Genomic DNA, 68,760 nt, shown 5'->3' on the forward strand with positions numbered 1-68,760 from the left:
AAAAATTTGTCATTAAGTTGAAGGTATATAAAACCACATTATTTTTTTAGTTTTACCTGTAATAGTGTCATAATTAATTTCATATTAGTAGTAAAGCATACAATTAATATTCCTTTCCCTTTTCAAGATAATAAAGATAAAATTGTTAAATTACTCAAAATTAGTATGACACCTTGCAAAACAAGTTTCTAGAAAATTAAAACACCTTATAATTATATATTGGATTGAAGGGAGTATGAATTAAAGAAAATTTTAAAAAAAAAACAGCTATTTGGCACAAGAGATTCTCATGGATACGTAATATATGTACACACACACATATTCTTTCCAGTTTTTAATATAAGATGAAGTATTGTAAAAGAACATGTAACTTTATAGTTTTACACTTCTTTGTTATTAATGAATTCATGAATATAATAATTTATTATTTAGGATTTCAAATGACAATAAATATACATGGGATAAAATTGAAAAAAAGAAACGTTAATTACTATAACTTTTTCTTATGCGGAGGACCCATATTTTTTTTCAAACTTCATCTTATATTAAAGATAGTGTGTGTAATTCATTAGCTATATAATTAGCATTACAGAACAATAGTATAAAGTAATCGGATGCATACAAAGATTGGAACTTGATTGACTTGGAAAAAGTAAACTACTTTATTTTTGTCGATTTTTCTATCTTTAGAATACATATTTTGATGAATTTTTATTTTTTATTGCAAAATATTTTCTATTAATATGTGTGTGTTGTGTAACTTTTACTTTCTGAATTTTTTTTTAATTCAATTCTTTAGCTTTGAATTAAAACTACTCAATGTTTATAACTTTTTAGTTCAAAAAATCTTCATCCTTATAATTTTGTGACTCCATATAATTCAGCTTTCATATTCCTTAAATCCATAAACTATAAGAATTAAATTATATTGAATTAATTAATGAAAGTTCAATGACTAAATTAATAATTGTTTAAAAAAAGTTAGAGAACGAAAGTTATATTATCCCTAATTATATCTTACAATGCTGTTTTGTAACCTTAACAAACTAGCTTTATCACATTCTGATTTCAATCTTATTCTGAGAAGATGAATATAATTCATTTAGTTAATTAAATATCGATATATTATTAAATCACGCGTGAAGTTGTTCGTCACCGGGAATTCATGCATATATTATCGATTTTTTGGTACACTAATCAAGAAGGATAAGATTTTACATACATCTTCTAACGAGTCTACACGTGACTCTGACCTTTCCTTAATTCCCTCACGAAACTACAGTAACATCAGAAAGACCATTTTGCCCCCCTCGGAAACCAGAGGAACAAATACAGAATCAGCAAAAAAAAAGACAGTGACTTGAAAGATTTACTATCATCCAGATAATCAAAAATCACTTGGAGGAACCACAACGGTTTGAAGCTTTGAGGAAAGAAGCACTCTTTGTGATCTCACGTATTGGCTTGTCTGTGTACCTTATGATGTTATACACCCAAGCTCCGGCCACTGCTCCGGCCACCGGAGCTATGATGTACACCCATATTCCTTTATATTGGTGCCACACGATCGCTGGCCCTAAGCTTCTCGCCGGGTTCATCGACGCTCCGGTCACCGGCCTATCATACAAAAAAAGTAGTAAATGCACTAACATGAACATGATGGCCAAATTAATCAAATGAAGGGTCAATCAATCAATTCCTATACATATTTGCAGTAAAAAGAGAGAGAGAAAATTTAGAAGGGTGGGCGGGACCCACAGGCCGTTGGATCCTCCACATAGTCAATACCCACCGTCTCACTCGTCAAATAGCATTGCATCATATTTTCGAAACCTTACGTAAACCATAAAATAAAAAAAACAAAGGAAAAGGTAAGAATGTTTGAAATTGTTTTTATTTTATTATTTTAATAACTAATGTTTTAATAGAATATATTTTAAAAATAATAAAAATAAGTGTTTTTTTTATTCTCTCTTATTTTTGAGAATAATAATCATAAAATATTTAAAAATTATTTTTATTTTTTTATTTTTCAAAATAATATTTTATTTTTTGTTTTTTAAAATAATTTTTAAAAATATGTTACTAAACAAATTTTTTGTTCTCTTGTCTGAAAAACAAAAAATTATTCTAAAAACAAGTTTCTAAATAAACCCATAATCATTTTATTTTTAGTTATGTAATTTGTTTTTAGAGTCTTCTGATTGTTAGCAACCTGAAGAAAAAAACACCATCACCCCACCGGAACTAAAAGCAAAGTGAAAAAAAAAAATGCTGCTAGATTTTTTAGTTTTTTGGATGGGCCATACAGAATGGTTGAGATAAATATAGTAACAGTGTTTAAATTGATGAATTTAAATTTAAAATTAAATTTATGTATTTAAAAAAATTTTAAATGTTAAAACTGTAATAATAAAAATGAGAGATAAGGAAAGATGTGAGAGTTATGTTACCAAAAAAATTCAAAATGAGATATTTGATTCAAATATAATTTTCCATTAATCCAAACACAAACATTAGGAAAATATTTGGGGGAAAAGTTGAAGGCTTTTGAGAGTGGATTGCACATTTGCAATAGCACATCAATAATCATCAATTAGAGATTCTTGAACATCTCGTAAGCTCTGTTGAACATTTTAGAAAATTCTCAAGAACTTCAAATCCTGAATTTTTTTTTTTGAAACATTCTACGCATTTGATCCTTATCACAATTTTCCCACAAATGTTGGCCCACCTCTGAAGCTTATAGTTGGAGGCCAAGAATGAAGAATCTCTAAGTGGTCAAATATTGCAATGAGATCTCAATTCGAAGAAAATCACGAGATTGTGTCTATTATTAGCATTTGGGATAAGGCTAAGCATACCCGGCAAACATAACGTTAAGTAACACGGTTGCTCCTACCGCAAGTCCAGCCAGCTCACCAATCTGTACACAATTAAAAATCATACAAAACATATAAAAATCCAGACATATAGAATATTCTTTAAAAAAAAAAGTTTTTTTATACGCTTCTGATGTAATCTTGGAGGCACACCATCAAGATGATTCAAGCCAGCAACAGTATGTTAAAACAGAACTAGTCAATTTCAGTTGCATTCTTTAATATTTGATCACAGACAAAGTAGATTTCAAACCTCTCAAAACTTGACCAGAAAAGCAAGAAAGAATTCTGAGATTACCGCTCTGTTATCAGTGGCCACACCAGAAATGACGAACATGAGGTAGAAGGTGATGATGAACTCAACCACAAAGCCCTGAAGATACGTCCCAGAAACTAATGTTCCTGCGAAATGGTCTCTGCTTCCTTCAAATATGAGTCTCAGAGTCCCACTCGCAAGCGTCGACGCCAGAACCTGAACTGATACATAAGCTGGCACCTGCAAGAGAAACATCAACATGAATGAATCAATGAATCAGACAACAATCTCGTCTCATAGAGGAAATCGAAAATTAAGGTGATCAATCGAGGTGGTTGACCTGTTTGATGGGGAAACGTTTGGTGGAAGCAAAAGCGAGAGTGACGGCAGGATTGAAATGAGCGCCAGAGATGTGTCCGACGGAGTAGACAAGAACCATAACGACAAGACCCCAAACGATGGAAATCCCAGGAAGCGTTACTTTGTTGCCGTAGCCTTTGTCCACAACCACCGCTGCTTGGCCGGCGAATATCAGAAAGTATGTCCCCGCGAATTCTGCGACCAACTGTAAAATAATAATCGAATCCGACCACATCAGATGGATTAGCGTTTTTGGGGAGATTAAAGTTCGAGACTTTAGAGACAGAAGAGAATGAAGAGGAGCTAGGAACCTTCTGCAAGAAAGGCACGGAGAAGGAGATGCCGGAGTCTTCATTATTTGATTTGTCATTGACGTTCAGAACAACCTCGTGGGTTCCGTTAGTTGCAGAGGTATCAGCCATCACCGACGATCACAGACGACGACGAATCAACGGCTAGAGAGAGAGAGGGAGAAGGGTCTGAGTCTGAGTCTGAGTCTGAGGAAGAGGCGCGAATTTATGGGCAAGGAAGAGTCCGAAAAGGCTCTACAGGGAAGGAGAATTTGAGAGAAAGAGGCTGAGAGATTATCTTGGAATGGACTCCTAGTGATTGGGGAATCAAAAATGATAATTAATTGATTTAATTAAAGTTAACAATGAGATTTTTCCATTGGAGACATCGGTGAAGACTCTGAAAAGTTTCGAGTAGAAATATTGGAGTTTTCTGGGCTTTAAGAAAAGAGATGGCATTCAAGGCAGCCCCAACCACCCACCGGAATTACAGAAAAGCACATCAACATCAATGCCCTGAATAGCTCCCTGTCCACCTCATTTTTCTTTTTGACACGTCACAAATTTTATATTTATAATAATTCATCAAATTTTTATTATTAAATTCCTGAAATTTTTGCATAGATGTATTAAAAAAATTGCTAGGCACTAATCTCTTTGAAGATACATAGGCAAAGAATAAAACGTACTTACTTAGTTTTCCCCGGTATATTGAAAGAATATTGCACTTTTTTACCCACTTATTCTCTCCAATCATATTTATAAAATAAAAAAAATTAATTCTATTTATAAAACATATAATTGATGCTTTTTTATTGCAAGTTTTATCTTTCTTTTATTTTTTGAAAGAAAGTTTTCTCTTATATCCTTTACTGTTATTGAGGGAAGGTAGTATGTTATTGAGCAAATTTAAAAGCTTATTAAATTTTTTAAATAATTAATGAGTTTTGAGTTTTTTTTTTGTGAAACATGTTAGAAATTATTTATAAATAGAATGGGAGGGAGTACTAGTTAATATTTCTACCCAAACTGATAATTTCATAATTATTTTAGATATTCTAGAGGTGAAAACGTATTTTTAGATAAAATTCCTTCAAATGCTCCTTTATTACTTATATATTAATATATATATATATATTAATAATTAATTTTTTTAATAAACGTGAATATCATCATAATTTAAAATTAAAATAGAAAATAAGGAAATCAAGTCTGTTATCACGTGAACATGACTTAGAGGTTAAATTTGGATCAAGAATAATTAATTAATTACTTAGACAAATAAGGAAAATAGTTTTTTAGATAAATATTAAGTTTGTTTCCCACATCAACATGACTCGTGGTAAAATTGGATAAGAAATAGTTACACGCAAGAGATTTTAAATACCATTGATTACCATGCTCAAATGTTTTGTAAAGTTATGGTAATTGTTATAAATGCATGAAACAGAGTACTCCTATGTCACAAAAACAAAAAGTATGAACTTGAAGGATTTAAATTCTCTGAAGTTTGGATTGATGAAATTTTTGTGAGTTTTTTTTTTTTAAGAAAGAGAGAGAATATTTAATACTTTATAAAAAATAATAAAATGAGCGAATACTTAAAACAAAAAAAACTTCACCTAAATTCACCAATTTCATCTTCAAATGATTTAAATCCTAAATATAAAATAGAGTTATAAAAAGAAATAAATGAGTTAATTTTTTCATCTTTCATAAATAACATAATTTTTATAAAATTTATTTTTTAAACGTGGATATAAATATATGAATATATAAATCAAGTTTTCCTATGATATTTTTATATCCATCACCAATAACAGGTATAATATGAAAGTAATAAATGTTAAATTAACATAAGGAAGATCACATCTTGAATGAAATCAAATTATGACTTTAAATTATTTTAATCAACATTTACCATATTGAAATTTAGATTTAGATATATATATATATATATATATATAAATTAAAGTACGCGTTGATCACGAAAAACATATACAAGTTGTAAATTACAACATCATGTATTTAGTAAACAAGTAATGCCATGTATGTTTTTTTAGTGTGTTTGAATAAGCATGTTAATCAATTTTTAGATAGAAAAAAAAAATCAAATTTTGCTTCAATTACCCAAACACTAAGTTTTTTGATTAATTTATTTTTGGGAGAAAAATTGATTTTTTTTCTGGCGGCTGCAAATCCGAGCTTTTGCGGAAAAGCTATCAAAAAACATTGAAGAAAATTATAAAAAAAGGCTCAAGAAAAAATTACAAAGAAAGTAAATAATTTAATAAAAATAAAATCAAACTCTCTTCTCTTCTCTTTTTTTAATAAAATTTAAATTTTATATTCTTAAAAAAATTACTATCATAAATTCCTGTCAACTATCACCCTTCACTATAAAACTAAATCAAATAAAATATTAATTAGTAGAGAAAAATTAATTTAAAATTTAGAGTCATGATAAATATTATTGCAAATATTCAGAGAAAGAGATTTTGCATCATCTATGACATTGCTACATTTTTTATATTGTAAAAATTTTAAGGCAGTGCTTAACATCTTCATCAGATATGGCTCATATTTATAATATTATTAGAGATTAATTTGTATATTATCATCTTCATTAGTTATTATAAAATTAATGTTTGACATTTAAGAATTAAATTTTCTCTTTTATTAAATTTATTTAAACTAAAATATATTGAGTTATTTATTTACATGAATTAAATTGTTAATATTAATATAATTTAAATTTTTATAATTAATCAGATATGTAATTTAAATAATATATGTTACTTCTTAAATAAAATTTAACAAATTTAATAATATTAGATAAAAATATATTAATAATTTAATTTTAAAAAGTAATGTTCTTTATAGTAATTTATATAGCTAAAATTGATTCTGATTAAATTATTCAAATATCTTCAATTTTGTTAAAATTAATTTTAAAAAAATGGTATCCAAATAAATTACGTTATAACATAATCAATTATGATTAAAATTTATCATTTAATTAATTATTTTTATAATTTATTATATCCAACTGAAATTCAAACGGGCACTTAAACTTACAACAAATACAAGGTGATAATTAATAAAAAAATAAATTATTTGATCCAATGGATCAAATCACTGAAATTTATTAAAATAAGTCAAACGAGTAAAATTTTAGAAAAAAAATTGAAGTGAATTAAAATTATACAAATTAACTGATTAATTTTTGAGTTTAATGATAATTTAACCTCTAAATTATAGGTTTATAAGCATCTAAAATCCTAAATTTATTTTTGGTGTTATGTTTTCTTAAATTTGTTCAATTTTTAAATAAAATTAATGAATTTTAAAATTTTTTTTATTCTAATAAAATATATTAAAGTTGACTTGTAGTAATTCTTTAAGATGTTACATAATGCATTGAATGAGTAAAAAAGAGAGAAGTTTTTTGGTATGGAAGAAAGAGAAGCTGATGGTGAAGAAACAAATGGAAAAATTAAATGAGTATTTGAATTCGAGGGCCCAAGAAGAAATAAGGAACACAAATACAATCAACATGGTAGCATTAAATAATGATTTCTTTTTTTCTTTTAATTTTGTATTCACACATACACTCATGTGTACGAGGCCAATTGATTCCATGCTATTAAATATTTGGACTATAAATTCAAAAACTTGGCATTTCAAAAGTAAATTTTATTTTACTTGAATTGCATCATTCCATCTGGCCAATTATTTCTATATCTATATTTTTCAATCAATGTTGGTTCAAGATTCTCATTTTGATTTATTATTTCCTCAACAACATGATATAAAAATATGTCGTCATACAATTATATTTTTCAGTTCTATCTTTTTCCTATAGTGATATAACTTATTGAGATTTCTTCATTATTTTAAAGTATTTGAACCTTTTCTAAAGTCTTCTGATTAGTTATGTCTTCATACTCTTCTAGAATATCAACCTCCTTAACTATACCATTTTTATTTTTTTATCCTTTCTTTTGATTTTTATCTTTTTAATTGTCTTACTGGGACACCAATTTCACTTGGAGTATTTTTAGCTAGAATATAAGATTTGGTAATTCTCTTAAGGTCAGTTAATGAACCTGACAATTGATTTGCAATTTTTTGTAAATGAATTATTTTTTATCTTAATTTAAGTTTCTTGGCTTTATACAAGGATATAGATGAAATAATGATAATACATTTCATGTAATTTCTTTATCCTTCTAATTATTTTCTCTCCCCAATGTTGGAAATATTATTTCATCAAAACAACAATCATCAAAACATGTTGTAAATAAATATCTAGTTAATAGTTCTAGATACTTAATCATAGAGAAAATTTGCTAAACATCTATATCATCACTCTTCAAAAGATCATGAGTGAAAAAAAAATTAAAAAAGATGCTTTTCTCTATTTTCTTTGATGTATCTTCCTTTCAATTAAACTATGCATGCTGTATTATTTTCATATAATATTGTTAAAATTTTTTATTCCAAAAATAAACCACATATCCTTTGAATATGATGGACCATTAACCTTAGCCAAACACATTCTCTACTTTAAATTAGATTTAAGTTGCCTGAAGTTTACTTTTTTATTTTTAATATTTTTAAAATATGTTTGTATCTAATTGAAATAATTTAGGAAAAATCACAAATAAAGACCTCCAAAGAACAAAAATAACCAATCAAGACCACAAAATTATGAAATTGATTTTTAAGACCATGGTCTTTTTTGTAATTTTAAAAATAATAATTTGACTAAAATGTCACTAGTTATCAAGTTTATAAGTCTAGGAACAAAAAAAAATTGAACTCAAATAAAGTAATTTTTGTTCACAATGCATGGGCATCCCAAATAAATGTGTCCTCAAAATGTGCAAATTACTTGACTTCTAAATCAAATGATGAGTTCACAGGGTCATTTACTGCAATTTTCCTAATTACAAGTCTTAAAAATAAAGGGAATAAAGAAATAAAGATGGAGAAATATGTGAGACTTGTATAGTAATAGCATGCATGATATTGATAAGAATAAAAGACAAATTATACGAAATAAAATATAGAAAAATAAAATAAAAAGTGCTAACACATTGTTACTATTATTCTGCCTGAAACTGGCACTCTACTAGTTGTTAAAGAACTCATTGCTCTCTGCTGAATGTGTGACTCGCTAAGAGCATTGTGTCAAATTTGCTAAAGGATAAAAAAAGTTGCGCTAGACAAGCTTAAGGTGACAAAGGTAAATGTTTGAGTTTTACATTGGGCAAGTAAATTTTGGGATCGAATCATTAAAGTGTTCAAAGAAATTATCTAGAGATGTGTCAAGCCACTCACATGTATGGTGGCTTCCTCCTTTTATAGGTATCAAGTGACAGTTTTCTCCATTGTCCATGCTCCTTTTTCTTAGGGCTATTATGCGCAATTCCCTCCATAACCTTTTCAACTTTTAATGCAATTTCCTCCATAACCTTTTCGACTTTTAACCAAGTCTCTTTCTTCAACCCCCTCCATTTTAACCTCCATTTTAGAAGCTTAAAATGGGGCTTGAGCCAAGTATAGAATTGTAGCCTAAATGATTAGGCTTAAACCAAAAATCATATTTTAGTTCAAATATTTTCATAACTCTCTTCAACTAAATTTCAAGCCTAATTAAAATGATTTCAGCATTAAAGAATTTTAAGTTGGCCAATTACAAGTTGAATTCAAATAACATGATTTTATAACCTTCCTTTAACTAAATTTTCAGCCCAACTAAAGTGATTTTAGCATTAGTGAATTAAGTTGGCCAAGTTAAGTATGGCAACCAATTTTGCAAGCTTGGGAATAAAAAATTTTCCAACTCAAATAAAATGATTCTATAATTTCCTTTAACTAAATTTCCAACTTAATTAAAGTGATTGTAGTATTAGTGAATTTTAAGTTGACCAATTACAAATTTATGAGTAAAAATGTTTCTATTGGGTTATCCACCCTTGGTGGATCAGGCTCATATAAAAGCCCATATTGGAGAATGGGGCTCTTGTGACAATTATGAAAAATATTTGGTTCAATATGCAATTTACTCGGGGCCTTAAAACGTAATATTCTTCAATCTTTGAATTTGAACCATGAGTGGTTAGAGAGAAACTGCCGCATGTTCCCATAAGAGGTAGTTATGGGCGCAGTGCAGTTATCCGTCGGTTCATTATTCTCTGCGTGAAGGAAGAAACTGAACGCTCTCAATTTTTAGTCGACTCATTTTCTCCTTACAACTCATTCTTTCAAAGAGTGCATTTGCTATGTATCCAAACAAAGTTCAACCAGTGTAACTTTATTCCTACTTACGTATGTACGAATTAACGACTCAATGTATGTTTTTCCTCCTCAATTTATTTCATTAGTATTAGAGCTTTCATCTTTCTTGGGCTGTGTTTCCTATGTCTGAAGAACCTATAATAATTTACTTAGTTTTTTATTTTCTTACTGTGTTTATGCTTTGATCTTTCTTTGTCTATCTTTAAGATTATTACTACTAAATGTTAATATGCTTCTTGATTAATATGAATGTTCCATATATGGCTATACACATTTTGCATGCAATCAACACTGACGAACATAATAACAAAAAATAAACTAAATAATGGGTGTTTGAAAAATGAGTTTTTTGAAGAAAAGGATTGCATAAATGTGTAGAGCTAAAAAAAACAAAGAAAACCACACTAAGAACGCATAAAACAGAGACCGGACGAAGGAGATATGGCCTTCAAAAGTTTTAGATCCAACAGACTCGATCTGCTGGAGGAACCAGGTCAAGTTGACCCTGGTTGAGGGAAGACGACGACAGTCCTCATCAAAATGACACGTCGTTTTGACATGTCATCAAAAAAAAGGAGAAAAATGGTTTTTGGGCTATAAGCCCAAAAGCCCCAAACAAAAAAAAAAAGGAAAGGTTTTGGACCTGGAAGCCTAACCCAAAAAAAAACAAAAACACAAAAAAAAGGGTTAATGGGTCCACAAGTCGGGTACATAAACCCGACCCAATTTTAAAAAATAAAAAAATTAATATATATATTTATTTTTTATATCTAATTAAAAAAATATATAAAGAAGACACGTGGCGCGTGGGACCTATCGGAGAACTCCATCGGTGAGTGGTTGACCCCACCATGAAGTCAGTAGCACGTGGAGAATGATGGTCTGGCGTGTGTCATCATTGGAGGCAGATAAGGTGGCGCTTGCACAACACGCGCCTCCCCCGAGAGTGGCAATTTTTTTTAAAAGAATTTCTTGATCTAGCACCTTCTTGGGGCACATGCTGACGCGTGTGGGACCAGATTGGGACAAAATTTATCATAAAAAATCCTTAAATTTGAGATCTTCATTTTGATATATAATTTGCATATTTTTTGAGATAAAACAAGAATTTATTTTTTAAGCTATCAAGTGCTTTTTTATGAGTTTAAAAAAAATTCTAAATTTTTTTATTTCTTATTTTTTTAGAAAAATATGAAGCAAGAGGCTTCTAGCAGCACTGATAACTCAAAAAATTATTCTGTTAGCATTGAGTGTTTGGATAAATCAGATTATGAGCCTCTTAGTGAGGATTCTGACTCAAAACCTTTCGAAGAGGAAGAGGAAGAATATGAACCTCAAAGTGGAGATTCTAATTTTGATCCTGAAGAAGATCACAATGTTGATCTTAAAAATGTGCCGGAAGGACTTAAAGAGATACACATGCTGTTGGGACCAAAACATAAATCAGAGGGTGATGAGAATGTTCAAAATAAAAATGAAGATGTCGACAATCTTTCACACCCTCACCGATCATAAATTTAGCAAAAAGAGAAGCTAAAAGAAAAAAATCGGATCAAATTTCTTCGATAATCAAAGCATATTCAAGCTTTATAAGAAAAGAAGAACAACTCGTGGTTGTAGGAGAAATTTTCAAACAACTTAGGAAGGAGTTTGTGCAACATAACATGCGAAACAAGTCGTACTCTAGAAATCCTCTATGGAATAGAGCTATCAAGGAGATGAAAGTACGAGAAAAATATAAAGACATCATTAAGAGTTGTCTTTTTAGGTCTGTGCCTTAAGCATTGTTCTGTTTTTCCAAGAATTTGTTTTTATACTGTATTAAGACCTTGATGATTTATGAAATATATGAAGCATGTTATTTTATGTTTTATTGCTTTATATATACTTTATTTGAGTGAGAGCTCTAAAGTGATAAATCATTTATTAGCTATATGTAACAATTAAAATATTTATAAAATTCTTTATAGACGATAGTAATTTTATTAGAATCAATGTGATGGGAGATACAAATGTAGCCTCTTGATTGTTGACCTAATAGAGTTGTTATCACTCTAATAAAGAATAATATAAATATAAGACATTATATGTTTCTTATAAGTATTTTATTCTTGGTTTAATATAGAAAACTATTAATGTAGGATAATTTCATCTTAGAACTAAGAATGGCAACAAAAAGCATTATCGTTGAATTGAATAAGGCCGACAAATTAAATGGGGATAACTAGGATATCTGGCACTGTAAGGTGTCATATATTTTGAAAGAACAAGATGCTATTGAGCCATTGACTAAAGTCATGGCCGAGCCTGAGGCAAGAAACTCGGCTCAACATAAGAGAGACCAAGAGGCATTTGAGGCATGGAAATAAAAAAATAGCATTGCACAAATAACACTTCTAAGTGCTATGGCAGATGATCTGATGTGCGAATTTGAAAAGCACTCCACTACCCAAGCCATGTGGGCTACCTTAAAAGAAAAATTTAGTAGTACCTCAACCACCAAAATGAGAAGGCTTACAATTAAATTCGACACTTATAAACTAAAGCCAAATACTCCCATGTGGTAGCACCTTAGAGAGATGGCCAACATGATCAGTGAACTTAAAGAAGCTAGGCACAATCTTTCTGATGAACAGCAAGTACAGGCTATAATCAGATCACTCCCACACAGCTGAGAGCATATGAAAGTTAACCTAACCCGCAATAAAAACATTGTTAACTTTAATGATGTGGCTAAACACCTAGAGCTAGAGGCTGAATGTCTGGAGGCTTATAAGTCATCTAGACAGACTTACCTTATCGAGAAAGGCAGTCCTTCAAATTCTAAGCCCAAGAGAGGCAAGAAGTAACATAAAAAGGATAATAAGAGTGGCGCTAGAGTAAAGAAGGACAAACACCCTTTTAAGAAAAAGGGCAAGAAGAACGGCAAAAAGAGAATTAACCTTAAAAAGGTCAAATGTTTTGCCTGTCAAAAGATGGGCCATTTTGTTAAGGATTGTCCTGAGCAAAGTGGATGTGATCAAGTACTTGTTAATTATGTAAATTCACATTTTTTTATGTTCCCCGTAATGTTTTTCTAACAGAAATTATTTCCTCTTCTTGGATTGTAGACTTAGGCTCCACAGACCACGTAAGCAAGGATTGTAGATCCTTCATAGAGTACCGTTGGTTGCCGAATCAAAACAAGTGGCTTTACGTTGGCAACAACGTGAGGATCGAGGTAAAAGGCATAGGAACTTGCAAGTTGATCTTGCGATATGGAAAAACCATAATTCTCCACAATATTTTATATGCACTGGACATCCGACGGAACTTAATTTCAATTGCTTGCCTTTTAAAATTTGGGTTTGTAATTAATTTTCATGACAAGATTGTTGACATTATGTACAATTTAACTTTTTATAGTTATGCTTTTCTTTCAAAAAGGTTCTTTATAATGGATATTGTTGACCAAATTCATTTTCATGATTGCTTTACCACCTCTTCCAATAATATTGATATGAATATTTGGCATGCTAGTTTAGGGTATATTAATCAAAATAGAATGATTAAGCTAGCTAAAGAAGGAATGTTAGGTCCAATTACAAACATGGAAATGTCCTTATGTGAAAATTGTCTAGCTGATAAAGCAACTAGAAAACCTTTTGGTAAAAGTATTAGGGCTAAAAATCCATTACAATTAATCCATTCTGATATATGTGGTCCTATGAGTATAAGGGCAAAACACGGAGCTTGATATTTTATTACCTTTATCGATGATTTTTCACATTTTAGTCATGTCTATTTGATATCACAAAAGTTTGAAGCTCTTGAGTGCTTTAGACGATACATTAATGAGGTTGAAAATCACATGGACAATAAAATTAAAGCATTATGAACTGACCGAGGACGTGAATACTTGTCTGATTAATTTAAAGAACTCTATTAAAAAAGTAATAATTAGACAACTAACTATTCCTGGCACTCCGCAACAGAATGGAGTTGCTGAAAGAAGAAATAAGACTCTTCTAGACATGATTAGGTCAATGATGGCATAAGTAAATCTTCCAATCTCGTATTGGGGGGACGCTTTACTGACTGCAGCCTTCATACTTAATCGCGTGCCCTCAAAATTAGTTACTTCCACACCCTATAAGTTATGGACAAAATGTAAACTGGATTTAAATATCTTAAGACCATAGAGGTCAGCTGTATATGTCCATGATGATTTTCATAAATATGGAAAATTAGGTCAAGAGGAAAGAAATGTATCTTTATAAGATACTCTGAGCAATCAAAGGGTTATATTTTCATTGGTGAAAATGATGATGGAATTGTAACTGAATTTGAATCTAGGAATATCACATTTTTAGAAAATGAGTTTCCTAGCAAGAGAGAAATTGATCGAGCTATATCTCTTTACAAGACATGAGGGTAGCATAATATAAAACATATAAAAAGGCCTAAATCATTGCAAAATGTTAATTTAACTGGGAGCTCTAAAAGGTCTTCCAGAAGACCTAAAAAAAATCAAAATTCATAAGAGACCCCACTTCGAAAAAGAAATAGAGAAAATGTGCCAAAAAGACGCTTCCAAATTGAGGGTGAAGCATTGGTGGTAACTCCTCTAGATGATGATAAGCCACGTTCTGTAAATGAAGCTTTATCAGGACCTGCTAAGGATAAGTGGAAGAAAGCAATGGATGAAGAAATGAATTCTATGAGGACTAACAAAGTATGAAAATTAGTTGATTTACCACGTGGCCGAAAGATTATTGGGAACAAGTGGGTTCTCAAAATCAAAAGAAAAGTGGATGGATCAATTGATAAATACAAGGCTCACTTAGTAGCAAAAGGGTATACACAACAAGAGGGAATAAATTATGAGGATACATTTTCTCCTGTTGTACGCTTCAATTCTATTAGATCGATCTTGGCAATAGTAAATAGCCTAGACTTAGAGTTGCACCAAATGGATGTAAAGACTACTTTTCTAAATGGTGATTTGGATGAAGAAATTTATATGCAACAGCCAGTAGGTTTTATTGAAAAAGGAAAAGAAGATAAAGTATGTAAATTAAATAGATCAATTTATAAACTAAAACAATCATCCAAACAGTGGTATTTGAGGTTTCACAGAGCAATAACCTCATATAACTTCTAAATGATTGAGGAAAACTACTGTGTTTACATCAAGAGGTTCAACAAGAACTTTGTAATATTATCTCTTTATGTGGATGATATTTTACTAGTCGAAAATAGTCTGGATTTGATAATCGCTATTAAAGAATGGCTTTCGTCGAATTTTGAAATGAAAGACATGGGTGAAGCAAAATACATTCTTGGAGTTAAAATTCATAGAAATCACTTTAAGAAGCTTATTTATGCATCACAAGAGAACTATATAAGGAAAATTCTTGAGTGTTTTAATATGAAAGATTGTAAACTCATGGATACCCCAGTAGCTTCAGGTATGAAGCTTAGTCCTGTTATGGGTCTTAAAACTGAGATAGCCAAAAGGAAAATGAAAAGAGTTTTGTATGCCAGTGCAATCAAAAGTTTGATGTATATAATGATATGTACAAGACCAGATATTTGTTATGCCATAAGACTTATGAGTCGCTACCAATCCAACCCCAGAGAAGGACATTGGAAGGCTGTAAAGAGGATCTTAAGATACTTAAAGGGTACTATTGACTATGCACTATGTTATCAAGAAAGTGATCTATGCTTGACAAGATACTCCGCTGCAGATTTAGACAGAGATGAAGATGAACGAAGATCAACTTCAGGCTATACTTTCTTGCTAAACAATGAGGCCATTTGTTGAAGTAGCAAGAAGCAGACATACATTGCCTTACACTGTATGGAAGTTGAGTTTCTAGCATGTACTGTAGCAGTGCAAGAGGCTATATGGCTTAAGAGATTTATAGAACATCTTAGGTTTGGAAATGAAAGTACAAATCTAGTGTTAATTCATTTTGACAACACTGTAGCCATAGCCTATACCAAAGATCCTAAATATCATAGCAAAACCAAGCACATAGACATTGAGTACAATTTTGTAAGGGATTATATAACGCAAAAGGTTATTACTGTTCAATACATTTCCACGAAATGTATGATAGCAGATCCCCTAGCAAAACCTATAATCAAGGAGATATTTGAGAAACATATAAGGGCTCTTGGCATGGCTAGATTGACTTGATGTAATATATTAGTTATATTAATGAGAATCTTCATTACTTCCACATGCGTACAATTGAGAACATATAATGTCTAGTATATCGTACAGGTTGATAAGGTTGACTCTCTCATACGAGCAACTACCTTTGATGTTGAAATCAAAGATGAGACATTAGTGTTTACTAACAAGGCAACAAAAAAAATGTTGATATGGTAGAAAAGAAACACAAATCATATGTCACCTCGATCAAAGAGCAAGTCGAGATGAGATCCGTAAGCATACTTGGATCGAGTCATGGATCCCCATATCCATGATACCTATAGCCAAATAACAAATTCTTCTAAATTGACGTCATGTGAGATCAATAAAAAAGAAGAATTTGGGTTTAGGTACAATAAATATCTAAACTTAAGTTTGTATGGTACTAATAATAAATGAAAATGACGTATGCTCTTACAAGCAAGAGTAACACCATAACATGTGTTTCATACCACATATGCTTAAGAATCGTAATGGGAAGCAAGTGAATAAATCCCTGCTTCATTGCTGTGTGAGTCCCAGAAAGGAAAAATCCTTTCATTGATGTCCTTTGACTTTGACATTATCATGGAGATATGTTACAGTGTCTGCTACTTTAACATACACCCTATGGTCATGATTGATGCAACCTAAAGGTTTTATGTTAGGAAAGTGACTGTTTCCTATCAAAGTGGTATATGGGTGAAAGGAAGATTATCTTAAATATACACATCTATGCTCGTATTCAAGACATGTCCCTTATAAAATAATTTGTGAATTCATAAGTATGGATACTACGCATATAAGAGAGACTATCTGAGTCTTGGACTGACTTAAGAGGGATTAGATTAGTCATAATGAAAAAAAGGATATATTAGTAAATCTAGGACATTAAGGCACGAATTTAATCAAAAATAAATTTAATTTTAAGGTTATTTGTGCTAGTCCTTAATAGGATTTCTTAGTACAAACAACTGAAATGAAGACATCAAGCCTATGCGGTCACGGTAAATCACCTAGTATGAAGAGAGGAAAGAGAAAGAGATAGGACTGACATTATCTTCTCTATCAAGTGTGAGTGGGAGATGTTAGGTTATCCACCATTGGTGGATCAGGCCCATATAAAAGCCCAAATTGGAGAATGGGGCTCTTGTGATAAATATGAAAAAAAATGGGTTCAATATGCAATTTACTCAGGGTTGTAAAACATAATATTCTCCAACCTTTAAATTTGAACCATAAGCTATTGGAGAGAAACTGCTGCATGTTCCCATAAGAGGTGGTTATGGGTGCAATGCAGTTATCCGTCGGTTCATTGTTCTCTGTGTGAAGGAAGAAACTGAATGCTCTCAATTTCTAGTTGACTCATTTTCTTCTCACAACTCATTCTCTCAGAGAGTGCATTTGCTGTGTATTCGAATAAAATTTGATCGATATAACTTTGTTCCTGCATACGTACGTGCGAATTAACGACTCAAGGTATGTTTTTCCTCTTCAATTTCTTTCAATTTCCAACTCAAATAGCGTGATTTCATAAACTCCTTCAATTAAATTTTCAATTCAATTAAAGTGATTTCAGTACTAATAAATTTTAAGTTAGCATTTCAAACAATGACATTTTAGTAAAAGTATCATTGTTAAAACTAAAAAGACCATGGCATTAGTTATTTGAGACATTGAGAGGTGATTAATTATTTGTGATTTTCTCAATAATTTAAATCAAGTTATATATGACAAAAAAGAACACAAATTATGTCATATCTGCACGTGTATAAATATACAAGAGATCCAGATCTCCCATTTCATGATGGCTTAGCTTAATTTACTCATGTGAAAAGAGACAGATTTGATTTTAGAAATTGTCTTGTCGTTTGTGTCTTTTTAACTATGATTCGATTGCCTTTTTACTATGTACGAAAGAAAAAAGGAAAAGAAAAGTGGAGAGACAGAGATTTGCTTTTCCATTAGTGTTGATTTGTTTTTCAAATAATGGAATCCAAACTGCGTCACTCCGTTCACACTGAACAATCTGCTTTAGAACATCCACAGCCTATTAGAGAAAATAAAGAGTAAATATGTAAACGATTAGGGGAAAAAAAGGTTAAATTAAAATAGGCTTGCTGTTCTCCTCCATAATGTGGAGAAATTCTTGAATGGGCTTAGTGCACGTTTCATCTAATAAAATTACTTCAATTTAATTAAACAAAATTGCATCAAAATAAATTATTTTTCATGACAAATTAATTAGAAGGATATCGCCTCAGCTTTTCTGATATCAGAAAAATTTCAGTTAAGGCCCTCAAAAGCAACAAATAAGCAAAAAAGACCCAAAAAAATTTAAAATTCCTCCACAAGCTCAAAAAACCTAATTGTAATTAAATTTTTTTACTGAAATAATGCAAATGCCCATGTCTCCTTTTCTTTTCTTTTCTTTTTTATCTAAAAAAGTGCCACTATTGCTGGCCGCCAGAGCTCCATTTGGCCATCGCTAGTCACCAAAACTTTAGCATCAACAATCAAATTTAGTTCAAAAGACTAAGGTAGGATTTAAACTTTTGATTTTTTGGTTGTGCAAAAGGTAGTTCACTATTGAACTACCAAAGCCATTTGATAGTATAATACAAAATATAATATATACTATATTAAAAAAAGTTGTCAATTTTTAAAATCTATCTTGTCCAATTTTTTTAATAAATTATTCCTTCAATATTGAAAAATTATTAATATTATGTTAAATAAAAAATATAATATAAATTTGTTCCCTCAATATTGACAAATTATTAATATTATGTTTAATTAAAAATATATATGTTATACATTTATTTTTCAAGAATCTTTTCATGGGCTATGTTTAATAAGAGGTTGTTGGTCATATCAAAATAATTACTTGTAAATATTAATTTGATTGCTAGAGCTCCGTTTTTTTAGGAAAAAAAAAAAGATGCAAGAGCATTTACGTCATTTTAGTGAAAATTTTAATTACAATTGGTGCCTTTGGGCCTGCAGAGGAATTTCATATTGTTTTGAGCTTTTTTGCATATTTGTTGCTCATGAGGGCCCTAACTGAAATTCTTCCCTTGAATAATTTTACAAATAAAAAAAACTTAGAAAAGTAATGTAGTGGCAAAAAAAAAAACTTAAGAAAGTAATGTAGTGGCCAAAAAAAAAACTTAAGAAAGTAATGTAGAGGCCAAAAAATGAAGAACCCTAAGAAAGTAATGTGACAATACAGATGCAGTAATACATTATTGTATAAACTAAGTAAAAATGATATTTTTATAATTGAAAAATAATTTCACCTTTGATGGGATTGCGACCGACATGAAAAGGTATAAATTCATTTTATCAGTATAACAGAGGAGCATTCGAGAACTTTATTATTATTATTTTTTTGGGAACAAACAAGAACTTGAAAGTCGAAACAAACAAAATAACAGGCCAGATTAATTTTTTTTTGGTACTAGATTAATTTATTTTAATTAATAAATAATTGCATTGATTATGGTAGAATATTCTATCTTTGTCGTCTTTAATTTGCATTTTTGTGTCCTTGTGGAGCCGAAGGCATATAGGTAATAATTTTGTTAAACATTACAATAAGATCGATGGATAAATTTGTCAAAAACATTATTCGTCCAAATTTAATAATCTAATATATATATATATATATATAAACACATATACACATGTGTGTTTGGATATATATATATATATATATAATTGGCAATATGAAGAAATTAAAAACAAAAGGTGAAATTATCCGGAATAGGAAAGAGTTATTTTATTACCCCCACGCATATACGCAAATATATAGAGACAATAATTATCTTTGAAGTATTTATATGGAGAGAAAGAACGAAGTTTTAAAAATTTATTTTTGAACAAAAAAATACAAAGAAATTATTTAGAATATGAGAGGGAAGTTACAATAAGAAATATACCATTCTTATATATTTCAATTATCTCTTCAAATATTCATGGAGGGAGGGAAAGAAGTTATAAAAAGTTACCCCAAAATAAAAGATACTAAAATGACAAGGAAATAAATTATTGAGAATCAGTGGGAAGTTGCTATTATGCTCATTAACAAGTGCATATGTACATATAAATCATTCTTATCCCTTAAAAAAAGTAGGAAAATAATAATAAAATTTTTTTGAATTATATAAATGACAATCTAATTTTTTAAAATATCATAATTTTATTGAAGTCTCTAGAAAAATTTGTGTCAATAAGTTTTAAATTGAAAAGATCATTTTGCTCTTATTGACAAGTTATGATTTTTTGTTCAATTTTTGTGATTCTTTGAATAAAAATTATTATTTTTTAAACAAAAATTGTATTGAAGCTTGTTATTTTGAGAACTTGTTTTTCAATAAAAAAAATTATACTTTACAAATTGTGATTTTTTATTCAACTCTTGCGATTTATAGAATAAAAGTTATCATTCCTTAAAAAAAGTTGTGATTAAGGTTTGTTTTTCAATAACAGAAATTACACTTAACAAGTTATAATTTTTTATTCAACTCTTGCAATTCACAGAATAAAAGTTGTTATTCTTTAAGAAAAAGTTGTGATTGGGCTTTTTATTTTTAATAAGGATAAAATGATCTTTTCACTTTAAAAATTATTGACACAAAAGTTCCTAAAGATTTCTATGAAATTATAACATTTTGAGAAATCAAATTATCATTTATATAATTTAAAGGAATTTTATTGTTATTTTTTCAAAAAACTACTCCCTCCTAAAATAAAATTTTAGGGACAATACTAATTAAGATGTACATTTGTATGCATAAATCATTTTTAAAATAAAAATTAGTCTAAGAGATGATTTTAGTAACTTTGACCAATATTTGAAATTAGAGTGGTACATTGAACAACATTCCTTCAACCTAACTTGAAATCTGATCTCTTTCATAAAAGAAATTAGATTAAACAACTAGTGATCTGGTTTGATTTTAAAAGAACCCGAGTTTTGGCTGGACCAAACTTGATCTATAGAATTAGGAGACTAGTTTAAGCAATCCAATATCTTAATTTAATTTGTTTCTTTCCTTTTCCTTATAAACAATAACCTACAAAACTTAATTATGACAACAAAAATACTTATAACCATATAAAACTTATCACACAACATTAAAACCTAATAATAATAAATCCATAACAATTTCCAACAAATATTTAACAACAGCAAAAATTATTTAAGTTATAATAATGATAAATCCATTAACAGTCTTCAACAAACTGTAATATGCCTGAATGTTACACTATAGCAAGCTGTACGGAGGGCACAAAAATTATACACAAGAGCCTAGATTTAGCTAAACAATTCCTCTAACTTTTCGTTAGATAAAATAGCTATGCTTTGTAATAATCACAATATACTAGACTAATTAATCAAATTATTATGTCATTAAATTAATTCGAATTCTTCTGGAAAAAAACAAAATCAAAATGGGGCTTCCCCCTCATTCTCTAAGTATGAGTAAGAACTCATGATTTTTACATATGCAAGGCTGACAAAACATGCAAAAGAAAGAACACTAATTAACAAGTTAAAAATTACATTAAAAAACATACAACCTTAAGAACCCTGATATGCAAGACAGCGTTGCAATAAGAGGATGAGTGAGCTTCAATTCCAACCTGAATATAAAGTATGATTTGATTGGGTCATTTTTTCACTAGACCAGTTTTTTTTTTTTTTTTCAAACTGGACGAGACTGGGTATTGTCAGGTTGGACGAGATAATACCAGCTTTTTGTACAGCCTATTTGAAAAATTATTAAAATTTGAGGAATTAAGTTGTATTCGAATCAAAGTTATAATTAAATTAAAATTATAAAAATAGAGTTATAATAAGTTAAATTTTAAAAATTTAATTACAATTGATTTAAATTTATAAAAAAATATTATCAGGTATGATTTATATTTTATTAAATAATTTCTTGATTTAAGTTTTTTTTTTTTTTTGAGGTCGGGGATGGCTAGTATTACCTGTAATGACCGTTGAAATTCCAAAAAAAGTGGGGATAATGTTTAAAAGCGCGTGTCTTGAATTATAGCCTTACAAAGAAAGTACAAAAATATAGCACAGTGATGATGTAGTGAGAAAACCTTCTTAAATGGGATCCCACTTCACAGATTCACTTCACACTTGCTTTTGCATTCTGGTCTTTGACACTATGCATTTCATATTAATGACATCTTTTGACTTTAAAAATTCTTTATCTTTCACAAATCACAGTGGCTTCGTTCTTCTGCCATCCTTCATGCTAGCTGATATCACCTCTTCGTCATGCCATACCGTGTCATTGGTGAATGTTCTTTTGTGTTTTTGTGTTTGTCTCTGATCTCTCTCCAAGTAATTATGCTCTCCAATAATTAAATAAGTGATAATGATTATTGTTTGGGTTTATTCAACTCTGTAATCAATTTTTTCACTTCATTCTCGACTAGCTTGTGTTGAATTTTATGGATCCCTTTAATTCCTTATCCACTACATTAGATTCTTATACACTATATATAATTAAAAATTCAATAGCTAGATGTTGGATCGATTTCAATATCATTATTTTGAGTGTTAGAATTTCCATATTTATTTAAAAAAAATAATTACTATTCGAGTTGAATCTAAACTTTGAATATTTAAAAAATATTTATAATTAACTGAGCACAAGCATTTTTTTCGGATTTCTGAATAGGATTTGAACTATGGTAATTATCCACACAATTAACCTTTCTCTTGTTCTCATGAGTCGTCAATTTCAAACATTTTACGATACTGTAGAATAAATCTGCTCTATTGAATTATCAACAATATCAAGAAATTTGTTATGAAAGATTGAACAATTTCTATCGAACATGTTCAGAGAGATGAATAACTTGCATATTCATTTTGAAATCTGATATAAACTAATTTATTTTTTTTTTTGCACGATTTTTTGTGATCTTGTATTAAAAGAAATAAGATATACACTCTACAGGCCAAAGGGGGAAGAAGAAAAGGAAATGATATAAAATTATATTATATGTACGTAAATAAAAAAAATGAAGAAAATCACATTGTTGACCAAATGTGAATAGGATGACTTATTTTCAGACGTTATGAAATACATGGATTTATTTTATTTTTCAATTTTTTCCCCAAACGGTTTTAAATTATTTATTACAAATGAAGATTGTAGTGTGTTAGATGGTCAAAATATGTGAAAAGGTGAAACTTTTTAAAAGTGCGATAACAGAAATAGTGGAATTCTAACTTCAACCACTCTCCAATGTCCCCATATCCACCCATCGGCAAGAAAGTTGACGAAGACCAAGTCCAAGCGTCCAAGAAAATGCATATACAGGGTTTTAATTCAACGCGCATGCACAAACTAACTCTCTCATCTTTATTTATTTATTTATTTTCCTTTCACTCCTGCATCCCAAGTGCCAGCAGATTTATTTGATCACCAGCTTGCAAACACTTCTTTGAGAGGCATATCTCTAAAGAGAATTTAATTGTTACTATATATCTTGAGCTCAAATTCGATACTTCTGATAGATTAATTAAGCTACACTAATCCCTTAACCAATTGATTCTAGCGCTTGGTGATTCATCTTCTTTAATTTAAAAACCATATCATCAAAACATCATCAACCCTAACAACAATAATCGAACTGATCGGAAATGATTCGATTCTATTTAATCCAAATTGATTGTTTGAATCTTATGGATAGGAAAAAAAAATGTTTAGAGAGAATGACTACTCTTAAATTAAGTTTAAGAATGCTCAAATCTGATTTAATAGACATGTATTTTAATATAATTGTATGGAAAAAAAAGAAAAAGAAAGGAAACAATAAACCCTTTCACTATTGAATTTGAATGTCCCAATCTTCATGTTTTCTTCCACTTTGACTTTTTTTCACACTGCTTTCATTGCATCCTATAGTTGCCCTTACACGTTCTATTCTTTTTTGACTGCATGGGATCATACTACTGTACCTTTAGTTTATTCAATTCAACTCACGTTAATATTTTGGATAAATTGATCAATATAACAACCGGTACTAAAAAGTAAACAACCAATTGAGCTCCATTAATTAATTTGTTTGTTTACTTAATTAGGTTATTAGTTTAAGAGGTTGGTAGTAGTTAGTAATATAAGTTTCCATGAATCACGGACTGAAAACCAGTGCTTTTGTTACAGAGCCAACTTATGTTCATGAAATTCAACCAAATTGACTACAAATTATTCATACATGCAAGTGATTGAGTTACCTTTGAATATCAATACTCCATCTATCCCAGTTTATAAAATATTTTTTTGACAAAATTATATGTACCAATAAAAATTATTTTTTTGCTAAAACCAATAAAGATAATTAAATATAATTTACAATCTTATTTTTTAAAAACACAAGTATATTTTCAAAAATAATCATTATTTAATATAATCTCATTTGTGGAACTTAAATAGAGAGAGAAAATATAACAACAAAGGAAGGGTAATATTGAAACAAGTGTAATTTTTTTTTTTGCCAAAGAATAATAAGTGAAACCTTATTTTTATCAAAATGTCTTATATTTTAAAATAATAACTCATTTGTAAGTGTCTTATAAATTAAAATAGAAAAATTACTTATTATTACTTTAATTAGTTTGGGTAAAGGATTATTCTAAGAAATGGTAAGTTAACGAGAAATAACTAGAGAGGAGTGAATTCTATTTTTATTTTGTACTATCTCTATTTTAAATTATAAAATACTTTTAAAAAAAATTTGATCATTGTCCCAAAATAAAACAATTTGATAAAAAAATTTTATTAATAATATTTTTTTAATATTATCTTTCATATTAAGATTTTTTTTTGGTTAAATAAACGATTAAGATTTTACCCAATATTTTTTTAGAACTATGAATGAGTTATAGTGTTCTATACTGTGATTTTAGAGAAGAATGGGTTAAATCTTTATTGAGGGAACCCATGGTAGTATTATTGTTTAGACAAAGCAACCAACCAACCGTATTATATTAGTAAAAAAAAAAAAAAATCGTTACGTTGATATTTCGCATGAATCATGGCAGACAAAGACCCTTGTGAATTGTGATTACTACTTTATGTGGAAAAAGCGTCTGCTTTTTTTTTTTTTTTGCCCCTTTTGAGTTCTTACCGTACTCCCTCCGATTTTTAATATAAAGCAAATTTAATTTAAAATTTTTTTCCTTAACATATAAAATAAAAATTAGAGCTATTAATATCTTTTTTTTTCAATTTTATATTTTATTTACTTGTTATTGTTTGAATTTCTATATAACAATATTAATTATAAAAAAATTAAAAAGTTACATATATGTATGCGCGTGTGTGCGCGTGTTTGTATATTCTTCTTTCAACTTTATTGCTTTAGGAAATCAGGGTCAAGTGGTTGTCATCGCCCTTGGAAATAAAACTGCCATGTACATTAAATGATTGTTTGACTATTTTCACTCGTCGGCGTTCGTTATGATGCACTGGTCCCCCCCCCCCCCCTCTCTCTCTCAACTGAATTTTACGTACCAATAAAAATTTATTATTTAATTAAATTTATATAAAAAATAATAATTTTTAATTTTATTTTTAATAATATCATAATTAATATCTTAATAATGATAAAAAAATATATAACTTATGATTTATTTTATTTTTTAAGATAAGAATAAAATTATTTAATTATTTAAAAATATAATCATCACCCTTTATATTTAAGAATAAAAAAAATTTTTAAAAAATACTTTATATATAAAGATGGAAGGTGTAGCATATTTGGGCAAAATTTAAAAATATCAAGAATTTGAGGGCAAAACTATTTTTCACATTTTTTACAAACAAAACTTGAAAAAATACAAAGTATGAAATTATTGTAGAAGGCAGGCGCCTCCCGTGCCCCCTTTGCATTCTCCATCTATTTTATTTAAACTCACAAAGATTAAAAAGGTCATTTATGTCTATTTTTTATCTTTTCAAATCTACATTTATTTAAATCTACCACTAATTAAACGTATTAATGGTTAAATCAAATTATTAGGGGTTTGAAAAAAATCATTTATCAGGGGCATGTCTGAAAAGAAAATATAATACTCCCCATAATTGCGAAAATGGTGTTGCAAAAAAAGATAATAATTGAAGAAAACTGGGTATTATATAATAATAAAAAGGGACTTAAAGAGTAATATTGATTTTAATTCATTTGAATGGAGATGAATTAAGTTCTGGTAAAAAAAACAAGAATGGAGATGAATTAAGCACATAATATGAAATAGTTGTCAACTCCTAGCAAATTTATAATAGATGACAGGGTTCAGGGGCAAATTTGTTTTGAAAATTTTTCGCTAAATGTAACTAATATCTTTAATTTTTTATTAGTGTAATATCATCCTAGAACTTTTAAAATGGTGCAATGTCACCTTAAAATAACATTTAATCAATATTAATCATAATTTTAAATGTCAAAAGTCAACATTGCCTAAAAAGTTTGTTCGAAGGAGTAAATTGTATCTTAAACTTTCGATTGGTATAATATTTTTAGGTTATTAACTTTCAAATAAAAAATTTGTCAAAAAAAATTTTAAACTAAAAGAGGGATCCAACACAATTTATTATAACTTAAAATTAGAAGATTTTAGGTTGAATTATTTTGAATGTCTTTAAATTGAAGTTAAGGCTAGTATGTGTTGCCCATAGTCAGGTATGAATAAGATCTTATATAAGACTGTGCAATTCAAGAACTACTCACGAACAAGATAAAGACAAGTTTGCACTTCAAGAGCAAGTCTATAGAGTAGTGTTTGAGGTAGAATTGATTTTGTATCGAAGTAACCTTGAGTAAGAGGTTTAACCAAAATCAAGAAATATGAACTATTTTTCACAATGATGATGGGCTATTAGATTTTTCTTTTGATTTGAATATTAATAACTAAAAAATATTGTATTAATAGAAAATTTATGATACCAATTACTCATTTAAAAAAATTTCTTAGGCAAAATTGCTCTTTAATTCCAATCAAAATTTTCAACTAACAGTTAATAAGTTAATAATTGTCAAACGTTAATATAGAGCAAAACAACACCATTTTTTTTAACTTTTGGAATAATATTATGCCAATTAAAAGTTAAAAATATTAGTTTCACCTGGCAAAAATTTTTTTTGAGTAAATTTGCTCTTTAACTCTTGATGATATTAGAAATATGGTATTGGTAGTTAAATATGAAACCTAGTTCCATTATGGAGGTAATTAACATGATCTAAATTATCACTAAAAATGTTAATATAATTTGAAGATTAAATTAGGATAGATACTAATTAAAACGACAAATCTATCCGGCTCTCTCTCTATCTCTCTCTATATATATACACATATAAGAATAGATAAAATGATATTATTAATAAAATTAGTGTTTTTACTTTTAAATTTTTTTTTCTATTTTCTCAAAAAATAAAAAAAATTGGACCAGTGTTTTGGATTTAATTAATGTTTTCAAAAAAATTTCATTTTTTGTTTTCAAAAACAAAAAAAAATAAAAACATCTTAGAACTGTTTTTAGTTTCTTTTTTGCGCCTTTTGTCTAAAAATATAAAATATTTTTTGAGAGGCTGGATGTTAAAAAATATAAGACATTTTTAATATTTTATGGCATAATTATTATGTTTTTTTAAATGCCCATGATAAATAAATCACTTTATATTAATTTTAAAATGAAACACTTTATTAAATAAAGTTAAACATAGAAAGATGGTGTTAGTTTAAAAATAACTAACTACTTTATTAGAAGGTAAGATTCAATTGAAAATATCTTATAATTTTAAACAAATGGAGCATTTTTTTTAAGTGTGCTATATTTAAATATCATTAATTACCTTCTGCTATAGCCAACCATTATCATAGGCAACCAGCATTAACTATTGGCAACCATTGCTATTAACATTGTTTATAATCTTTTCTTCTTCTTTCCATTGTTGTTTGATTTTAAACTTCTTTATGTTGGCACCAATAGGTAAAATAAAGTCTGAGTCGTGCCCAAGGACACTGTTCTTAAGAGCTATTCTGCTACATCTGATTGATCACGCGGCAGCTTTTTAAAATTAAACAGACTCTTCTTACAAAAAACAAGGACACAGAACATCAGAGATTCCCAAAATATAAACTCAAGTTATTCCAGGACTAATGAAGAGGAGAAGAAAAAGGCCATCTTTTTTTTGGGCTCTCCATAACATGTGGTAAGCACTGCCTTTTATAGGCAGAGTATTCAAAATATTGAGCAATAAAACCACTTTAATGACAATTAAAAGTTAGTCGTAAAAAATAAAGAGGTTAAATATTAATATTAAAATAGGGGGTTATGGTAATTAATATTAATTTATAGTAACTCCTTTTGAAATACTAAAGACATTTTATAATATCCAACACTTTATGTTGTTGTTTTTTTCCACATAAGAAGAAACTAATGATAAACAAGTTTGAAACCAGTCAAAACAAGGAAAAAAAATCAAAGTAAAAGAAAGGAACAAAAATACCAAAGATGAACGCAACAGGAAAATGGAATGAATGGAGAAAAGGAGAAAGACAAAGATCAATCCTAGCTATCTCAAAATCAAAAGCTAGGAAGAAAGCAAGCAAGGATGGGGGTGTAAACACCCAATCAATAATTGAGCACATCCCTTTAAGAGCTATGCAGGAAATAACACCTATAATTGTAAACAAACTTGATTGCCACTTGAAGCTATACTACCACAAAGCATTGCCAAGATTAAAAAAGAAATCCACTAGAGCCAAGCAATTCCCATTGAAGCACAATATATCCTTAAAAGCAGCTTGCACTAGTGGAAGACACACAATTTCCTCTAACTCCCTTTGACTCATAAGAGAAAACTAGAACTGGATAGTACCTTTCTAAGAGGAACCCACCTCAAATCATCCTTTATCTTGCCCTCAATAAGCCTAAAGAAATCAACCAAAACATAGTCAAAACAAGGCTACCAAGGCAAAAGGCAATAAGCAAATTGATATGCACCAAAGTCATACAATAGATCAAGACAAAATTGCAAGAACACCTTCCATCAGCAAGAGCCTCCCACAAACCATCATAGTGAAGAGATAAAAAAATCAACAAGTAAAATATATTTCTAATAGGGCACCAAACTAGATAAAACAAATCCAAGCAATCTATATCGCACGAGAGCCCTATCTAAATTGCAAGTAACATAGTAGCAAAGGAAACTAAGATCAAGCTCTACCAATCAACATTAATCCATCAGGAAGAAAGTACCTAGTTTAGATGAGTTAGAAATATTAACTCCCAGACACACAAATCAAAGCCCCAATTCCTAAGAATCTTTGTCAAATCTGCTTCACCCCTTTTAGAATTATCTTCTCACACGATCCTTGGATTGAAATTATAACCCTTGGAGGAACCCACTAACAATCTTCATCCCCTCCGTTGCCATTGAAATCAATCTACCCACCTATCTCTGAGGCGACCACAACCTGAACTAATATTCCACTCCAAATCTAGCTACGGTGTAACATTTTAAGTTCCCTCATTAGTAATTATTAGTGTTTTCAAGAGGTAATTTGGTCAATTTAGATAAATTATTATTTAGCAAGGTTTATGGAGACTAATATGGTTTTTGGATAATTGGACAGCCTTAAAAGAGGGCTAGGTTGAGGTTCAAGTAAGTCATAGCACGAAAGAGAGTTTAAAATTTTGAGGAACTTTCTGTGCCATGCGCCATGATGCATGTGCAAAATCTGCACTCATCAAACACAAAAAATAGATCAAAAATAAAAGAGATAAAGAGAGAAAATGAGAGAGCAATGGAGAAAAGCTTTTGATTTGTTAGGACATGATCTCTAGGCTACTTTGAGGGTATTTGTAGCTTGATTTACCATTGGATAAGTTTTACATTCTCTCTTCTCCCTCTTTTGTGTGAAAATCTAAATGGGGGCTTTAATTTTAGTTTTCTTAGGTTTAGACAAAACCCATTAGTTTATTTAAGATCTTGAGGAGTTAAATCAAGCTTTTAACCTTAAGTTTATGAGTTTTATGGTGATTGAGAATTTTTGGGTAACGGTTTGGATGAACCCTAAGTATAATTTGAGGATTCTAAGACAATGTGGGACATTGATTAGTGAATTTGGTGTGTTGAAATGTTTAATAGGATGGTTAGAGTGTGTGGGAATGGTTGGTATTGTTAGAAAAGGAATTTGAGTATTTTAATCACTTAAAACCTAGTGAATTCAAAGTTATCCGGAGTGATAATTAATGATTATCACTTATTGGTGTAGATTGAGCATTTCTCGAGCCATGTTGTGCGTATAGAATGTGTGAAACTAATGTTGAGCCACAGTAACCCTTTTTGCGTGACAAAAAGTTAAGGTAATTATATAATTTATTGTATTTATTAACTATTATAACTGTGTAGAAGTAATTTTAAATGATAAAGTTGTGGTTTTAAAGAGTTTTGTACATAATTTGACATTGTAAATGATTTTAGCATGAAAAAGTGTTTTGTAAATGGTTATTGTTTCTAAATGAAATAAGTATACTATGTATAAAAGTGTGATGTGAAAATGTGGTGAAAAGTAGTGGAAATTGTGAAAGAGCATGATCATAGGAGGTGGGAGTTCACCCGAGACATGTGAGAATATATGTGTGTGGAGATATATGAGTGAAAAATTCATATGGTCGGGCTGACACCATGGAACATTCGGTGCAGCATTATATGAGACTATTACCATGAGACACTCGGGCAGTCTGACAAGTCCCTAGTACCCATTAGAGTACGGTTAGGAGTCAACGATACCTCTATCACAAGTGTGTGAAGAGGGAAAAATCATAGTCCGTAGGCAGAATAGATTACCTTTGACTGGGTATTTTTATCTCTAAAAGTGTACCCGGGTCAACAAGTGATTAAACCAAGAGAGCCTATGGTTTCATGTCGGGGAGCATTGGAGGTTTAGTGGTTAGATGATCATGCTAGTATAAAATTATGAGTTTTGTTGAGAAGAGATACATATATATCATAATTTTTGATATGCTTGATAATACTATAGTTTTGATACTTTTTCATGGTTATTTATGGTAATAAATATTTAATGAGCTATATTGGTTACTAAGATGTTTATCTTACCCCGTGGTTATATTTTATAGGTGAAGGCTTCAGTAAGGGCAAGGGGAAGGAAGTGGCATTTGAAAAGTGAAGAGTACCATTATATAGCTCTTCCCTTTTCTCTTTTTTTGTGTTGTAATGAATATTGTCACTAAATATTGCCAACTTAAGAACATGACATTATTTAGATATCACTTGTATGAAATTGTAATAAGTGTGTATATCTTGGTTCAAGAACGGTGTTATGGATTAGGTGTGTGCTTGGCCAAGTTGCTTACAAGTGATATATATATATATATATATATATTACAAGTGTTTTGAGTGTCAAAATGACCAATTGATTGATGTGTTGAATTTTGTCCATCCCATTGTGTTTTTGTCCACTAGGGGTTTGGTGGTCATTTTGAGCGTTATTGCTTAATTGTGTGATATAAATGGATTGTTATGTGGTGTGTGGTCAATTTGAGGTGGTCAAGGTGTTTTTGAAGCTAATGACATTATGTATTATGAGTTAGACACCATAGTGTGTGTTTTGTTTTCAAAACAAACCACTTTAGGTTCGGGTATTTATCTTTTAAACAGATGATTGTTTGGGTGTGAGACTGGTGCCATTAGCTAGAGGGATCAAAGAGCTTCATGTGGACACTTGAATCGCTCAAATCGGATATCGAATGGCGAAACGACGTGCTCCGAAAGTTCAAAGAGATGCCATGACAGCAGGTATGCACCATGGTGCAAGAGGCCCTTATGGGATTCATCCCTCTGTGCCATCCACCGCGGTAGGCGTGGCCTGCACCACGATGAACGAACCAGTATTTGCTGAAAAATGGTGCTTAAGCTAGTTTGTTTTCCATGCTTCTGTATTTGCTTTTAATCAATTTTTAACCATGGTTTGAGCTCAAACAATATATTAAAAAGGGTTTTTTTAGGATCCTAATGTTTTAACTAATTATCTTTAAACCCTTAAGTTATGATAACTTCTTTCGAGAATTTTATTTAATTTGGGTTATTACAATGATGTGTGAGTGTTGTTCTGGTAATGTCAAGGTGAACATTACATACGGTACTAAACCTCCTCCACCCTGCCGACCATTACTCTTCCTAAAACACCATCGCTACTCTTCAAGATCCCCCACTTACTCACCCCAAAACCTGCAAGCACCAGCACACCAAACCAAAACACACTCACCCATAGGCTCAGCTAATGCCAAGAAAAGGATGTCACTGATGACATACTCCACTGCATGGAGAACCCTCAAGGAATGAGAGAAGGGTTGAAACCCTAGCAGAGCATTCTCTACAGTGAAGATGAACACAGGTTAATATGTATTAGCTAACAAAAACAAAAACAAGTCTAGGCCCAACTTCTTTATGATGTTATGACTATATTATTTGTTATGATCGTCGGTGGCTAAATTCTTTACTATGAGCAGCAAAATTTCTTTTGTTCAAGAGGACTATCACGAAGTTGTGTAATAAACTCTATATTTACCGTTTCACTGTTGAGAAATGATGATTTTATGATTTGTTCTTGTGCTTTCTTATTGTTGTTTAGTGATTGGTCACTACTAAGTAAGTTTTGGATATATGGGGAAGAAAACTCAAATAGCACCTTGAAACAAGTAGCCTCAAATTAATGTAGTTAATTTTGCTTTTAAGGCAGGAATGCATCTATTGAATTTAAGTAATCCTTATGGGTTTTGTTTTTCATTGCAATTAAATGATTAAAGTAAGGAATTACTTTTATTGGGTTATTAATTAGGATCTTTAATTAGTAGTTGGAAGATACTTTTGATCAATTTTGATTCCTTATGAGTGTTAATTTTGAGGCGTATCATATGCATAACATAATTTATATATCACTTTTATGTTTAATTTTATTCTTTTGGTAAGGATATCATTTTTTTTGTTTTAAGCATAACCATCATGATTATGAAACTCTAGTTGAGATTCGTAAAACTTGGACTTTGGTGTGTTAAATTATGAAAGTTGCAAAAAGCATGCACAAGATTTTATTTCGACCAAGATTAGTTTTGAAAACTTTGTGATTTTACTGGAAACATTATTGGTATGACATTAATTACACTGCCCATATTATATACTTACGATAATGTAAATTTGACGATTATTTCTAAAATTTTTGATGAGATAGTATCATCTTTTATTCCCACGTATTTAATGACCAAATATCTTCAACTATCATCCTACGACCAGATGATAATTAGGGTAAGAAAAGAAGGTAACTGAATCTCCTTCACTGATCCATCATTGACACCATGGGTGATATTGGCTACTTCGCTGAGTCTTTTTTTTTTTTTTTGGTAATTTTGTTTATACATGATTCCAGTCACTGGATATTTTTGTTCACGACGTCTTAGTTTTGATGAGCTCGGGCCTGGAAAAGCCCTTTTATGCAAAAAGTATCTTGTTAGAAAAGTCCGGCCCGAAAATTTGTAAACTCAAGGCTAGCCTGTGGGCTTCAAGTTTTACATATATATATATATTTTCAATTTTTCGTCTTTTAAATAAATACGCAAGATTAATTACATACTTTGATAATAATAGGCAGCAAAAACTAATATAACCAATTATAAATGCAAATTTTCTGCTAGCAATTGAAATCACATCATAAATTATTTTGGTTTTAGTAGTGCAATTGAGATTGAATGAAGCTATGAATTACGAGACCAAGTAAGAGAAAGAACAAGAAGTTGAGAGCAGTGAGAATATATATCAATCTTGAGCTCGCAACCCTCGAATTGAACAAGGGAGTTACAATCAGGTCTCACATAAAAATAATTAATTACTATAAGATCTAGTAATAATTGAATTAAACTGTATTAATAATTAATTATATTGTCAACACAATTTAATTCAATTATTAATTGATCCTACAGTAATTAATTTTTTTGTGTGAAACTTCAATATAATTTTCCCCCTAAACAAACTTAAATAGGTTGGCTTGATAAGTTTTACAGAAGCAAACCCCACACATGCATATTACTTTATCTTTTTTATTATTTAAATTTCAAACATGAAAATCATATTTTTATTTTTTATGTTTTAATATTTACAACTCCTGTCTCATTCAACTATAACGAAGGTAAGTATTGAAAACAATCCTATTCAAAGACGCAAGTGTATTAGAAAGTTATTTACTTCAAACATCTCTTATTGCTTATGATTAGCCTTCTTTTCCTTTGAAAATTTAAAAATAATCTTTCAATCAATGAGGAAAAAAAATCATATTTTAAGATTAACATACATAAATTGATTAAGCTTGATTTTTTTAAAAAAACAAAACCACATCATGTTATCACGCTATCATTTAAGATTTTTTAATCTCGTCCCGTTTCACAAGACCCGACCAACTTTAAAACGGGAAGGGACACAGGCTAGAAATTGCATTTTAAAATTTATCCTAATCTTGTTCCATGTGCATCCCAACTTCTGATATTTAATTGGAGACAACAATCTCTTTAATCAAATATTGTAATGAGATATCTATTTTCAAGAAAAAGAAAAACACGTGATTGTAAAGATATATATAATAACGGGGTGATCATTAGGGATGTTTACAGGATGAAACGAGACCAAAATATTCCTGTCTCATGTCCCATCCTGTAAAAAAGATCGGAACTGAATTTTTATCTCGTGTCCCATCTCGTTAAGAATCGGGATGGGATCGAGACAAGATCAGACGTTGACGTCTCATTGTCTCGATAAATTGGACAATGTCAGAGAAAGATTTGAATAATAATATTTATTAAAATTTTAAATTATATAATTTATTAAGTTTAAAATCAAAACAACATAAGTACATAAATCATAATAATTTAAAATTAATTATTAAATTAAATTAACCACAACTATATATTATAATAGTAATTACAAGTAATCTTTAAGATATAAAAATAGTAACAACAGGTAAATCAAGCATAACATTAAATCATTGTTATTCTATTTTAGTTAAAATATGCTAAGCCAATTAATCTTTTGAAAATAAAGCAAAAAAAATGATATAAATAGAAGTTATTAAATAAATAGATATAAAAATAAATTAGATTAATTTATTTTTATATAATTAATCTATTATAAAAAAATATCATTCTGTTTACTTTATATCATTAAAATTATTAATATAAAAAATTTTAATTTTAAATAAGAATTGCACATCTTAAAATTATAATTGATATAATTAATATAAGTATAAATTATATTAGTATAATTAGTATATTTACTATATATTTTAAAATAAAAATAATATATATATATATATAATACTCAAGACAGGACAGGATATCTCGATGATAATTCCATGTCTTGTTTCGTCTCAAACTCTTTTTATGTTCTGTCTTCCAAAATTCCATTCCAATTATTTTTAAGTTAGAATAAAATCCAACCTGATATAATTGATACGATATCGTATCAATTGAAATAGATATAAAGAACACCTATGGTAATCATACCCCGCAAACGTCACATTAAGCAACATGGTATACCCTACCGCCAGACCAGCCACCTGACCCATCTGCAGAATCAAAATCACGCGCACATATAAAAATCAACAAAAAAATTGTTTGTCAGTTCCATTTCTTTAATATTTCATCAAAGACACAAGTATATGTAGATTCCCAATAACGACAAAGGATCTGTGAAAATATTTAACCAAAAAGGAAGAAGAAGAAGTAGAAGAGATATGAAATTACCAGCCTTTTATCAGGGGCCAAACCACTGGTAGAAAACTCAACAAGCATGATGTAGAGGGTGGTGATGAACTCAACCGCAAAACCTTGAAGATGCGTCCCAGAGAGTTGTGCTCCTGCCAAGTGGCCATGGCTTCCTGTGAAAACGAGTCTCAGTGTCCCACTCGCAATATGGATGCCACCACCTGATTAATACAAGCTGGTAGTACCTGTAACATCAAATCAATCATAACAATTACAAACCAACACATGCACAGTCATTTTTGGAGGCTCCTAAGAAATATATATATATATATTCTTCAATTGGTCGAGAGTAAAATCTGTAAAATCGAATCCATCATTAAACCGATTATAATATTAGGTCACAGGTTAGTGATTCAATCAAAGTTGAATTGAGGATTGAATTGATGGCAAACTGGTCATGATTAAAATAATATAATTTAAATAAAAAGACATTAATTATAAAAACATTCAACCAAATCCAACAACTCAAAAGTCTAACAATAATAAAACACTATATTTTTGGACTTAACATACTCTGTCTCTAATTTTTCATTTTTTAACTTTAATTTCACTTTTTTTGTTATTTTATTTTTGAACTCAGAGCTTTGAAAAATTTAAAATAAAAAAAATAAAAAATGATGTCATTTTGGGGGTAAAAGTCTGAAAAAATAATAACTGGTTAATCCAATCAACCCACCAAGTTATCCAGGTTATACTGAGTTGAACTTGGGTTGATCGGGTTACACCAATTCACTCTCTCACCAGGTTAAGAGTAAATCCAGATCGAACAAGAGATCGGATCACTGATTTTTGAGTTGACTCGACTGGTCCGGCCTAATTTTCAATACCATGATCAAGAAAACTAGACTAATTCCTTTTTAAGACGTAGAAGAGATCACGAAAGTCAAGAGTTAACTTTTGACTCTTCCGACAATTTAGGTCTGTTTGAATATTTACTAGAAAAAATTGATTATAAAAAATTAATTAATATGGTTAATTTTAAATATAATAGACTATGTTATATGGTACACCACACGTGTTTGTTTAAGCTCTTTCCATGAAAAAATTACTTATTTTTTTAAAAAAATCTATTACATGAAATTTTATGATATTTACTTAAACTTTTGAAATTAATTAAAATTTGATAAAAAAAAAATATGCCTAATCATTTTGAGACTTTGAGTAGCTTCCCGAGAATAATATAAACATAAAAATATTATAAAAGTTTAAAATAATAGATCATTTTGTAAATAAAAGTCTACAAATATCATAAAATCTAAATAATGACAAAATAATAGTCATTTTTAGTATAAATTAAATCATGGTTTTGGGTTAAAAATTGATTTGTTATGTATAAGAGTGTTTGAATACTTATAAAAACAACTATAATTTTAGGTTCATAATTATATTGATTTTAGTATGTACCCGGGGGTGTTTTTGATAATTTCAAGAAGACCATTATTTTGATTCATAATTGATTTTCGTATCTAATGAAAATGTTTGGATATAATTTTAGAAAACTATAATTGACTTTTAAAATTAAAAATGATAGTTTTGCTATCCAAACATGCATCAACAATGTTTTAAGAGGCTTAACTATCTGCCAGGTGCCGAACCTTGTGGTATGCATACATAAAATTCATCTTCTGAATCAGACAAATTTCATTTCATATAAGAAATGGAAAATGAAGGCAAGGTTGGTGACCTGTTGAGGGGAAATCGTCCCGTAGCAGCAAAGGCGAGAGTGACGGCCGGATTGAAATCGGCACCGTAGATATGACGGACGGCGCAGACAAGAACCGGAACGGCGAGACCCCAAACTACAGCAATCCCAGGAAGCGATAATTTGTTGCCGTACCCCTCGTCCAACACCTCCGATGCTTCTCCGCCAAACATCAGAAAAAATGTCCCCGCGGATTCCGCCACCAACTGTAAATATATAATCAAACCCGACAAGACAACCTCAGATAGATTATCATTTTGTGGACGTCAAAAGTCGGAGACTTTAAAGAGAGGGAGGAGGAGGAGGAGAGACCTTCCGCGAGAAAGGGGCGGAGACAGAGATGCAGGAACCTTCATTATTGTGTTGTTTGTCTTCGACATTCAGAACGGCATAGTGGCAGGTTCCATTACTTCCAGACGCCCCATCAGCCATCACTGACTGTCACAGATGACGGCGAAGCAACACAGAGAGAGAGAGAGAGAGAGAGAGAGAGAGAGAGAGAGAGAGAGAGAGAGAGTTGGAGTGGTGGGTCTGAGTGTGAGAAAGGAAGGAGGAAGAGGCGCCAATTTTTAGGCATGGAAGAGTGCAAGAAGTGTAGGAGACGATCGAAGAGGAAGAGGATAGAAAGTGACTCATACATGCAAAATGATGAGAGGAAGGTTCGCCGGCGACAAGCTTAATTGTGAAGGAGGGAAGGGGACAAGGCAACGCCGATGGCATATGATATGAGATGACGTCGGCTTAGATAGTACTAAAGCTGTCAATTAAGATTAACCTGTTGAGCCAATCTTTTTCAAGCCTAAAAATAATTAAAACTGAGCCATTATTTTAGAGCAAAAATGATGATTCGAATTTAAAAAGATTAATTCTTTTAAGTTTGAAAATAAAAGAATTGACTCTTTAGAATTAGAGCAAGTTTTTTTAAGCCTTTTTGTTATTTTTCAAAAGTTTTAATTTAAAAAATAAAAAATTAAATATATAACTAAAAAAAATAAATATCTTAGACTTATTCGTCCTTTCCCCATTCATTCATTAAAATTTAATTAATAATGTTAGTCAAGTCTAATTTTTATTGGTATTAATTTTAATTTACTATTTGATATTAAACTTTAATATTTAAGTTTTTCATATTTGTTGCTGTGTGATTTAATTTAAAGTTATTTTTTTCAAACTTAATGTTACGCATAATAACTTTTTAAAAATTATAAAAATATTTTTTCATAATTTTAAATTAAAAAAAATAAAAAAATAAGGTCGAGGCTATGAGGATCAGCCCTTTAACCCTAATAGTTAGAGCCAGGCCTTTTAAAATAGAGTTCTGAGGTATAATTAGGCTTAATAGTGTCAACCTGTTTAAGCTCTGGCTCTTTCAAGGTCGGTCCTTTAAAATTATGCTGACCTTAATTGATAGCTCTGGTTAGCACCAGAAAATGGGACATGGGACAATTTTGGAATTTTGAGAAGTAACCAGGCATATTTTGATAAAAAAATTTGCTCCCCCAACCGTTTTGGGAAGGTCAGAAACAATTTCCTATTTGGCTGGAAAATTGGTTTTAAAGACCCAATAATCATCACAAATAATTAAATTATTATTTTAAAATTCTTAAAATATGTGTGATATAAATTATTTTTGAAAAATAAATATAATAAAACGGAAGGAGTAATTATTAATTTATTGGTCAAATTAGACAACTTTTTTAAAATTGCATATACTAGTAAAATTCAAGAATTATACTTTATATTTTTATAATTTTTGATAACTTCTCAAATATACTCTTTATTAATAAAGAAGAGAAAATAAAATTTATTTAAGAATGAAAAATAATGTTAAAAAATTATTATTTATAAAATTTTATTTTTAAAAAAATATTTATACTTTAGGATATGACAATCACTTCAAACAATATTTTATAAAATAATAAGAGGGAATATTTTGAAGAGTGAAAAGTTTCACGCATTGGTGGAGTTCTGTGGCGCGAATTGACCACATGCCATAAATTACCAAGATGGCAAGACATATGCTACGCTCTATTCTTAAGCCTTATTTGGTATAAAAATATGAATTTTAAGAGATTGAAATTGAGATTAAAATTAAAATTAGAATTAAGATTTTAAAAATATGTTTGGTATGAAGTAATATTTAGAGAGAATATTTACATTAATTTTTTAAATTCATTAGAAATGAGCAAAATACCATAATGCCCCTTATGGTTAATAAAAAATAAAGTCATTAAGATGACCAGCGCACAGCTCGAGGATACGGCAGATCTGGAGCTCTGTACTTCAAATCTAGAGCTTCTCGGCGATGGATGTGGGGGAGCTGGAGGAGAAGGCGACGAGTAAGAAGACAATCTCGAATGCAAATTCAACACCAAATCAGATATGAACATGTATACATCTGCACAATTAAGGGAGGAAGAAGACGATCCTGTCGCAACCTTTCATTGTTGTTGCTCTGTTCTTGCTCACCTATCATCAAATCTAAAAATGTATTGATCTCACACATCTCCCAATCTGAAACAAGAAAATGAATTTTGCTCGCCCATCGTCGTTGCTTTTGTTCATGCTTCTGTTCTTTGCTTTGCGATGCCAGTGAAGGAGGAAGTCGTCTACGGCAAAAGGAAGTTGTCGACGGTGAGAGGATGTTGTCGTCTGAATCATCCATGGTGAACGTGTTTGAGCAAAAAATTCTATAGAGAATGAGAGGGGTCAGATCTAGGCATATCTGAAGAGGGCATTTTGGTTAATGATAATTTCAATCCCAGGATTAATTTTGCAATATCAGGGAGATGGTGGGTTTGAGTATTCCCACCTAAGTGGGACCAAACAATCTCAAGAATTAGTGAGTGACTCATACCAAACATGTTAAATGTGGGATTACTCAAACTCAATTCTAATCCCAACTCTTGAATGTTACATATCAAACAGGGCCTAGTTCTTACCACAATATGATGCCGCAAACTGAATCTTGGTTTTTACTTTTTTTTATACAATCTTGGTTTCTGCTATTATTAAGAAAATTTATTGAATAAAACTATATATACAACATGTATAAGAAAATAAAAAAGCAATTGGATCAAGCTTTTAAAAAGTGAAAAAAATCAATAAGTATGATCTACAACGGCGAATCTTGGTTTCTGTTACATCAATTTTCATTTGCAAGACTTATTCTGACCAAACTTAAAACTTGATTTAGATCATACCAGGTTCTCTTTATTTAAAAAGATTTATATATATATATATATATATGCTGCCACATAATGGAAAACACAACAATTCTTATAATTTCATCAAAATTTATTTTTAATTTTTTTAATATTTTTAATTCCTATAATTTTTAAAAAGACTATATAACATTTGTTTTACAGGTCTTTATAATTTCAATTTTTCAGTATTTTTAGTTCATACAAGCACTAAAAAATTACAAAAATTAAAATAAAAACCCAAAAAAATTATAAGAATTAAAAATTATATTTTTCCAAATTTTAAAAACACAAAAGGCCCTTCATTGATAAATATTAAGGATGCAAGGAGTGTATAATAAATATTACTTCATTTGATCCTTATTATACGGCCTTTTTTAAAAAGATTTTTTAGTCCTTGATATAAAGTATATGATGAGAATATTAATTATATTTTTTAATGTTACTCATATTTAAATTCACAAACACTATGAGAGAGAATATAGTTAAATTTAGAAATTTTTATTTAAATAGGTGTAAAATTAAAAATTTATTATATTTTCATATAATATTAATGACTTAATTAACTCTCTTTGATTATGGTGAAATAGTTAGAAGTGCCTTATAATAAAAAATAAAAAGAGTATATATTATATTATAATGAGAATGACTAGAGGAAGAGTTTGATATGCATGGTAGTAGGGTGTACATTCTAGGCATAATAAATATAGTATGTACAAGTTTGCATATCTTTTTTTTTTATTTTAAATTGAAGAATTCAAAGTGAATCAAATCTCTTCAAGTAAGATTTAAACCTTTGACCAATCAGTTAATGGTCAACCACTACTCTACCATTAAGCTACTGAGAAACTACAAGAAATTAGATCTCATAGAGTTTAATTTTAATTCTCAACTCATAGCTATATGAGTTTGAAATTTCCTTTCATGGCTTGTGAAACTTCTTCATAATGATTTCGTTCCATGCCTCATTTCATAGGGAACTTCAAAATGGTTTTATTTCATTATAATCCATTCATATACTAATTCCATTCAATTAATATACTTTTCTTAAATGTAATTGAAATAAGAGATGTCAATTCTAGCAAGTAATGTTTCTTTACATTATTGTTGGCTTTTATGAAAGTACAATTACCATAAGTGGTGAAGCCAGAACTTGAAGCTAAGGGGTGCAGGATAATTTAATAAAAAAAATAATGCTTTTTTAAAAATAATAATTATACTATAGGTACTATATAACTAAAATTATAGTAACATAAATAGATTGAATAAATTTTTAAATCTAAATATTTTTTATTTACTCTAGAGGGGGCAAAGTATCAAAAGTTTTTAATATATTTTTTTGTGGAAAAACGGGAAAACAAGGGAAAGCACTAACTACCTAAATTGTCATCAACAAGCCTATGGTTCCTATCAGAATAAAGAAAACGCATTACAGTGAGTGTGGGAGACGTCAGCACCACAAGATCTACACCTTGTGTTCGAGCAACTTTCGCTAGAGCATTTATAACCTTGTTCACTTCAGTCACACAAGATCATGTCCACCAACCAATCTCGACTCATTAAGGCTCGTATCTCTTGCATGATGTCGTCGTCCCAGTTCACGACAGCGTCCAAGTTGTACATAGCTTCCACTATTTCCTTACAATCACATTCCACAACAATATTCCTCATATTCCATTCCCAGGCTAGCTTAAGGGCCCAGAATATCCCCCAGGCTTTTGGTGTCAAAGGTGATCCATTCCCAATTCGATACGTGAACCCTCTTATAAACTCTCCTTGGTTATTCCGCACTAAACCTCCACAGGCACAGATCCCTGATAAAGGGCTCACAGACCCATCCACATTAAATTTCATTGTCCCCCAGTCTGGTAGTTTCCATTTGGTGTACTCCAATTCCTTTCTCCGTACAAGGTCACTCTCTGCGACGTTCCAAGACAAGCAAGCACGAGCACGGGCGATGGTAACCTCCTTTTTAGCAAGTTTATGTTGAAACACCCAGTCATTCCTCGCAAGCCATATGTTTCTGCAAAGTACTGCAAACCATAGGCGTCTTTCATGACCACGAACCTCCTTCGAACTCATAATGTTCCTTTGGATCCAAAGCATGGTGTTGTGATCTTGGAAGAAACTCCGTCGCCAACTCTGGGGAAGTAGAGTAAGCCAAACTTGACGAGCGACTAGACAATCACTGATAGCATGCAAGGTCGATTCTTCATCCTTCCTACAAACCCCACCATCTCCAGACCTATGCATGCCTCTCCGCCTTCCAGCTTCATTTGTAAGGAGCTTGTCATCGGCCGTTAGCCATAGATACATCTGACAGCATTCAGGCACCTTCAATTTCAACACTTTATGCCAGAAACCACCATTAATCGTGCCTGAGCCTCCCTTCAGGTAAGAATAGGCTGACTTAAGCCAGAACTGTCCATCATTGGACCAGCGCCATACTGAAAAATCCGCTCGATCCACACCATGGATCCTTGTAGTGGCCTCCAATATACCTCTTGGAAGAAATTGTTTGAACTTAGGCCCATCCCAAGTACCTGAGGTGGTTATCCAGTCTACTACCACCCATGCTTTGGCAGACTGGGGAATCTCACAAGACGCAACTGATTCAAGATTATTAACATGTGGAAGGTAGGCATCGCTCCAAAACTTCACCTTCTGTCCATTACCTAACCGCCATGCTGTACTCTTCTGGACTTTTGACCAACCAGCCAGAATTCCTCTCCAAGTCTGTGACGCTACACAACGCTTTTTCATGGTAGGAATCACATCCGTTATCTAATATTAAACTATATATTTTTTTTTAATTATTATTACTTAACATATTAAATTTTATGTTATTTTAAATTTTTCATATTTTTTAAACATTTTTAATATATTATATTTGTATAACAAAAATTATCAATTATCATAAATCAATGTCTTTTTTTATTTTATTGTTACATGTTCAAACGTACATTTTAAAAACACAAATTATCATTAATCTAAATAATTTTCAGTTGATTAAATTAACTTTTGAAATAATATATTTAAATATAAATTTCATTATAGCAGCTAATTTTTAATAAACTAACTTTTATTAAATAAATTTTTAATAAATTAAAAATCAAACTCACGCTTAAATTGTCGAAGTATAGAGTTAGATTATAATATAAAATAAAATATAAAATACACACGGATTCCGATGAATATCAGGAAATCTTTTTAAGCATGTCCAGAATTCTAATTTTATACTTTCTGCTGTTTGAAGAGTTCATCCTCACAATTAAGAAATGGTTCAATAACCTGTATCGAAAAAGAAGAAAAGAAGAAAGGGACTAAGGGAGATACATAAATAATCATCCCTCTAAGCCCCAGGTAGGATAATGGAAGTTGAAATTTTCTGATTTGTCAAATATTTGCAAAATTCAGAAATACTTTAATAATCTCTATATATTAATCACTTTGCATAAATAGATTAAGCATTTTTCCCCCAAAAACACTCTTATTTACAACTTTTTAATATTTTTCTTTTTAAAATTCATTCTTTTAAATAAGAAGAAACTTAAAAAGTCATTTCATATTTTGACTATTTTAATAATGTAATGACCTCTCATTAATTTAATGAGTTATTTTTGTTTACTGAAATTTTAATAAAATAATTAAAAATGGCAATATTTTCAAAGCTTCACAGTGAATGAGAAGGTCCATTCAATCCATCTTGCTAAAGAAAACAGAATGAGGCAATAAATACTGGTTGGCACGGGTTATTAATAGGCATGTACTCTCTCCCGTCACTCGAATAAATCACTTCTAAGTTCTAAATATTTCATCAATACTGGTGAAAAAAAAAATATTTCATCAAAATTAAAAATAAATAAATTATTAATTTTATCAGAAAAAATAAACTTTTAATTTTACTCATATTTAAATAAAAAAATTCAATTTCAAATACGTATTATATTATTTATCATAATTAATGAGTTTAAATAAGAATAATATTAGAAAACTATAATTAATACCCCATCAAGTATCTTACTCCCTCCGTCCTTATATATAAAATATCTTTTAAAAATTATTTTTATCCCCCAATATAAGAAGTTATTAGTATATTTTTTAGTGAATAAATCAATATATCCTTATTAAATTAAAAAAAATATAAAAATTGTCATTAATTTACTTTGAAAGAGAAATTTATTTTTTATTTATAATAATTATGAACAAAATTAAAATATTATTGTACTTTTAATTAAATAATCAACTTTTATTAATTTATTTGATTCAGTTAAAAATATCCTATATATAAAGAGGAAGAAAATAAAATTAGAGACTATCAATTTCTTATAGAAAGTACTTAAGAGAACACATTATATCAGATTCAGAAATTTGACTAGCTCAAGTTTGGTATGCTGATATCAAACTAGTCCAATTTGGCACAAAAAACCAAGAATTTAAAGAGTCAGGTTGAGATCAGAATATGGAGTCCATTCCAACCTCCATTTTCTATTTTAAATATACCACAAAGGCATATTTATATAAATATTATAGTTATGTTACTATTAACAGTAGTTGAGCTGCTATTTTGCAGCACTAAAGGATCCGTCCTCTTGAAGCAATGACGGTCAGATTGAAAGTAGTTAACACATCAATGTACAGGAACCAAAACCCAATATGAGATGAATTCAAAAGATTCAATAGATGTCCCATACATAAATCTGGAAATGTAGATGCAGACACGGAATTAACATGCACATGAATAAGCAGGAAAACAGAACAATGTCCAAATGTAAATTAGTATCACTCATTATCTGACACGTCAAACATGATAGTGGCAGTGCTTAACAACTATCTTGGATTCGATTTGCTAAGTTTCCTATCCAATGCTAACAAACACATTATATGTGCTCAGATACTGTTAGCAATCCAAAGACCAAGCAAATGGAAGTAACTGGCCTTTATTATGTTCTGGAAGATTATAAAGATTGGAAGAAAATGGAAGAAATTGTGGCAGGCAGCATCACGACAGGCATAGCTACTAAGTACATTCAATGCAAATATAACTTAAGCATGAAGAAACATAAATGCGATCAAATGATAATTGAAATACAATGTTAGTGTTTTTTTTCAATACTTGAAACCAACATTCATTTGTGCACTCGTTGGAGAACCATGACATGGGATCATACATGACCTGGCACCATTCCAAGTTGTTTATGATGTATCATCAAAACCAGAGTTATTATTCAATTAACAGTGATGCATGTATGACAGGGCTATAGGGATCAAATTTCAGGATGAGCACTTTAATTTGCCTCACTAGCATTAGGCTTTGCCATTCCAGAGAGACCAGAAGCAGAACAAGTTGGGAATTGAAAAGGAAGAAATAAACCGGTAGAGTGAAAAACCCTAACCCAGTTCTGAGAAGATGAAGCAAAATCCTTGGCAAATGCAGTCCTACAAGAGAAGATACGAGGTCTTGAGGTGTGAGAGGGCATTGCATTCCTTTGTTTATTTTCTCTGTAAGCATGGTAGTTCAAAAGACAGCCTGAGGAACTTTAGAGTCAATTGTCATAGGAAATTGATCTCTCACAGCGACTACTGAAGCAGAATCTAGTATATTCTTAATTAAGTATGGTACACCAACTAGCAATTTGGGACATTTATTTCACGAAGCTTGTGCTCTTACAGATTCTCCCTCAAGAATTCCAGCTTTGTGCTGGTGACAGCTATCACCTCACCAGCAAGTCCAATAGCTTACAAGTTCGAGAACTACTACAGTTTTACAAACTAGAAATACTTGGAAGGAACCTAGTTAAGATTTCACCGCTTGAATAAACGAACAAATACAGATTAACTAAAAACATCAACAACAAAACGAATATTCAAACAGAAGTTCTATAATTGACGAAAGAACTGACATGAAAGACTTGATCAAACACTTCCACAGAGTGTTTAAAACACCTATCAGTATACTACTGAAGAAACTAACACAAATTGCTATCTTTTTTTGGCTAACGTAGTTTGGATCTGAAGCAGAGCACAGCCTTATTAAAATAAATAGAACCAACCCTTACAAGACTACATATTCATCAGTTGCCAGAGACCAGCATGCACAGCTCGCTGTCTTCGAATGCCACGAGGTCCCCCATCAATGGATCAGTCTCATTCCGACCTTTTGGCAAACCTTTCGACCTTATCGTCCAAATTGAGACCAACCATGGCCTCACCCAATCCACAGCTTACTTCAGCCAAAACCTCTGGGTCACTGTAATGTGTCACAGCCTGCACAATCGCTCTCGCCCTTTTGGCTGGGTCACCACTCTTGAACACGCCAGACCCCACAAAAACCCCATCACAGCCCAATTGCATCATCAGCGCTGCATCCGCCGGAGTTGCAACCCCACCGGCGGCGAAATGCACCACCGGAAGCCTACCCAGTTGCTTAGTCTGCATCACCAAGTCATAAGGAGCAGCAATCTTCTTGGAAAAAGTGAACACTTCATCATCATCCATGTTTCTCAAAAGCCTAATGTCTCCCATCACCGACCTCACATGCCTTACTGCCTCAATGATATTCCCAGTCCCTGCTTCCCCTTTGGTTCGAATCATTGCAGCCCCTTCACGAATCCGGCGAAGCGCTTCGCCGAGATTGCGGCACCCACACACAAACGGTATGCGGAAATTGTGCTTGTTGATGTGATTCTCGTCATCAGCGAGAGTGAGCACCTCACTTTCATCCACATAATCGATACCAATAGCTTCAAGAATTTGAGCTTCCACGAAATGCCCAATACGTGCCTTCGCCATCACAGGAATCGTAACCGCTTGCTTAATCTCTTTGATAAGCTGCGGGTCGCTCATGCGGGCGACACCGCCTTGAGCACGTATATCGGCGGGGACGCGTTCGAGGGCCATGACGGCGCAAGCGCCGGCTTCTTCGGCGACGCGAGCTTGCTCGGCGTTAACGACGTCCATGATAACGCCACCACGGAGCATCTGGGCGAGACCAACCTTGACGGAAAAAGGAGACTTCTTGGTCTCCGTGAGTGCTCCATTACCATACACAGTAACGACCCCAGATCCTTCCATTTGCAGAGAGAGGACGAAGAGTGAGGAAGGGATAAGAAATGTGTAGATGCGATTCGAAAGCCCTCAGGAGGAAGCAGTTGAGAAGAAAAGGAAGAGGATGGCGAGGGATTTTGGGTACCAAAAGAGGTTAAATACAACGGAGAGATGAACCTATGGCTTTGACGAGATTTCAGGGCCACGCATTGCACAGAAATGGGATAAAAGAAACAAATATTTCAATTTTTAAGTTTTTTTTCTGGTTAGAATTATTAATTTTCTTTAATTATTTTATTTATTCAAAAGATTTGGATTTGTGTGAATGGCCAAGGAATATTTATCTGCGTGGTTAAATTAGATTCATATATATTCATAGATAAAATATTATTTATAAAGCATAATAGTTTTTAAATTATAATTGAGGTATTTTTAAAAGATGGCATGTTACTAACATCCGATATTTATATAGGGTTTGTTGGCAAATACAAAATGTATTTTCTTGGGGGATGATTGAAAAAATGTCACTTAAATATATGTAAATGATAATGAAACCTTTTTTTTCTAAGAGTTTGCGACTTTTGTAAAATGACTATAATTTATTTAATTTAAAATATCTTGAATAATAATTAATTTTTTTTGGTGATAATTAAAATTGGATAATAAATGATAAGTTTTTCTTTGCAATATTTTTATTATTAAAATTCAGGTATTATAAATATCAATGACTAATTTAATTTAAATAATAATTATTTTTATTATGATAATTATTAAAACAAGATAAGTAATTACATCTTCCCTCCTAAGAATATTTTAATTAATAAAGTTCAAATGTCATAAGTATCAATAATTATTTTGAATTAAATTATGACTATTTTTTTATCAATGATTAAAATGTGATAGTAAATGACAAATTTCGCTCTATAAATTTTTAAATCATTAATCCATTTATTTTTTATGTTACATTGAAGGCATTATAGTCATTCTACAAAAAAAAAATATCATAAATTTTTTATGAGACTTGAGAAGAATTATTAAATTTCATAAGACTTATGTGATTTTTCCTTTTTTGGATATACCTAAATGTACTTTTCTATGGTCCGCTTAAATTAATTTAAATTTGAATTTAAATTTAGTTTAAGTATCTTATTTAAATACACAAAAATTAATCAATTTGAATTTGAATAATTTTAAATTTTATTTATACTATAATTATTTAAAATTTCAATCACTTTAAACATTTCATTCTTTTTTATTTTTATTATTAATATATTTATGAATTTCATATCTTTTTATATTTCATTTTTTTCTGATCGAGTAAAATATAAAATAAACTCATTATTCATAATTTTTAATTTTCGCTTGGAATATCAATTCATTTAATTCATTCAAAAAATTTTAAACTATTCAAACAAAAATTTTAAATAAAATAATTTTTAATATGAGATTTAAAATGTAAAATTTTAAATATAAAATTCAGATTCAAATGGATTAATCCAAGCACAATCCTAATGTATTTACGTAGAGTTTGAAATCAAATTGTACTCTTTTGGCCCCAAAAAAAATTCAAATTGTACTCTTCTAAGTTTTCTATATATATTTACCTTGGCGACCGACCAGCAAAAGCCATCTATCAATGCGCGCGATTGGTTTCAGTGCCGGACTCATCTATGCGCGGCTAAAAAGTTTTTTTTTTTTTTTTCCCGTTTTTAGCCAAATGCTGCCGTAAACGGTGTCACGAAGAATGATAATGTCAGGTATAAAATATTTCCTCCAATTTTATTTATAAATTATTTCTATTAACCTTATTAATATTAATATAATAAAAATATAAAAAATAAAATGTAATAAAATTATAAATATAAATTTTAAAAAATAAATAATTTATATAATATTATTTTTTTATTTTTTAAAAATAATTTAAATATTTTATTTAAAATAAAATATTACTATTAATTTAATAATTTATAAAGTAAATTATTTATTTAAAAAAATGATAAATAAAGTGGACTGAAAGGGGTATATAACAATTGTTTTATGCCAACTTTATCGTAGGTTTAGTGCATTAATTGCCATGACGTAGTATATGGGATGCATTTCACGAATTTATAACTTTTTCTAAATTTTATATGACATCTATTGTCTCTCATGTACTAAGACTAATATTATAGAGAGATGTTGAACAACTTGCAGCGGTAGAGTTACATGCAATTGAGAGAGGACATATCCCCCCACTTGAAAAAAATAACATATTTGAGAGTATGAGTTTTTTTATTTTGTAATTTTTATTTTTTATTTATTATACTTTACACCCCCTTATTTTTATATTTTATATTTTATATTTATTTAAATTTATTTTTTTAGCTCAGATCTATTTAAATTTTTAACTTAACCTCATGAATATTAGCCCACAATTTCACTATACTTAAATATCAATATTATTTATTAACTATTTAAAAAATAAAAAAAATTTAATATGACTAAATAGAATCGCTCCTCGTCCTGAATACTATTCAAGAACTAGTTAAATAAAAGGCAATGATAAATAATAAAGATTCAAAACTCAAGAGTAAATTGGGTGAATGTTTTTCATTAACTCGCTGTATTTACGAATCTACAATTGAAAGCTGGATAGGAAATAAAGAAAAAGAAAGAATAAAAGAGAAATAGTTGATTTGGAAAAGACAGAAATATCTTTCTTTTACTAGAGATTCTAGATTCATCATTGTCCTTCCTAACTTAAGATCCTGGTTCCGCCATTGATAACTTGTGTTATATATGTTTCATATTTTATAAAATACTCTCTCAATTTAAAATGTAAGGCATTTTTAATCAAATTTTAGTCTAATAAAGTAGTTACATACTTTTAAATTAATTATATTTTTTCATATTTACTCCTATTAAATACCCTACAATAAATATAAAGTCATTCATCAATAGAGATACTTCTAAAAAGATAATAATTATATTTAGAAAGACTAAAAATAATTATATTTTTTAATGGAGAAAGTATATGTTTTATATTTTATAAGATTCTTATATAGGAAAAATCACCATAAAATCTCCCACAACTATTCAGAATACCCAAAATCTCACCAAATTTAAAAATATTTGTTAGATGCCTAGAGACTTGTGAGTGAATATGATTGAAATGTTCATGACAAAAAAAAATGTGATTAAAATGATAGTGACCAAGATGCTCATATTATAAGATGTCAGGTTATCAGCTTAGCAATGACCTTTCATCACATATAATATAAATATTATATATAATATGCGTTGATGATGCGCCCGCGCACACACTATATTTGATGAGGTTTTGGCCATCTCTTTAGGGTAGGGTGAATAAGGGTGGAAATGAGTTAGTTCAGATTAAATTTTGACTAAATAAACCTGAATTTAAAAGGTAAATTAAAGATCTAAACCTGAATTAAAGTCTGAATAAGGCTCTTTCCACAATTCAAGCTTGAGTTTGCCTAAAATATAACATAGTCTAAAAATTTATTTAAAAATAAGCTCATATTTTAATTTTAAATATTTTAAATACATTATAAAACTATTATAGCATACAATATAAAACTTGATTTATTAATTATGATATATAATAATTGAAAAAACTTACTAACTATAATATAATATAATAATAAAGTGACAATATTAAAATTAATATATAAGTTCAGTATGGTTGAAAATATAACTAAAAATAAAAAAAATAGATTGATTAAAAATTAAATGATAAAATTAATATTTTTATACTATATAATATGTGTGTGTAAATAAATTAATTTATTAGGCTCATAGATTGAGTCTTAAAAAAATAAATATAATCTATTTAACTAAATAGACATATTTATAAACTTAAACTTAACCTCTAAATAAAAAAGTAGGTCAGGGTTAAAGCATGTGAGATTATAGGTTTTTACTAGAGACTTAGCTTATTCCCACACCAAAGCTGAGGGTGATAGGGCCTGGTAGTTCTCGCCACTTTATATTAAAAAAATAAAAAAAATATGGACACAAATCTCGATTTAATGAAAGTCGACAATTAAATTATTCATCCCATCTTGTTATTGCGTTATTACTCTGCATCTGTGGGCAATGTCGTCATTCACACTCTGATTGATTCCCATCCGAAATGAGATCAAATAAATAAATAAACAAAATATTTCTATTATTGTTTATACAAAGATTCGGATTGTGCAATTAAAGATCGAAGAGAAGACAAGTAATACTATATGTATATCATGTCACAAAGGAGGCTGCAGGTTTTGATTGAGTCAAAATTATACAGGGAGTAAATTATATTAAGTTAAAATTTAAAAATTTAATTTTAATCAAGTCAAAAATATAAAAAATAAAATATTAAAAGCTTTTAATTTTTAAAAATTATCTTTTAAAAATTTAAAAATTTTTTTGGATAACTGTTTTTGATTTAATAATTTTCAGAATTGTTTTCATTTTTTGTTTTTAGAAACAAAAAAATATAAACAATTTCAAGTTATTTTAGTTTTTTTTTTAATTTTTAAAATACACTACCAGGAACAACCTATAATCATCACTATTAATCTATTTTTTAATTCTAAAATTACTATAAAAATTAACATAACCAAATGGATTTTTATTTTTTTTATTTTAAAAAATAATTTTAAAAACTATTTTATAAAACATTTTTTAAAAATAAAAAATGGGAACAAAAACCAAACAAACCCTAATTTTGCCTGTCAAAGTCAACAATTGATTTTAAGTATTATAATTTATAATTTATTGATGATAGGATAACTTATGTATTTTATGATAACATTGAATATTGATTTGAAATAGGCTTTAAATTTTTTTTATATAACAAATAGTTTAGATGAGTTAAATTTTAAAAGCTTTTCAGGGTCAAGATATACATCAAGATTCAAAGAATACTTACAAAAATATTTACAAAATGTTACTAACGAGATCATCACATGTACAGTGTTAATAAATTTAAAAATTTTATTATATATGAGCAAGTTATAAATAAGGAAATAAATAGACATTAAATTTTCCAAAATTTATATAACTACCAAATCATTGTACCATGTGCAAATACACACATATCAAGGCTGGGCATTAATATCATAGTGTTAACGGTTAGTTGTTCTGACGATAACACCACCCCCCTTTTTTAAACAAGATCCTAAGTTTAAACTCAATATCAACACAATTGTGTGCATGTGTTTTCCTTTTTGTAGAGAAGAGTTAGATTACAAGAAAATTTTTTTAAAAGAAGAAGAAGGTATTAATATCACATAAGTTGTATTTAATAAATTCATGTCAATTCAAAAAAGGGGGGGATTGCACGACAACCCCTGGAACCAACATATTTATATTAAATGCTCAATAGAATCTAAAATAATTTTACAAGCCTGGAGGCCTTTCTTGCAATTAATTTTTTCTGAAAAGATAAAATTGCCCTTTTGTGAAATACACAACAAAACATTCATTTATTTTATGTAGTCCATTTCTAACAGAAACTCCATAAATAACATTAAAATTCAAAGTCTATATTAACAATAAAATGCTTGTTCATTTTATATAGTCCATGCAGTTCACACTTATTGAAAAAGAAAAAAATAAGTTACTCGGATGAAATTTATAATAAAAACTCCTTAAGTGGCATTTGAAATTCATTTATTTATAACAAAACATCCATTTATTATTTTTATATGGTTCATGTGGTTCATACTTGTTGAAGGAGAGGAAATTTATAAGTGATTCAAGTGAAATTTACAATAAAACACCTATAAATAACAATCAAAATCCTTAAGTTTTCAACAAAAGGTTCATTTATTTTACAAAATAACAATTTCATCTTTTCACCAAAAAATTTAATTACAAGAAAGGTCTTTAAATCTACAAAATTATTTCAAATTTTATTGAACATTTAATGCAATGGGAGCCACCGAGCTAGTGTAATGCTTCCAACAAGTTAAAAGAGGCCTTACAAAAAAAAAATAAAAATAAAAATTCAGGCTAGTTGAGGCTCCCAACTATTTTAACCCAACTTGACCCACAGGTATTGTTACACAAACAAAGATTTTATCCCTATACAGCATCACTGTTTTTGCTTTTAAAAATTGTTCTTGATTATGTAGCAATTTAATTAAAAAATATTTATCATTTATCTTCAATATTCCAAGGGAGATGATATATAATTGGCGGAGCCTACTTCTAGTGTTATTAGAATCAATATATCAATACTAATATTTGTTAATATATAATATAAAAAATTATAACAAGATACACTATTAATAAATTATTATAAATACTATGATTCATTCCTTAAATTGTGTGTAATGTGTAGATTGTGCAAACTCTGAATGAAATTAAATTTCTCGTATGCGTCCAAAAGCCCAATCAATATATATTAACTCAAGTTGAGCATCAAACCGGATATTAATGTTAAAATCAACTCCACTCAAGCGCAATCTTGGTATAAATTTACTTGAGATATTCTTTTGTCCAGACAATACAATATCATTTTAAAATCCCCCGAATCTCATACTCTATTTTATGGTCTTAAGATTGACAGTAACTATGTGCAATTATTGTTCACACGTTCAAAATGCAAGATTTTTTATTTGTTTCATTTTTAATTTGGCTATGTTCTGACAGCCATATATGCCTTGTCCTTGCCAGACCATGATCACATGGTGATAGTATGCCCACTCCAAGTAAGGCTGATCATTTGTCCTTTTTTTTTTATTTCATATAATATTTGGCATGTGAAAAATATTTTTTAAAAAAGAAATTGAAATATATACTCTCTCCATTAAAAAATATAAGGTATTTTTTAAGGAGTTGAATGTTTAAAAATATACGATATTTTTAGTCTTTTGAGATATAATCATTGTTTTTTTTCAAAAGTATTTCTATTAATAGTAATTTTATATTTATTATTAGGTGTTTAATAGGGATAAATATAAAAAAAATAGGGTTAATTTAAAAGTATGTAACTACTTTATCGAAAGATGAGATTCGATTAAAAATGCCTTACATTTTTTAATGGATGGAGTATCTCATTTCTTTTAAAGGTGAATTTATTATTTTATTTTTCAAAAATATTTTTCTGCATACTAAGCATTGTTTATGTTCTCTTTGTTTAATTTTATAGTTATAAATATAATAGTAATTTTGATATCCAAAATTATTTGTTACCTTATTTTTGTATCTTATAAATCAAATAAAAATAATGTTTGACGCAACCGAACTTGGCCAATTTGTCAAGTCACCCAAGTCGTTAAGACTTAAGAGTGAAATGTGTGGACATGGGCGAGTAGAAACGAACTGAAACTTGAAAATTAAATCAAATTAAATTGAATTTTTTATCATTTAATTTAGTTTATTTGGTTTTTTACTATGATTTAGTTTTTTTAAAAAATATTCTTGTTGATTAGTTTGATTTAGTTAGTAAGATTTAATGTTGAATATGCTGAACTAACTGAATTATCATATATATATATATATATATATATCTACATAATTTATTAACTTATAAATCATATTTAATTTATTAATTGCTTTATTTCATTTTATTCTTTTAAATTTTATACTTAAATAAAAGTAAATATATAATTTTATAAATTTAAAGCCTAATCCCTTATTAAAAATGAGCTACTATCATTTTATAAGTTCAATTTTATATATAGGTTTGGTCTATTTTAGTTAAAAAAAATAACAAAATTAGTCCAAATTCATGCAATTCAATGTGATGCCCAAAACCAAATTAACTGGCTGAATCAAACTATCAAATTTCGGTTTGATTTGATTACCTTATCCATTTATATTTTCAACATTGTTCGATCGATAAGTGTTACATATTTTGATACCGAATTGAACTTAACCAACCAATGCTCAGCCCTATGTGTGGAATCAGATTCTTCCTTAAAAATAGTTATTAAATTTCATCAATGTTTAAATATTATTAAGAAACAATTTTTTCTTATTATTAAAATATTATTTATGTATACTGTTCCCTTTAAAAATTCAGAATAACCATTAATCTGATTTGCGATTTGATCTAAAAGATAAAAATTGATGCTTTTTAAATATTACATAATAAAATTTCTAACAATTATTTAACTAAATTGACAAGTGATATTGTGTTAACATGAAACATTCATTAAATGGTTGGATTTGTAATACTTGTTATGTTTTTAGATCGGTGTTCAATGTTCCTTTCCCACCAACCAACTTGTGAAAAACGACAATCTTAAATTTATTTTATGTTTTTAAAATATATTCTTCATTTTTTTCGTGGTCCTACCATTTTCTAGCAAACGAGTGTCTTCTCAAAAGAGCCGTGATGAATAGCTCTTTCGCCAATTATTGTATTGCATTTGTGGATGAAAAGTGAAAACTAAAAGCCCACGTATACTTTAAAACTGGCCAATTCGCCGTCGATTTTGAAGAAGGAACGCCCTTAAGATTCTTTGTTTTTTCTTTGGGTAAAAAGATCAAGTCTAATTAAAACTTGATACATGGAAGATGATTAAAATAAAGGACAAAAACAAAAGCATCTCTGTCACCAGAAACATGGACCCAAAAAAAAAAAAAAATATATATATATATATATATATATATATATATATAGCTAAGTTAGCAGCAATGACTGGGTTCTCAAGTCAAAAGAGTTCTCCTTCGAATCTTTTTTTTTTTTCTGTTTTTGGGCCAAACCTCCTTCGAACGATTTGCACTAACCATTTGAGAGTGTTTTTTTTTTTTTTGTTAATAACCACTTGAGAGTTTGATAATAAATAAAAAAACATTTGAGAGGGAAGAGTATATTTGGGCCCATTGGGCCCAGAGCTAGGAGATGATGTTATAAGTGGGCTTGATACTTTATTTTAACTCAAAATTTTATTCTCAATTTTGTATTATCATGATAACTAGTCATAATCATGTGCATTGCACAGGGTTGGTCAGTTCAAAAGATGCAAATTTAAGTAATAATAGTATAGTTTAAGTGATTTAATGTGTTGTTTTTTGTTATAAGTTTCATATCAGGGAGCATCACAAATAATGTGAGGTTTATAAGTATGAAAATTTCTCTCACCTAACATGCTAGTTTGTTGAATGATGGTGCTATTTCCTTTGAGCTTGTGGTCTAGGTTTTGATGGGCCGTAGTCGAGTAAAGTGCCATGGAATGGGAGCCACCAAAATTATAAGTTTAGGGGACATTCTTACCATGCTAGTCTTTTAGGATGGATTCTCTTTTTAAGTTTGTACTCATCACATTAGTATTTTTATTAAAAAGCCAGTGTTACGGAAATGGCTACTTACAAAAAATTCTAACTAGTAAGAGCTCGAGTGAAGTGCCATAAAGTAGAGCCGCTAGGAATGTCAGCTATCGATGAGATAGCATTATCATGAGTCCTATATTGAGAAGCCTTACAAATGATGTGAGGTTTATAAGTGAAAGGGGTTCTCCGATTTAACAAGCTAGTCTGTTAGATAGTGATACAACTCCTTTTTGGTGCAACTCTTGGCCTTCCTATCCTTCTCCCTTCAAATGAATGATATCAATTCAAATTTAAGTTTGAAAAGTTAAAAAATAATAATCACCATTTAACTAACTTTAAGTTTTAATGAACTTCTTTAACTTTATTAAAATCGTAGTTGATAGGACTTTATAAAAAGGATTGAATAAGGTATTCAACTGGACTTAATTAGCAAACGCATGTTTCCACCCTGTTGCAATTCTTTGAAAGTGAGTTTTGAGTGAGAATTGATCCACTAGGATGCTAAGTCCACTTTTTTTTTTGATTGCCCAAGGTATCCACTGTTGGTAACAGTGACTAATCCTTTTACCGTGAGGTCTTTCACAAAGAGGCAGACGGCTGGCCATAAAGTGCTCTCCATTCACATGAGTGAGGAATCGAATCATCCACTATATATTTAAGGGATGAAGCGAGATAGCCACTACACCACATGTTAAGTTCAAATTATCTTATCTTCACAATTGATGAGTGAAATGGTAGCAGTAGCATAGCGGTTGAGGCCACTTTTGGAGGATATAGAAGCTATATTTTTCCCATATTTAATTCCACTCCTGAGAATTTTGATGAATTAAATCAACTACCATATGGATAGTGCCTGGATATTCTTCAACATTTCCATGAAGCAATAACTTATACACATCCAAAAAACCATTAAAGTGATTGCTAATTAATTCTAAAAAATGGGCTCAAGTACACTTGCTTTTCAATGGTTTCCAAGGATTAGAATCCGCGAGAGAAGGTCAATAATAAGCGTTGATTATAATATAAAGAATATGACCATTTAATAATGGGGGCTTCTTTAGTTTCTTGCTTTATATTTCTCTTTCCTTTTTTTAACTGTATTTAAATTATTTATCATTTTATCAAAAAAATTATAATAAATTAAAGGTTAGAGTTTAAATTCGTGTAAATATAAAAAATATTTTCGAATGAATAAGCAGTTGAAAGACAACAATACTTTGTATAACCTTAGATATAATGAAGACAATAATGAAGTATAATTGTTGAATTAGAGTCTAGAAAACGAGAGGCAATACAAATTATGAAGGTAAAATGATATAGGCTAAAATATTAACATTTTTTGGTCGTTTATTATAAATTACAATGATATTATTTTAACCACCCTTTACGGTAAATATAAAGCTGTATCTTGGTCCTTAAATCCAATTTTCCTCATTTCATTTGCCAAAAATTATGAATCTTCATTGCGGTTCAAGGGCTCTCAATTGAAATTAAAATTGAAAATAAAATGATAAAATTAATCCTATTTTAATTTGTTAATTACCCTGCTATGATTTGTTCATCCCCTATGGAAATAGGGCAGTAACATTTTATAAAGAAATAAACAAATCATAGTAGGAAAATGAATAAATTAAGTTAGAATAAAAGCAATACATGAAATAACATCAAATGAAAATAATATATCAAATAATTAAAATAGGGTAATTAACAATATTTTCTTGGGAAATGAATTAACAATTGAAGTAAGGTTAAGTTTGTCATTTTACTCTCAAATTTAATTTCAACTCAGAGTCCTAAAATTACAACGAGGGTTCAGAATTTTTGAAGTTCTCTTTTTAATTATCTAAAATCAATGAGTCTTTATTGAAATTTTCTTAACCATGCAAGCCAAGAATCTAGCCTCGGTCCCGAAGCTACGCGCGACCGTTACACCAAACCAGGATTTAAATTGCTCTGTTTCCAACCATGCGCTCTGCCTAACCAGGATTTTTGGAGTTCTCTTTTTTAATTATCTATTTCTCCTTTCCTGTCTTCAGTAAATCCCACCTTAAACGGTCTCTTTTCTCTCTATCTCAGCACTTCAAAATCTTCTCAATGGTATCAAAGATCAAAAGAATTCCGACAAAATCCATCAAACCTCGTAGGAGGCAAAAATCTCCGATCAAACATGCCGTGGCTATCTCCTCCGCTGTCCTCTCCTCCATCCACCGCCGCATCACCAAACTCTTCTCCAAGTTGGCGCAAATCGCCACTCCTAATCGTCGGCGGAAAGGCTATCACATCCTGAAAAAGAAACCCCATTGGAAAGAAGAACAAGTCTATGAGCAATCCTTCAACTCCGCAGGCATAAATCTCTTTCCTGATCTCTCCTTGTTACCTCCGTTGATTTACCCTCATAGAAAAACCGTCTTTCTCGACCTGGACGAAACTCTAGTCCATTCCAGGGTCGACCCGCCACCAGAACGATTTGACTTTGTCGTGCGGCCACGAATCGACGGTGAGATTACGAATTTCTATGTTTTGAAGCGGCCAGGAGTGGATGACTTGTTAGAATCGCTGGCGGCAAAGTATGAAGTGGTGGTTTTCACAGCGGCGTTGGAAGTTTATGCGTCGATGGTTCTAGATCGGGTCGACTCGGAACGACGGATTTCTCACCGGCTGTACCGTGATTCGTGCAGGGAAGTATATGGGAAGCTCGTGAAGGACTTATCTGCTATGGGCAGGGATCTGAAACGTGTCGTTATTGTTGATGATAACCCAAATTCATATGCATTGCAACCTGATAACGCGATTCAAATTCAGCCGTTTATCGATGATCTTGGTGATCAAGAGCTCTGGAAGTTGATCAAGTTCTTTGAGGTCTCTGAAGGTTTTGATGACATGAGGGATGCTGTGAAGAAGTACATAAGCTGTTGAGAATTAACATAGTGATGCTGACATACACTAACTGTTTTACTGTTACCAATGCATTATTACTGACATATATATATATATATATATATATCAATGAATGTATTTGTTGATAAATAAGCAAACAAAGCAGTTGCTTGATTTTAAACCGGAAAGAAAAAAGGAGAAATTATTAGAGTCCTCTAAACTTTCAGTTTTGCACATTCACAAACACAGTCCTATTTGCTTTGCTAACTGAGTCGCTCTTCTTTTATTCCTCGGATAGATGCTCCAGGGAATCATAATTTTATTCAATTTTCTCAAGGGCGGATTTTTGAATAGATTATTAATTTATAAATAAAAGTATGTGTTTGCTATGTCAGAATTTGTTTTCTTATAGCATTGTCACAAAGGTCATGAAAGAATATTAAGTAAGGAAAGCTATGTTTAGATTGTAGAGCTTCTTTGTTTGATTTTGAGGAACTTCACTATATTGGTTAGTTTGTGGAAGCTTTTTGACTTAATGCCAAGGCCTATGAACCCCTCCCCCATGATTTTGGCTAAATGGTTTCCATCAATAGGGGAAAATAACAATGCAGGTTTCTTGCTGAACAAAGTACGTTTGAGTTAATCGAGGACTCCCTTCCGATATACAACAATGAAAAGAGTGTTTCACCATGCTGCCAATAACTTACAACAGTTTCGGTTCACCCAACGGCACACCTCTAGCACTTCCTTACTTGAGCAACCAAAAGTGGCTTTAGCAAAATCGCAACGCGATTGTGAGATAAACTGACACCATGTAGAGGGGTGAATTGGATATTCTCAATTTTTTCTGAAACTTTTTCTCAGTAAAACAGCAAAATCGATTTTTTTTTCCCCCAAGCACAGCATTAGATAAAGAGAGTTTGACTTGTGAATATCTTAAGTGGTAAATTATGAACTCTGACTTAAACATATCTTGTGAATATTCAAGCTTTTAGCTGTAAATTTGCAAAATTTGCCAACACATGCATTAACTCTAAATCTTTACTTATCAAGATATATAAATTTTTACTTGTAAGTATCTTAGCTTGTATTTATGAATATTCAAACTTTTACTAGTACATTTGTGAACATTACTAATCTATACAGGTGTATAAAATGTTGAGGAGAAAAAAACCAAAAACGGTCCCATCTTTGAAGATAGCATGAGTTCATGAAGGAATTCTTAGAGAAGAATAAGGATAGCACAAGAAATTGGTTGACTCAATTAACGCATCAGTTAAAATTTGAAAAAAAGATGAGAGAAGAGGAGAGGGATCCTTATAAACATAACGCCCCTGAACAAAGAGAACACTAAAAAAATATTAAACACCTTTTAACACTCGATGTTCTCCTTCTAAATTCAAAGAAATTACAAACTTCATAAAAAAGGATCAGCATTTAAAGAAGAAGGTGAAGGGAGCTTACAAATTTAGTGACAACAAGCCAACAAATTTAAAGAATCAACATCACTATGTTAGCAAAGTTTACAAATTTATAATTGAAAGTTCAAATATTCACAAGTCAAAATACTTATGACTTTATATGTTCACACCTAAGATTTATATTGACAACAAGTTCTTATCTTTACAACTAAATATTCACATATTAACAAATCCTCCATTTTTTCTTGGGTAGTGAAATTCTTTATCCACCAATCCCAAGAAAAATGTTGGTTTTTGGCACAAAATAGGAATTTACATGCAACAAAGAGATGAGGAAGAGATGACAAATCACAAATTTTACCCACCTACAACCTTATGCCAAACTTTCTCACAAATGGGTCAGCCGACTTCATAGAAATAGGTTTGTTGATGATAGAATGCGTTCGTCTACTTAAATTTTTCTCACTTCTTTTCTCCACAACCTCATCCCTCAATGCTGAAGAAAATGACTTCAAAACACCCTAAATGAGTCTGTCAAGGTCAAGACCAGATTGAACGAGGATCAAGCTTCATGGTTCGAGGATGAGAGAAACTACAAATACTTTTTGGTTTGTGCTTTTAGTGCATGATGTTATTTTTTCATACAAGGGGCTAATGCGTTTGTTTTTTGAATTTAAAGTGGCAACATTCATATTTAAGGTTTAGCAAAATACAATAGAGAGGATGTCCTTTTATCATCATCTACAACCTTCTAATAGAAAGAAAGGGAGTAGTAGATCAAAAGAACAAAAAGATCCAAATAAAGCATGCCCATTGGCGGTTAACAATGAGGAGCTGATGCATTTTCACCAGAAAACATAGTTGTGTATAAGACATTTAGGCCTGCAGAATCAATTCAAAAGGTATTGGCTTAAGTTCGAATTTCTTCGATCTACTAGCATTAGGTATGATTCTCCCTAATTTTTTTTTTGGACTTTTTTATTCAATATATTTACTATATTACCACATTTTACATGCTCCTACACAAACCAAGCGGAAAATCAACAGGAGAGACTCCCTTTTCTTAATAAATGGGAGGATGAGAACTTGAAATAAGACTATGTTTGGAAGTGGTACAGAGCACAAAGAATTAGAAGTCTCTCTAGCTTAGAGCTGGTAATTCAAGTAGATCGGGCTTAATCGGGTCTGGTTCAATTCAAGCCAAGCTTATTTGGATTGGAGTTGAAGTATGATACCTTATCAAAAAAGCCCATATAGCCAAGTCCAATCCTAATTTTTTTCAATCTGATTTAGGCAAATCCATCGAGTTTGATCAAAATTACCAATTTATATGCATATAGAGTTGAAAATTTCAAAGGTCGGGCTTATTCAAGCCAAACTTATTTGAATCGAGTTTTAAAATGTTCTACCCTCTTTAAAAAGCTCATATACCCAAATTTAGCCCTAATTTTTTTCGAGCAAGTTCAACCTGACCTGTCAGGTTTGGCTTGAATTATTGATTCTACTTCAGCTTGCTATAAAAAATAAGTTGTTTAAAACTATAAAAAAGGAGGAAGAAGAATAAGTTGTTTAAAAACAGTGTATGACTTGTCAAATGGCAGCAGGACCATATTTTAATGAGACGTCTTTTGGCTTAACTTTGCTGGAATTGAATACTCCTTCATCATGACCTTTTCTTAGTATGCAGAGACCTAATAATTTTTTTTATGATTTGATTTACTTATTCTTTACAAGGTTTATCTATGATCTTATATTAAAAAAAAAAAATCCTTGATCAACATCTTCATACAGCAATTTCATCAAGAGGCTTGTCTCTAGTATTCATACTCTCAGCATATATAATACTTCAAAAAGGTAAAAACAAAAAAGGAAAATTTCATGTTGATGTGTCGTGGAAAAAAAAATTATAACTGAAGAAAGTGTTGGCTTAGCTTGCTAGTTTACTTTTTCCCATCTCAAAACAATTATTTCCTCTTTTTAAAAAATTAAAGAAATTAAATATTTTACAATTTTTTTTATGGAAACGGTGAAAAAAATTCCTTTTTATGTTAGAGGTATTATTATTTGACTGAGAAACACTTCATTCCCTTTTTTATATATCAAATATACTTTTTTATCAACCTTTATTTTTACTCATATTCTTATTTCCATTGCTATAAAAATATTTTCATAAAACCTTATATCCAACAATTTACGAGATCGAGCATTTCATTGACTGCAAATCTCAATATATTTTTCTTAATTTCTAATCACTACATTGTTTGGAAGGGTCTAGATCTCTCCAACATGTAAGGCAACATTAGTGGAACCTGTTTAAATGGTAACTTGTTCAGCTCATTATACTGTAGTATTTATTCTAACTCCAAAAATCATATGATAAATATTACTCCATTTGTTAAAAAATATAAGATATTTTAAATTAAATTTTATCTTCAATAAAGTAGTTACTTGTTTTTAAATTAACTCTATCTTTTTATATTTAAATAGAGTGTTTTTCTTTAAAATAAATATAAAGTAATTTATTTAATAGGGACACTATTGAAAAAATATCTTAAAAAATTATAAATGCCTTACATTTTAATTTTTAACATTTAATCCCTTAAAAAATAACATATAGAGCATTTCACAAACTTTTAAAGTAAATACACAGCATTGGCTCATGTGTTTGGCACCTGATTTCTTCAAATTATATAAGTTTGAATTTGTGATTAGAGAAAGTTATAACAAAAAAAAGCCTTTTACACACTCACCTGACCTAATAAGTTTAATTAAATTAGTCAGATCCAAATTTACATGACTTTTTAAAAATTGGATTGTGTATCTAAAAAATAATTAAATACATTTTCTTACATAATATATGAAGTTTGAGACTTGAGTTATGAGTTGTGATATGATAACAATTATGAATGTCATAGATTTGGTTAGATAAAGAGCAATAGCTGATTGGAGAAGTTGGGATTTTCTTGCCAGGTTGGCAGAAAAGCAGATACCAACCACTTCATAATTTGGGTGCCACCTTATCGTCTCCAGATTTTTGCAACTTTATCTGATCCATCTTTAATTTTCAAGTTCAACACAAAATTATATATATATATATATATATATATATATATATATATATATATATATATACTGTCATTGTTATGAAACCATATCTATCGGTTTGTCCTTTGTATTTGATGCCTCTAGGCAAGATCTTCAAATTGTTGACCATTCTATCAACTTCTGTTCTCATTAAGTTATATTTATTACGGACAAAGATAATACTCGGTTTGTCCTTTGTATTTGATGCCTCTAGGCAAGATCTTCAAATTGTTGACCATTCTATCAACTTCTGTTCTCATTAAGTTATATTTATTACGGACAAAGATAATACTCCCTCCCATTATATATATAATATATTATATATAATTATATAATGTAATTTAAAAAAGTTAATTAATGGTAGTAATTATGTTTAAAAATAAAAAAATAGATTAAAATGTCCTGTGTTAATTAACATAACCATACATTAATTGTTCCTTATTAATGTAAATTATGAGAGGTGATTTAAAAACTGTGTAATAAATATTAAAATAAATGACTTTATGTATAAAAAAATATAAATAAAAAATGATAGTTTTTTGACAATAAAATAATAGAGGAAGTATTGAATTGTGATGTATTCTTATCGACTAAAAGGGCAGAAAAAAAATAGAGAATTGACAAAAGAATATCCCTAAAATAAATGACATATAAATACCCTGATATGTGATAATTATTAACTAGTCTCGGACTTGTTTGATTTTTGTTTTGAGTAATGACATATTTGTCCCAAATTTAAAATGAAAGATAATGGCCAAAAAAATCAATAACTACTTGGTTTATATTATTCACTAAAAAAAAATAGAAAATGATAACTTTTTTTAATCATTTTTTTATCAATCAAATGTAACTACTGAAACCCAGTTACGAAGTATGATTGGGAGATGATTACTTTGCATGGAAGAATATATGAGTATAGCAGATGATAAGTGCCTTTTTGAATTTTTTTTTAATTAGTTGGGTCCAAGCACTAAAAATCAATGAACATTACAATAGTGAAAAGACCACTTTGCTTGGAGGAGTGATTAAAAATTGAATAGCAACCAACAACTGCCTCTGCAAAATTTTTTATCAACTAAGTCTAACTTCAAAAATCAGTAATTATTTTGTATGGACTATTGACTAAAACAAAATAAAAAATAAAATGACAAACTTCTTTTTTCATTTTTATTTATTGGTTAACTGCAACTACAAAAAATCAGGATTGAAAAATGATTACTTTGTTTGGGGAAGTGATTATAACTAAGTAGCCTAATTTACATGTCACCTCTTCTAGTATTTGTCACTCTCACGCCTTTACAACCTACAAAAACACAAATTTGTAAATAAGATTCGTTAACTTATTAATGAAAATTATTCCAAACAATAATATATTTGATAAGTTTTTTTTAATAAAGTAGCAAATTTTCCTTGCAAAATTTTAATTTAAGCGTTGCAAATCATGAAGTGAAAGTTGAAAAAAAAAAAAAAACTCCCAGACCAATTCACTAGGATTTTTAGTTCTTATTTTAGATTTAGATTGCCAAATTTTTTATCCTTATTTATATATATGTTTTATTCAATTTTTTTATCCATTTAAAAAATGGGGGGATAACATTACATGACTAAAAAATAAGTTATCCTCAACGGTTGAGCCTCTAAGTTATACTTGACATCTGTAGAAAATATGAACATCAATTAACTTTCACATCAGATGATGTATTACTTAGATGACACTTGATGGGCAAGTTGCTTTACTTTAAAACTTGATTGAGATAACTTCAACGAAAATGATGAGAAAGCAAAATGCAAACTGAAAATGAAAGGGACAGCTATTCCTATCCGCAAATCAAGCCAGTGAGGGCCTTTGGAGTGCATTTTGAGTCACTCTATCAACAAAAAGCTCTTCTTTATTTATTGCCATTAATAATGTAATATATGTGTTTAATGCATTTTGATGTGTTACTTATTTAATGCAACTCACACTATTGTGTGATGATGTGATAATGATAATGATAATATTAATAAAAAAGCATGATGAAATACCATCCGATCGCTATCATATGAGACTTGTTCTAGAATGACAAAAAAAATACTTGAAATATGCAAAATAAAAAAAATTCTGTGAAATGTGATAATTATTGTATAGTTTTTTAAGGACCAGTGTTTAACATATTAATTTTTTGGAAATGATAAATTTGCTTCCAATTTAAAATTTAAAATGAAATATATGAATGACAGTGATTATTTAAGATAATAGAGAAAAAATAACCTTTCTTATATGCCAGATGATTAAAACCTAACAACAATTATAAATATTTTTCCTCCATTTTTTCCCCAATAAATGATGGAAATGTACTTCTAACTTGTTATTAGGTTTTACTAATTTGTGTAACGGAAATTATTATTCCCTATTTTTAAGTGGGAGTAAATTTATCATTCATAAAAATCAATATGTTAAACAAATTTCTTGGAAAACTATAATTATCATTACACTTTTACTAAGGAATTATGTTAATTTCAAAATGATACAAAATCATGGGATGATGTAACTTTTAGTCTTTTAAGTTTATCTCACTATTAATGTGGTCCCTCGAGTTTAATTTCTATCAATTGAGTCCTTTAAATTTATTTTGATTATTAATTTGATCCTTATTATTTTTAAAAAGAGAGGTTGCATTGGTTAAAATTTTTTTGACTTGGATAATTGAATACAGATGGAAAGATATGCAAATTAATTAAAATGAGTGTAATTATTTAATTAGAGAAAAACATACTCTAAAATTTTTAAAAAATAAGAGAACAAACCACATTGCAAAGAATAAATTGGTTAAAAATTTAACTCATTTGAGGATTGATTTATTCTCATTTAACTATATATACATGTCAAATAATCAATCTATTTTATATATTAAATTATTTTAAAAGTTAAGTTGTATTTTAAAATTTAAAGAACTTATATGATAATTTCAAAAAATATTAAAAAATTAACTTAAATAAAAAAATTAAATTTAAGAGATTGAATTAATAACTGAGATGGACTTGAGAGATTAAAAATTTTATCGTTTCCAAAATCATTTTGTCCTTTTCGTTTTGAAATGACATGACAGACTATTAAAACCGTACAATTACAAATAAATGACAAGTTTACTTTTAAACTAGAGAAAATTCTTATCCCATAAGGAGGATGAAACAAAAAAAAAAATTTATAATAAAGAAACGGTCATTATTGGCTTGATAAACAAACTTGGCAGAGTTTTTGATTAGTTTTTCAAACAGCGTGTTGGAAACAATCATGTTGTCTTCCAGCCTTTTCTTCTGAGCTGATTTCGTAGAATTATCAGAATCAAAGTTTGTTTTCATATTCAAAGACTGTTTAAAAATATTTAAATATTATTTATTAATAATATACTTATATTACTAATAAAATTATTACATGATCTTATAAGTTATTTTTTTATTAAAAAATATAAAATATTTTTAATTGAATCTCACCTCTAATAAAATAGTTACCTATTTTTAAATTAACTTTATTTTTTTATATTTATCTCTATTAAATATTTACAATAAATATAAAAATTATATTTATTAATAAAAATATTTTTAAAAAATAATAATTATGTCTTAAAAGATTTACATTTAATTTTAAAAAATATCATTTAAGGCACTATATGTTAAATTTATTACATCATAGTAAGATTCGATTTTAGGCGTAGGTGAGTTACGTGTCAAATGTTTATCCACTAACCAACTTTTTTGTTTTTTGGTCATAATAAATTTTTATATTACTAATAACAGTAATAATAATTATAAGATGACCCACAGGTGGAATTTTGCGGCAGCCTCTCTGCAGTCTTCAGCTCCAACGTCGGCTCCTCCAATGAAAAATAAGATGGCACGCGGTGGAATTTTGTTGGCTAATGCTAATTCACAAACCTATCTCATAACAAATTAATAAGGCATTGCTTCGCTCATCTATCACGTGATTTCCTTTTATCATCCAAATAAAGTGCTTTATGGACCAA

The 68,760-nt window shown here is 29.7% G+C and overlaps 4 protein-coding genes across 4 annotated transcripts; 1 reads left to right on the top strand and 3 right to left on the bottom strand.

Moving 5' to 3' along the window:
- Positions 1-1,145: 1,145 nt before the first annotated feature.
- LOC129285932 (nodulin-26-like) lies at positions 1,146-4,218 on the bottom strand. Its single transcript, XM_054921916.1, has 5 exons — positions 3,810-4,218; positions 3,479-3,703; positions 3,181-3,378; positions 2,865-2,926; positions 1,146-1,617 (listed from the first exon to the last, which is right to left on the bottom strand). The coding sequence occupies exons 1-5, from the start codon at positions 3,918-3,920 to the stop codon at positions 1,395-1,397; spliced, it is 819 nt and encodes a 272-aa protein (XP_054777891.1). The 5' UTR covers positions 3,921-4,218; the 3' UTR covers positions 1,146-1,394.
- A 31,673-nt stretch (positions 4,219-35,891) lies between these two features.
- On the bottom strand, positions 35,892-38,308 carry LOC129285195 (nodulin-26-like). Its single transcript, XM_054920776.1, has 4 exons — positions 38,164-38,308; positions 37,834-38,057; positions 36,129-36,334; positions 35,892-35,950 (listed from the first exon to the last, which is right to left on the bottom strand). The coding sequence occupies exons 1-3, from the start codon at positions 38,281-38,283 to the stop codon at positions 36,199-36,201; spliced, it is 480 nt and encodes a 159-aa protein (XP_054776751.1). The 5' UTR covers positions 38,284-38,308; the 3' UTR covers positions 35,892-35,950; positions 36,129-36,198.
- Positions 38,309-46,918: 8,610 nt separating this feature from the next.
- LOC129286789 (probable pyridoxal 5'-phosphate synthase subunit PDX1) lies at positions 46,919-48,253 on the bottom strand. Its single transcript, XM_054922837.1, has one exon. The coding sequence runs from the start codon at positions 48,126-48,128 to the stop codon at positions 47,202-47,204; it is 927 nt and encodes a 308-aa protein (XP_054778812.1). The 5' UTR covers positions 48,129-48,253; the 3' UTR covers positions 46,919-47,201.
- Positions 48,254-59,430: 11,177 nt separating this feature from the next.
- LOC129284806 (uncharacterized) lies at positions 59,431-60,686 on the top strand. The gene has a single exon (XM_054920282.1). It carries the CDS (start codon positions 59,469-59,471, stop codon positions 60,288-60,290), a length of 822 nt encoding a protein of 273 aa, XP_054776257.1. The 5' UTR covers positions 59,431-59,468; the 3' UTR covers positions 60,291-60,686.
- Positions 60,687-68,760: the final 8,074 nt, after the last annotated feature.

Source organism: Prosopis cineraria, unplaced genomic scaffold (genome assembly GCF_029017545.1).
Source record: "Prosopis cineraria cultivar Desert tree isolate PC_DT_omini unplaced genomic scaffold, ASM2901754v1 PC11, whole genome shotgun sequence".
Lineage (NCBI taxonomy): Eukaryota > Viridiplantae > Streptophyta > Magnoliopsida > Fabales > Fabaceae > Prosopis > Prosopis cineraria.

Coding starts and splice junctions, on each gene's coding strand:
- LOC129285932 (XM_054921916.1), bottom strand. CDS start 3,920: ATGGCTGATACCTCTGCAACTAACGGAACCCACGAGGTTGTTCTGAAC. Junction 3,379..3,478: donor AACGTTTCCCCATCAAACAG/GTCAACCACCTC, acceptor TTTCTCTTGCAG/GTGCCAGCTTATGTATCAGT. Junction 1,618..2,864: donor CTTAACGTTATGTTTGCCGG/GTATGCTTAGCC, acceptor TTTGTATGATAG/GCCGGTGACCGGAGCGTCGA.
- LOC129285195 (XM_054920776.1), bottom strand. CDS start 38,283: ATGGCTGATGGGGCGTCTGGAAGTAATGGAACCTGCCACTATGCCGTT. Junction 38,058..38,163: donor CCGCCCCTTTCTCGCGGAAG/GTCTCTCCTCCT, acceptor ATATATTTACAG/TTGGTGGCGGAATCCGCGGG. Junction 36,335..37,833: donor GGACGATTTCCCCTCAACAG/GTCACCAACCTT, acceptor TTGATGTTACAG/GTACTACCAGCTTGTATTAA.
- LOC129286789 (XM_054922837.1), bottom strand. CDS start 48,128: ATGGAAGGATCTGGGGTCGTTACTGTGTATGGTAATGGAGCACTCACG.
- LOC129284806 (XM_054920282.1), top strand. CDS start 59,469: ATGGTATCAAAGATCAAAAGAATTCCGACAAAATCCATCAAACCTCGT.